Source organism: Zea mays, chromosome 1 (assembly GCF_902167145.1).
Source record: "Zea mays cultivar B73 chromosome 1, Zm-B73-REFERENCE-NAM-5.0, whole genome shotgun sequence".
NCBI classification, from domain to species: Eukaryota; Viridiplantae; Streptophyta; class Magnoliopsida; order Poales; family Poaceae; genus Zea; species Zea mays.
In genome coordinates, this window is record NC_050096.1 from 219675326 (window position 1) to 219747414 (window position 72089).

The 72089-nt window shown below is 48.9% G+C and overlaps 1 protein-coding gene and 1 pseudogene across 1 annotated transcript; one reads left to right on the forward strand and one right to left on the reverse strand.

The window, feature by feature from the left end:
* Positions 1 to 17861: 17861 nt before the first annotated feature.
* LOC103645293 (phytochrome C-like) lies at positions 17862 to 33321 on the reverse strand (annotated as a pseudogene).
* Positions 33322 to 51870: 18549 nt separating this feature from the next.
* Positions 51871 to 56498, forward strand: LOC100273996 (uncharacterized). Its single transcript, NM_001148382.1, has 11 exons — positions 51871 to 52018; positions 52127 to 52271; positions 52379 to 52489; positions 52581 to 52641; positions 52726 to 52844; positions 53171 to 53256; positions 53332 to 53533; positions 53924 to 53977; positions 54667 to 54777; positions 54906 to 54962; positions 56127 to 56498. Exons 1-11 carry the CDS (start codon positions 51981 to 51983, stop codon positions 56316 to 56318), a joined length of 1176 nt encoding a protein of 391 aa, NP_001141854.1. The 5' UTR covers positions 51871 to 51980; the 3' UTR covers positions 56319 to 56498.
* Positions 56499 to 72089: the final 15591 nt, after the last annotated feature.

Consider the following 72089-nt stretch of genomic DNA (forward strand, 5'->3'; position numbering starts at 1 on the left):
GCAATGCATACGATAAATTGAATTTAGTTCCATAAATTAATCATGTGAGGGTCCGAGCTGCTCATGACCGTGAGACAGTTGATATACTAGTTTTACACTCTGTAGAGGTTGTGCATCTTTACCCACAAGTCATGTTACCCATCTGTCAAGGGATCGTGACTTCCCATATATCTCTACCGAGGAGGCGAGGCAGGGTAACACTACGAGGCCTTTACAAAGTTCCACTAGCTTTAGAAAACCCGCTACAGTTTTTAGGAAGCTCCAATGCAGGGACCCCTCGCCTGACCAACATCGCAGCAAAATCAACCCAAGGGCCTTCCTACACTGACCACTCCCCTACTGCCCTTGCCCCTTTCGGATAAGGTAGTCCTCCACTAGTTTTCCTAGTTAGTCAGCCAAGGGCATCCTATACCACCCTTGTGGTAGCACTGTTTTCTCGGGTGGTCGCTCCATATTCCAATTAACATAATGATCTTATCATGAACAATAAATAACAAACTGATAATAAAAGTAGGATCATGAATAATGTGTATCTCCATACCCAAAACCACATAAAGCAATAGTAGGTACTACCCAAAAAATCAATGGTAAAACAAGGTATAAAGATAGTCAAACTAGGGTAACCTGTTGGGTCCCATCAAAATTAACCTACGCAGATCATTATGATTAATAAAAACATGATTGAGTAAAAAGAAGTGATCAAGGGCACAACTTGCCTGGGACTTGAGATTTCAGGTACCAGCTTGCTCTTCAAGTGACTCGTAACCTCGCGCTAGCCGTAGCAATACAAACAAACAGTGTATAGGCAAAATTAACATCACATCAAACATAAGAACAAACCGCATAATAATATTTTATGTGTCGCTACGAGATCGTAGGAACAAGAATCACTAAATTCGAAGTTACGGTTATCGAGTTATGAATTTCTGGAGTTATTTAATGTCTGGTATAGATTAATTCAAGTGAACAATTTTAATCTAGGTTTCATGGCTAAATAGAGTTACTAGATGATAAACAAAATTAATGCCACTGAAATGGGTCAATTCAGAGTTAAAATGGATTTTCTATAAATTAAACAAATTCTTATATTTATTTTTGTACTAAAAACTATTTTCTTATTTAATTCATAGCATGACGATGCCTCAGTCCGCAGCCGCACCCCACGTCCGAGACGGTCAAGTGCATAATACCTAACCCCAATCCCTAATTAAGCGAGAGCACACGAAGATGGGACCAACAAACAAGATGAGCTTACTCACCGGCAGGTTTGGTCACAGACGCGTGTGGATCACGGAGGGCGGCGGAGTACGACCTCCAGTGAGGAATCCCCGGTGATCAAGGTCCCCCGACTGCACGCTGGCGACCCCCACACTTCTGCTGCACCATGGGGATGCTCTCAGAGCACGGAATTAGAGCCTCAGTGCCAGTCAATCGAGGCTCCCGTTTTAGCGGCAGATTCCTTCCGGTGTTTAGGGATGGCACGAGATGGGCAGGTAGCCACGATGGCAGGAAGTGCCCCCGAGAGTCCCTTTTATAGTCTTCATCAGGAGAAACAGAGTCCGCGCGAGACCGAGCTTTTCCCCGGCGACGGCGGTGGTGTCACACCCGGGTTTTAAGGGCACCAAGACTCGGCCGCGAACATAATCACCAGGTGTGCTGGGACCAAGTCTCACACATATGATGAATCATGGCACAGGATCAAATGTCACATCTTTACTACATAACAGGAGTTCTATACAAAATAAATAATAATTACAGTATAAGGAGACAACGGTCCAGCAACCTAAAGTCGACTGGGAGACGACGACCTAGACCTCTCACGAACACATCGCAGCATCCTCCATGCGCCTCATCCTGTGGTACCTGTTCTTGACCTATGGGGGGTGTGAGACAGCAAGAGTGAGCTCATATACGTTCATTGCTCAACAAGTTGTGGGGAATAATGTGCATGAACTCGCCAAAGATGAGAGCTCATGTGAAGTGTAATGCTTACCAACGGAGATGGTTGAAGCTGAGCATTTCTTTTAAAGTTGGTCAAAAATTTATTAGCAATTACTAAGTATAAGTAAATACCAACCCAATTAAGTAATATAACAGAAGTAACAACATCACCTGCGATGCAATGCATATGACAAATTGAATTTTAGTTCCATAAATTAATCATGTGAGGGTCCGAGCTGCTCATGACCGTGAGCACGGCTAGTATACCAGTTTTACACTCTACAGAGGTTGCACATCTTTACCCACAAGTCATGTTACCCATCTGCCAAGGGATCGCGACTTCCCATACACCTCTACTGAGGAGGCGAGGCAGGGTAATACTACGAGGCCTTTATAAAGTTCCACTAGCTTCAGAAAACCCACTACAGTTTATAGGAAGCTCCAATGCAGGGATCCCTTGTCTGACCGCCATCGTAGCAAAATCAACCAAGGACCTCCCTACACTGACCACTCCCCTACTGCCCTTGCCCCTTTCGGGTAAGGTAGTCCTCCACTAGCTTTCCTAATTAATCAGCCAAGGGCGTCCATAAACCCTTGTGGTAGCACTGTTTTCTCGGGTGGTCGCTCCATGTTCCAATTAACATAATGATCTTATCATGAACAGTAAATAACAACGGATAACAAAAGTATAATCATGAATAATGTATCTTCATACCCAAAACCACATAAAGCACTAGCAAGTACTACCCAAAAAGTTCAGTGGTAAACAAGGTATAAAGATAATCAAACTAGGGTAACCTATTGGGTCCTATCAAAATTAACCTATGCAGATCATTATGATTAATTAGAACATGAGTGGGTAAAAAGAAGTGATCAAGGGCACAACTTGCCTGGGACTTGAGATTCTAGGTACCAACTTGCTCTTCAGATGACTCGTAACCTCGCGCTAGTCATAGCATTACAAACAAACAGTGTATAGGCAAAATTAACATTACACCAAACATATATGAAAAATACATAATAATGATCTACATATTGAAATAAGATCACAGGAACAGGAATTATTAATTTTGGAGTTATAGATTTTAAGTTATGGATTTCTGAATGTTTTATGTGTTTTGTACAAGATTAAATAGGATATAAATTTTATTGTGCCTTTCATGTCAAAACAGTGACACAAAATGTTAAACAATAATATTACAAAATTACAGAAACTGGAATGGACTAATTTAGACTTAATATGAATTTTCTATGAATTATACAAGTTGCTAGCACTTATTTTCTCATTAAAAATCATTTTCTAATTATTTTTCTGATTTTCCAACTCTTTGGACAGGGCGCACAATTATCAGAAACTACAGGGGCTATCTCGCAAAATATCATAAGACTCAGGATTCCCCCCGCACAGGATGGCAGGTTGTTTTTGTGAAAACAGAAGGGTTTCTTTGCAAGTTTACGCGCGCGAAGAGGTATGGGTGGATATCTGTCGTCCGATCGCGCACCACTGGTCAAGATTAGACTAGCCCATTACCGAAGGGGTAAGCAACCAGAACCGTAGGATTACCGGCCGATGGCTAGGATTTAAAACAACGGAATGGGATCCTGCGCGCACGATCATGATCGAACGGCGCACCAACCCCGATCCCAAACCAATCCCGCGTTTTTAATCGTGGCCGCAGGATAACTAATCGACGGCCACCGACGCGTCTTCAACAATCCGCTCAAGGACGCGGCGGCGCTGAGTATACCGCGGCGGTGGACGTTGCCGGAGCCGCTCAATCCAACGCCAGGGCACCTAATACTTCGATCCGAGACTCGCATTGCAACGTGGAGAACATCACGGACATGGTAGGTAGGATACTTACCAATGGCAGAGGCGAATAGGGGCTGCCCACGGCGTGGCGCGATCCAGAGTCGTCCGTAGAGCTCCGGTGAGCAATTGCTCCACACCGGTTGACCTAGAGCACGATTATCCACAGGAGCACGTTTCCCCCAGGTGTTGCGCACAGCCCAGAACCGATCCCGGTCACCAGTCGACACCAACGATGAAGACGCATGACGGCGGCACCAACTCACACCTGTTCTTTCACCGCACGAGCCCTAGGTTCACGGTGCTTACCCGTGATGAAGACAGCTAGGGGGGGTGCTCAGGATTATATAGTGATAGTCGCCTAGAGGGGGGGGGGGTGAATAGGGCGAAACTGAAATTTACAAATATAAACACAACTACAAGTCGGGTTAGAGTTAGAAGTATAAACGAGTCCGCGAGAGAGGGCGCAAAACAAATCGCAAGCGAATAATGAAGTGTGTGACACGCGGATTTGTTTTACCGAGGTTCGGTTCTTTCAAACCTACTCCCCGTTGAGGAGGCCACAAAGGCCGGGTCTCTTTCAACCCTTCCCTCTCTCAAACGGTCCCTCGGACCGAGTGAGCTTCTCTTCTCAAATCAAAGCCGGGAACAAAACTTCCCCGCAAGGGCCACCACACAATTGGTGCCTCTTGCCTTGATTACAATTGAGTGTTGATCACAAGAGCAAGTGAGAAAGAAAAGAAGCAATCCAAGCGCAAGAGCTCAAAAGAACACGGCAAATCTCTCTCGCTAATCACTAAAGCCTTGTGTGGAATTGGAGAGGATTTGATCTCTTTGTATGTGTCTAGAATTGAATGCCTAGCTCTTGTAAGTGGTTGAGAAGTGGGAAAACTTGGATTCAATGAATGGTGGGGTGGTTGGGGTATTTATAGCCCCCAACCACCAAAAGTGGCCATTGGGAGGCTGTCTGCTCGATGGCGCACCGGACAGTCCGGTGCACACCGGACAGTCCGGTGCCCCCTGCCACGTCATCACTGCCGTTGGATTCTGACCGTTGGAGCTTCTGACTTGTGGGCCCGCCGGTGCACACCGGACAGGTACTGTTTGCTGTCCGGTGTGCCAGCATGGGCGCGCCTGACAACTGCGCGCGCTGTGCGCGCATTTATTGCACCGCAGAGAGCCGTTGGGGCGGAGATAGCCGTTGCTCCGGAGTCGCACCGGACAGTCCGGTGCACACCGGACAGTCCGGTGAATTATAGTGGACGAGCCGTTGGCTTTTCCCGAAGCTGGCGAGTTCCTGAGGCCGACCTCCCTTGGCGCACCGGACACTGTCCGGTGTACACCGGACAGTCCGGTGAATTATAGCCGAGTCGCCTCTGGAAATTCCCGAAGGTAGCGAGTTTGAGTCTGAGTCCCCCTGGTGCACCGGACATGTCCGGTGGCACACCGGACAGTCCGGTGCGCCAGACCAGGGGTGCCTTTGGTTGCCCCTTTGCTCCTTTGTTGAATCCAAAACTTGGTCTTTTATTGGCTGAGTGTGAACCTTTTTACACCTGTATAATCTATACACTTGGGCAAACTAGTTAGTCCAAAGATTTGTGTTGGGCAATTCAACCACCAAAATTATATAGGAACTAGGTGTAAGCCTAATTCCCTTTCAATATCCCCCTTTTTGGTGATTGATGCCAACACAAACCAAAGCAAATATAGAAGTGCATAATTGAACTAGTTTGCATAATGTAAGTGTAAAGGTTGCTTGGAATTGAGCCAATATAAATACTTACAAGATATGCATGGATCGTTTCTTTCTTATTTAATATTTTGGACCACGCTTGCACCACATGTTTTGTTTTTGCAAACTCTTTTGTAAATCCTTTTCAAAGTTCTTTTGCAAATAGTCAAAGGTAGATGAATAAGATTTTGAGAAGCATTTTCAAGATTTGAAATTCTCTCCCTCTGTTTCAAATGCTTTTCCTTTGACTTAACAAAACTCCCCCTAAATTTAGATCCACCTCTTAGTGTTCAAGAGGGTTTTGATATATCATTTTTGAAATACTACTTTCTCCCCCTTCTTGAACATAATAGAATACCAATTGAAGATACTCTTTGAAAAATTAAGTTTTTGAAATTGGTGGTGGTGCGGTCCTTTTGCTTTGGGCTCATAATTTCTCCCCCTTTGGCATGAATCGCCAAAAACGGAATCATTTGAGCCCTTTCAGTACTATCTTCCCCTTTGGTCATAATTAAGTGAGTTAAGATTATACCAAAGACGAAGTCCGGTCCTTTTCTTGGAGCGATGGCGAAGGATGAGTTACGGAGTGGAAGCCTTTTGTCTTCGCTGAAGACTCCAATTCCCTTTCAATACACCTATGACTTGGTTTGAAATAAACTTGAAAACACATTAGTCACAGCATATGAAAGAGACATGATCAAAGGTATATTTATGAGCTATGTGTGCAAGTTTAGCAAAAGAAATTTCTAGAATCAAGAATATTGAGCTCATGCCTAAGTTTGGTAAAAGATTGTTCATCAAGTGGCTTGGTAAAGATATCGGCTAATTGATCTTTAGTATTAATGTAAGAAATCTCGATATCTCCCTTTTGCTGGTGATCCCTAAGAAAATGATACCGAATGGCTATGTGCTTAGTGCGGCTATGCTCGATGGGATTGTCGGCCATTTTGATTGCACTCTCATTATCACATAGCAAAGGGACTTTGGTTAATTTGTAACCGTAGTCCCGCAAGGTTTGCCTCATCCAAAGTAATTGCGCGCAACAATGGCCTGCGGCAATATACTCGGCTTCGGCGGTGGAAAGAGCGACCGAATTTTGCTTCTTTGAAGCCCAAGACACCAAGGATCTTCCCAAGAACTGACAAGTCCCCGATGTGCTCTTCCTATTGATTTTACACCCTGCCCAATCGGCATCCGAATAACCAATCAAATCAAAAGTGGATCCCCGAGGATACCAAAGCCCAAACTTAGGAGTATAAGCCAAATATCTCAAGATTCGTTTTATGGCCATAAGGTGGGATTCCTTAGGGTTGGATTGGAATCTTGCACACATGCAAACGGAAAGCATAATGTCCGGTCGAGATGCACATAAATAAAGCAATGAACCAATCATTGACCGGTATACCTTTTGATCCACGGACTTACCTCCCGTGTCGAGGTCGAGATGCCCATTTGTTCCCATGGGAGTCTTGATGGGCTTGGCATCCTTCATTCCAAACTTGCTTAAAATGTCTTGAGTATACTTCGTTTGGCAAATGAAGGTGCCCTCTTGGAGTTGCTTGACTTGAAATCCTAGAAAATACTTCAACTCCCCCATCATAGACATCTCGAATTTTTGTGTCATGATCCTACTAAATTCCTCACAAGTAGATTCGTTAGTAGACCCAAATATGATATCATCAACATAAATTTGGCATACAAACAAATCATTGTCAAGAGTTTTAGTGAATAGAGTAGGATCGGCCTTGCCGACTTTGAAGCCATTAGCAATAAGGAAATCTCTTAGGCATTCATACCATGCTCTTGGGGCTTGCTTGAGCCCATAAAGCGCCTTAGAGAGCCTATAGACATGGTTAGGATACTCACTATCTTCAAAGCCGGGAGGTTGCTCAACATAGACCTCTTCCTTGATTGGTCCGTTGAGGAAGGCACTTTTCACGTCCATTTGATAAAGCTTAAAGCCATGGTAAGTAGCATAGGCCAATAATATGCGAATTGACTCAAGCCTAGCTACGGGTGCGTAGGTTTCACCGAAATCCAAACCTTCGACTTGTGAGTACCCTTTGGCCACGAGTCGAGCTTTGTTCCTCGTCACCACACCATGCTCGTCTTGCTTGTTGCGGAAAACCCATTTGGTTCCTACAACATTTTGGTTAGGACGTGGAACTAAATGCCATACCTCATTTCTAGTGAAGTTGTTGAGCTCCTCTTGCATCGCCACCACCCAATCCGAATCTTGTAGTGCTTCCTCTACCCTGTGTGGCTCAATAGAGGAAACAAACGAGTAATGTTCACAAAAATGTGCAACACGAGATCTAGTTGTTACCCCCTTATGAATGTCGCCGAGGATGGTGTCGACGGGGTGATCTCGTTGTATTGCTTGGTGGACTCTTGGGTGTGGCGGCCTTGGTTCTTGCTCATCCTCCTTTTCTTCATCATTTGCATCTCCCCCTTGATTATTGCCATCATCTTGAGGTGGCTCATTTGCTTGATCTTCTACTTCATCAACTCGAGCTTCAACCTCATTTTGAGTTGGTGGAGATGCTTGCGTGGAGGAGGATGGTTGATCTTGTGCATGTGGAGGCCCTTCGGGTTCCTTAGGACACACGTCCCCAATGGACATGTTCCTTAGCGCGATGCACGGAGCCTGTTCTTCACCTATCTTATCAAGATCAACTTGCTCTACTTGAGAGCCGTTAGTCTCATCAAACACAACGTCACAAGAAACTTCAACTAGTCCTGAGGACTTGTTAAAGACTCTATATGCCCTTGTGTTTGAGTCATATCCTAGTAAAAAGCCTTCTACAGTTTTAGGAGCAAATTTAGATTTTCTACCTCTTTTAACAAGAATAAAACATTTGCTACCAAAAACTCTAAAATATGAAATATTTGGCTTTTTACCGGTTAGGAGTTCATAGGATGTCTTCTTGAGGATTCGGTGAAGATATAACCGGTTGATGGCGTAGCAGGCGGTGTTGACCGCCTCGGCCCAAAACCGATCCGGTGTCTTGTACTCATCAAGCATGGTTCTTGCCATGTCCAATAGAGTTCGATTCTTCCTCTCCACTACACCATTTTGTTGTGGAGTGTAGGGAGAAGAGAACTCATGCTTGATGCCCTCCTCCTCAAGGAAGCCTTCAATTTGAGAGTTCTTGAACTCCGTCCCGTTGTCGCTTCTTATTTTCTTGATCCTTAAGCCGAGCTCATTTTGAACTCGTCTCAAGAATCCCTTTAAGGTCTCTTGGGTTTGAGATTTTTCCTGTAAAAAGAATACCCAAGTGAAGCGAGAATAATCATCCACAATAACTAGACAGTACTTACTCCCGCCGATGCTTATGTAAGCAATCGGGCCGAATAGATCCATGTGTAGGAGCTCGAGTGGCCTGTCGGTCGTCATGATGTTCTTGTGTGGATGATGGGTTCCAACTTGCTTTCCCGCCTGGCATGCGCTACAAACCCTGTCTTTCTCAAAATGAACATTTGTTAATCCTAAAATGTGTTCTCCCTTTAGAAGCTTGTGAAGATTCTTCATCCCAACATGGGCTAGTCGGCGGTGCCAGAGCCAACCCATGTTAGTCTTAGCAATTAAGCAAGTGTCGAGTTCAGCTCTATCAAAATCTACCAAGTATAGCTGACCCTCTAACACTCCCTTAAATGCTATTGAATCATCACTTCTTCTAAAGACAGTGACACCTACATCAGTGAATAGACAGTTGTAGCCCATTTGACATAATTGGGATACGGAAAGCAAATTGTAATCTAAAGAATCTACAAGAAAAACATTGGAAATAGAATGGTCAGAAGATATAGCAATTTTACCAAGACCTTTGACCAAACCTTGATTTCCATCCCCGAATGTGATAGCTCGTTGGGGATCTTGGTTTTTCTCGTAGGAGGAGAACATCCTTTTCTCCCCAGTCATGTGGTTTGTGCACCCGCTGTCGAGTATCCAACTTGAGCCCCCGGATGCATAAACCTACAAAACAATTTTAGTTCTTGATTTTAGGTACCCAAATGGTTTTGGGTCCTTTGGCATTAGACACAAGAACTTTGGGTACCCAAACACAAGTCCTTGACCCCTTGTGCTTGCCCCCAACATATTTGGCAACTACTTTGCCGGATTTGTTAGTCAACACATAAGAAGCATCAAAAGTTTTAAATGAAATAGCATGATCATTTGATGCATTAGGAATTTTCTTCTTAGGCAACTTAGCACGGGTTGATTGCCTGGAACTAGATGTCTCACCCTTATACATAAAAGCATGATTAGGGCCAGAGTGAGACTTCCTAGAATGAATTTTCTTAATTTTGTCCTCGGGATAACCGACAGGGTATAAAATGTAACCCTCGTTATCCTGAGGCATGGGAGCCTTGCCCTTAACAAAATTTGACAATCTTTTAGGAGGGGCACTAAGTTTGACATTGTCTCCCCTTTGGTAGCCAATGCCATCCTTAATGCCAGGGCGTCTCCCATTATAAAGCATGCTACGAGCAAATTTAAATTTCTCATTCTCTAGGTTGTGCTCGGCAATTTTAGCATCTAATTTAGCTATATGATCATTTTGTTGTTTAATTAAAGACATGTGATCATGAATAACATTAATATCAACATCTCTACATCTAACACAAATAGAAGTGTGCTCAACGGTAGATGTAGAGGGTTTGCAAGATTTTAGTTCTACAACCTTAGCATGCAATATTTCATTCTTACTTCTAAGGTCGGAAATAGTAACATCAAAATCTTTAGTCTTAGCAATCAAATTTTCATTTTCTAATCTAAGACTAGCAAGAGAAATGTTCAATTCTTCAATCCTAGCAAGCAAATCATCATTATCATTTCTAGGGTTGGGAATTGAAACATTGCAAACATGAGAATCAACCCTAGCTAACAAATTAGCATTTTCATTTCTAAGGTTGTCTATTGTTTCATGGCAAGTACTTAGCTCACTAGATAATTTTTCACATTTTTCAACTTGTAGAGCGTAAGCATTTTTAACCTTAACATGTTTTTTATTTTCCTTGATTAGGAAGTCCTCTTGGGAGTCCAAGAGATCATCCTTCTCATGGATGGCACTAATTAGTTCATTTAATTTCTCTTTTTGTTCCATGTTAAGGTTGGCAAAAAGAGTACGCAAATTATCTTCCTCACTACTAGCATTATCATCACTAGAAGACTCATATTTAGTGGAGGAGTTGGATTTAACCTTCTTCTTTTTGCCGTCCTTTGCCATGAGGCACTTGTGGCCGACGTTGGGGAAGAGGAGTCCCTTGGTGACGGCGATGTTGGCGGCGTCCTCGTCGTCGGAGGAGTCGCTTGAGCTTTCGTCGGAGTCCCACTCCCGACAAACATGGGCATCACCGCCCTTCTTCTTGTAGTACCTCTTCTTCTCCTTTCGCCTCCCCTTCTTGTCGTCACCTCGGTCACTGTCACTAGATATAGGACATTTAGCAATAAAATGACCGGGCTTACCACACTTGTAGCAAACCTTCTTGGAGCGGGATTTGTAATCCTTCCCCCTCCTTTGCTTGAGGATTTGGCGGAAGCTCTTGATGACGAGCGCCATTTCCTCATTGTCGAGCTTGGAGGCGTCTATTGGTTGTCGACTTGGTGTAGACTCCTCCTTCTTCTCCTCCGTTGCCTTGAATGCAACGGGTTGAGCTTCGGATGTGGTGGCATCATCAAGCTCGTTGATCTTCCTCGAGCCTTCGATCATGCACTCAAAACTCACAAAATTCCCGATAACTTCCTCGGGGGTCATTTTAGTATATCTAGGATTACCACGGATTAATTGAACTTGAGTAGGGTTAAGGAAAATAAGAGATCTTAGAATAACCTTAACCATCTCGTGGTCATCCCACTTTACGCTCCCGAGGTTGCGTACTTGATTCACCAAGGTTTTGAGCCGGTTGTACATGTGTTGTGGCTCCTCCCCTTTGCGAAGCCGGAACCGACCGAGCTCCCCCTCGATCGTTTCCCGCTTGGTGATCTTGGTGAGCTCGTCTCCCTCGTGCGCGGTTTTGAGCACATCCCAAATCTCCTTGGCGCTCTTCAACCCTTGTACTTTGTTATACTCCTCTCTACTCAGAGAGGCGAGGAGTATTGTTGTTGCTTGAGAGTTGAAGTGCTCGATTTGGGCTACCTCATCCTCATCATAGTCCTCATCCCCTACTGACGGTACCTGTGCACCAAACTCAACAACATCCCATATACTTTTGTGGAGCGAGGTTAGATGAAATCGCATTAAATCGCTCCACCTAGCGTAATCTTCACCATCAAAAGTTGGTGGTTTGCCTAATGGGACGGAAAGTAAAGGTGTATGTTTGGAAATGCGAGGGTAGCGTAGGGGGATCTTACTGTACTTCTTGCGCTCTTGGCGCTTAGAAGTGACGGAGGGCGCATCGGAGTCGGAGGTCGATGTTGATGAAGTGTCGGTCTCGTAGTAGACCACCTTCCTCATCCTTTTGTGCTTGTCGCCTTTCCGATGCGGCTTGTGGGAAGAAGACTTTTCCTTCTTCTCTTTGTGGTGAGAAGAGGAAGACTTTTTCTCCTTCCGTTTGGAGGAGTCCTTTTTCTTCTCCTTCCTCTTGGTGCGGGACTCTTCCGATGAAGTGCTCCCGTGGCTTGTAGTGGGCTTTTCGCCGGTCTCTATCTCCTTCTTGGCGTGATCTCCCGACATCACTTCGAGCGGTTAGGCTCTAATGAAGCACCGGGCTCCGATACCAATTGATAGTCGCCTAGAGGGGGGGGGGGGTGAATAGGGCGAAACTGAAATTTACAAATATAAACACAACTACAAGCCAGGTTAGAGTTAGAAGTATAAACGAGTCCGCGAGAGAGGGCGCAAAACAAATCGCAAGCGAATAATGAAGTGTGTGACACGCGGATTTGTTTTACCGAGGTTCGGTTCTTTCAAACCTACTCCCCGTTGAGGAGGCCACAAAGGCCGGGTCTCTTTCAACCCTTCCCTCTCTCAAACGGTCCCTCGGACCGAGTGAGCTTCTCTTCTCAAATCAAAGCCGGGAACAAAACTTCCCCGCAAGGGCCACCACACAATTGGTGCCTCTTGCCTTGATTACAATTGAGTGTTGATCACAAGAGCAAGTGAGAAAGAAAAGAAGCAATCCAAGCGCAAGAGCTCAAAAGAACACGACAAATCTCTCTCGCTAATCACTAAAGCCTTGTGTGGAATTGGAGAGGATTTGATCTCTTTGTATGTGTCTAGAATTGAATGCCTAGCTCTTGTAAGTGGTTGAGAAGTGGGAAAACTTGGATTCAATGAATGGTGGGGTGGTTGGGGTATTTATAGCCCCCAACCACCAAAAGTGGCCGTTGGGAGGCTGTCTGCTCGATGGCGCACCGGACAGTCCGGTGCACACCGGACAGTCCGGTGCCCCCTGCCACGTCATCACTGCCGTTGGATTCTGACCGTTGGAGCTTCTGACTTGTGGGCCCGCCAGTGCACACCGGACAGGTACTGTTTGCTGTCCGGTGTGCCAGCATGGGCGCGCCTGACAACTGCGCGCGCTGTGCGCGCATTTATTGCACCGCAGAGAGCCGTTGGGGCGGAGATAGCCGTTGCTCCGGAGTCGCACCGGACAGTCCGGTGAATTATAGTGGACGAGCCGTTGGCTTTTCCCGAAGCTGGCGAGTTCCTGAGGCCGACCTCCCTTGGCGCACCGGACACTGTCCGGTGTACACCGGACAGTCCGGTGAATTATAGCCGAGTCGCCTCTGGAAATTCCCGAAGGTAGCGAGTTTGAGTCTGAGTCCCCCTGGTGCACCGGACATGTCCGGTGGCACACCGGACAGTCCGGTGCGCCAGACCAGGGGTGCCTTTGGTTGCCCCTTTGCTCCTTTGTTGAATCCAAAACTTGGTCTTTTATTGGCTGAGTGTGAACCTTTTTACACCTGTATAATCTATACACTTGGGCAAACTAGTTAGTCCAAAGATTTGTGTTGGGCAATTCAACCACCAAAATTATATAGGAACTAGGTGTAAGCCTAATTCCCTTTCATATAGTCCCATGGATGGGTGAGTCCGAGCTAGGAACGAAGGATGGAGTTGCGAGCTTCGCGACGCAGTCGTCGCGACAAACGCGGCGGGCAGCGTGATTCTGTTACCCGAAGCGCGCGCGACGCGGAGACGAAAGCTCCGACCACGGGGCTCACACGGCGGTTGAAGCGGTCCGCCAAAGAACTCCGGCGGCGCGGTGGGGATTTGGTTGAGGCCGCATCGGCCGGGAGCGGGATTCACGGTGAGAGACGCAGTCCACCCTGCACCCATTCTATTGGAGAAGAAGTCCCGGCCAGCGGGCCTGGTTTGTCAGCGAGAAAAAAGGGAGAAGGTGCATGCCGCAGAGACCGACGCGTGGGCCCTATGTGCTAGGTGCGCGCGGCAAAGGCGGCCAGGTTTGTTCCGCCGCCAGACTCTGTCGCGAGGGAGGAGCTGACAGCGGGGGGGGGGGTCCCACCAACAGTGAGAAGAAAGCGCGAGCACACGGCTGAGGGCTGGACAGTGGGGACCCGGTGTCAGTGGCCCAGGAGTCATGCGTGGCCGAGGCGGGCGGCGTGCGTGAGAGTGGAAATGGGCCGGGTGAAGCAGTTTCGACCGACATGCTGAGATGAGAGATTTTTATTTTCTGCATTCTAATTTATTTTCAGTTTTTAAGTTCAAATTCAAACATGAGTTTCAAATTCTTTTCTAATGCAACATTCACAATATCGACATGAATGTAGATTATATAATTTTATAAACCTATATATATTTATATTAATTATTTTATTTCCTTGTTTGGTTAAAGGCTCAAAATGTGACATCCACTCATTTTATTTTAGGAAAATAATTACTTTTGAGTATGGGATCAACTTTCAAGTTAACTAAAACTAATATCCATTACCCTACTAGATTGAAGATATTTCTATTATTATTTTTTCTTATGTTCACTCAATTTCTTAGTCTTACTTCTTATAAAAGACATAGAAGAAATTCATGAACTCCTAACACATTTTAGGGTTTACTAGTGGCCATTGCTATGTCGCGCGATGAGCGGCGGTCTGGTAGGATTTGAGGAAGACTCAGCTGATGAGCGGGTCCCACCCGACAGCAGCGAGGTGAGGCGGACGGGGCTGACACACGGGCCCAGGTGGCAGTGCGCACGCGCGGCGTGGAGAAAAAACAGAGAGGTGGGCCGCGGAGAAGGAAGTGGAGACGGGCCAGATTCCGTTTCCAAGGCCCGACACGGGTATTCCTCCTCTTTTTTTCTTTTGTTTTTCTTGTTTAAATTTCAAATCAAATACCAGTTTGAACTTCCAAATTTCCAAACGCCAAACACAACCCTAATATGAGGATATAACATCTACTATTTGCATTAATATATATATATATATATATTTATAGTGTATATTTTTCTTTCATTCCTATTATTTAATTCTAGCGATAATAAATGACTTTATTACAATTTCCTTCTCTCGTTTTCTGTTTTATCCATTTGTAATTTGGATCAAATTTAAGTTATGATTCCTTATTTTAATAAAATGCTTCACAATGAATTCATAAGCATGGAGTGCGCAATTCTTTAGTTATTTATTGGTTAATCGACTAATTTAATACCATTATCCGATTATGAAAAGGAAGGGGAACTTATAGATTTCCAAAGGTTTCAAAAATTCACAAAAAAATATTATTATATATTTATTTACTTTTATACAAATTCGGGGCTTCACATAGAAGTAGTAGATTAATTACTAAAAATAAAAAACTATATAAAAAATCTTAATATTTTTTAGTCTCATTAATTTCTTATCTTTTAAAACTAATTTTTATTACTAGAGCTAAATAATGATATTACTAATGTACTATTTTTTTGTTCATTTATTAAGCAAATTAAGTGATCTTTCTTTTAATTACTAACTAAATTAACTCTGCATTTGTTTTTTAGAAACACTAAGTAAACGGTAGTAGAATGATCTACACTTTTTTATACAGACATTATCTTAGCTAAACTAACATATATACATATTTTTTCAAAATTATGAGAACATTAAATCTGGACCTATATAAAATTCTTGACTCAAAGTTTCCAGAAAATTTTAAAAGTTTAGTTTAGTCAGTAGAAGGTTTGTGTAGAAATTAGATAGCATTTTATTATTGTCTGGTAAGTTTTTTATAAAAAAAATGTATAATTAATTTAGTTAGTAATTAGAATAAAGACCATTTAACCTGTTTAATTAAATCAACAAAATTATAGTAGTTTATCTATTAAAAATTTTAGCTTTATAAGCTAAGAACTTAATGATACACAAAAATATTAAACTATTTTTATGCAGTGTCTGAGTTTAGTTTTTTTAGATGTATTGCTTATTACCCAGTTTGCAAAGTATGGAATCAGTTTGAGAAGTTTCAGGCAATTTTTGGGGCAAGTTTGTGTGGTCTTAGTCTATGTCGATGGGGGTATTTTGCCCAGTTTGAGTTTGTGCAGACTTTGTGCTGATGGGGCAGTTTGTGCATTTTCAGTTTACCTAGTTCCAATTTGTGTAGTTTCAGTTTGCCCAGTTTCAATTTGTACAGTCTCCGTTTATGCCGATGGGGCAGTTTTGTGAAGGATTGAATGGAACATCAAGCAAACAAGCCCGATCATGGACAAAGTTGGACGACGTGTAGTGGACAGGTGTCAGGAAAATGATCTCCGAGCCCATAGGACTAGAGATGGCAACGGGTATAAACCCGCTGGGTTTTGTCATTCTAAATCCGTACCCGTAAAAAATATCTATACCCATTAAAAAACTTGTATCCATGATGGGTTTGAAATTTTGCCCAAACCCATACCCATCGAGTTAGCAAGTACCCACGGGTTACCCGCGGCGTTTTATCTCTAATATGCTTGTTCTTCTCATAATCAATAAGTATCGTAATGATTAGTAAGATTATGGTCCAAAATTTATGTGATGAATAACATGTTCATGATTTGGTATAAAAATATTAATAGAGAGAATGAAATACAAATAATAAGTTGTATAATCAAGTGATCTTACACTAAGTTAACCATCCACCAAATATATAACGCTAGTAAAAACTATAATAGCAAACAAACAACCCACGGGCTCACCAACTAATTGTACATTCACCATTTGCTAAAAATTAGGAAGTAAATAGGGAGATAACAAGTTTGTTGTTCATTTATAAAATAAAATGACAATATGCACTAGGTTTGATCGGGTTTAAAAAACCCACGGGTTCACGGGTTTGGGTACTGTAGGAACAAACCTGTACCTATGAACCCGTCAGGTATAGATTTATGGCCATTAATAAACCCATGGGTATGAAAATTGACCAAACTCGTACCCTAATAGGGTAAAAACCCATCGGGTTTCGGGTACCCATTGCCATCTCTACATAGGACCCACTAGTCAGTAGGAGGACGCGGGAAAGGTCCACTACAGAAGGACTTGTCCCCTGATAAACCCGAGGCACCGAGCCGAGGGTCGGACGAGGTGGAGACGCGAAGGGGGTCGGGTGGATCGAGTGGAAGCCACTCGAGTGGATCCAATGCCCGACTAGGACTGACTCATTGTGCCACATTAATTGCGTCTGGTGCCAAGCCACATATGGTGAGTCAGTCCACCTTCCACTCATGACCTACGGACTCTTAGGCTTGCGGCCCACTCATGACCTATCGAGCCTAGGCCTGAGCGTGTTGGGCGCCTATAGGCCCCACAATACGATGATCCACGTCGAGACCCAGACTACGACAACTAGGGACGACAATGATGGTGCCGAGGCTCTTCGCCGCCCACGCCGCTCGCCATAAAGAGAACGATCAGGGACACCTGGACGACCGAGGCAAATATGGACAAACACAACCTTATAAGGGGTCCAAGGTAGAACACCTAGTTTTATCATGGCACAATAACTCCTTCTCAAGGAAGCTACTGGTAGCCGACCCCCGCCTTGGCCTATAAAAGGAGGAGATCAGCCACGAAATGAAAGGAGGGCCATGAGAGGACACTCGACAAAAGACGACCACTCACGTATATCTTTACTTCTCTACTAATAATTAAGAGTGCAGTGTAGACTGCCCCTGCCATCCCCTTCCTCCGCGGATCCCGCGCGCGCCCAGCCGCATGCCGCTCCCGATCCGCTGCACCCGCCATCCCCTACCTCCTGTCCCTGCCCCCCGCGGGTCCCGTGCCGCCATCGCCTACCTCCGCGGATCCCGCGCGTGCCCAGCCGCCATCCCCTACCTCCATGGATCCCGCGCGTGCCCAGCCGCCATGCTGCTCCCGATCCCTTGCACCCGCCATCCCCTACCTCCCGCCCCTGCCCCCGCGGGTCCCGCGCGCGCCCGGCCTCGAAGCAGCCACCGCGCCTCCCGCGGAACTCACCTCCACCAGCGAATCGCCCGCCGCGCCTCCACCCGCAAATCACCCACCGCTCCTCCATCTCCGCGAACCGCCCAAGCGAATCCCGCGCGCCATCCGCGAAATGCCATCGCGAAACACCCGCCAGCCATGCCGTGAACCCCACGCCGCAAACGCCCGCACGGCGAAGGCTTGGACCGCTTGCTGTTGAGCTGGGCGATCGGGAACTCTATCAGGATGATGAACGAAGAGGTGTCGGCTTCTCGTAGGTACTGCAACGTGTCGCTCATCGTTTTCACCAGCTTCTGGCTTATGTACAGGCCAAGACCCTCCCTGGACACCCTGGGTTGTGCTAGAACATCTCCTGTATCAGGGCCTCTGGAACACCTGGAGCTGGATGGACAATCCTGCACATTGAGTCAATCAGTTACACAGCTCCCATTACCACCATCACTCGCATTCACCACATTGCAGTGTATATAGAATGGCAGGGATAGCGCCAATTTTACACAGGGATCATTTCCACTGTTTCAAACTGCAAAGTGTAACTACACGCCAAAAGTGACATGTATCACTGCATCTTGGCTGGTGCAGTGACAGGATAGATTCGACTCCTCGTGGGAGCGAATTTTAAGCTGAGTAAACACAGGTCCCGGTCGTTCTCACATGGTCTACAATATCACTGTGTATGGGTGTGACAGGGTTCAGGGTTTTCTTAACCTGCGTGAGAAGATCGAGTTTTTTTAGGAGTTAAGATGTTCAGAAGTGAATTTGCTAGCATTAGGTCTTATCTGTTCCTTGTCAACATACAATCCTTTTCGTGGATTATAACTAACACAATTAGGAGCACTGCGAAAGTTATTTACAAGAGATAAATGTTGGAGTTGTGTTGAGTTAATAGAAACTAGATGTACAATTTAGTAGTTCACTTATTTGTCAAATCATCCTTTCAGTTCAAGAACAGCTATAGAAAGACCAAGATGAGAGTGCCATATTACCTGAATGCCAAATGAGCAATCTGCATGCCAGACCCAATGTTTTCCTTCTTCGGAATGACCTGGAGCACGATATGTCCTTCAGCTGGTTGTGTGAATTGAAGGGAGCAAGCCAGATAATCTGCTAGGACCTGCTGAAGCCTTATATTGTCCCCGTAAATGTACATGTGTGATACTTCCACAGGCCAATCACGTTCAATAGAAATACGTTTTCCTTGCCCAAAGGAATGCCTTGCATTAGGACCGTATTCAGAGCTTCCTCAAGGTTGAACTCTACTGTGTTCGTCTCCATATAGCTGTAACAACAAGAATTTGTTTACCAATAGTTTAAAAAAATTGCCATGCATGTATAACTGAACTGGTCAGCCTTTTCATATGTATACATCTTTAGCAGTACAAAGCATTAGTACAATGAACAAAAAATTCATGTTTGAGCAATTCTAATCATGTGAATATGAAAGCAAGTATATATCTTTATGTATAGTGTATGCTGTTTCATAGATCCCTTCTAAAACTGCCACAAAACAACACAAATAATTAAACCAACATTGCTACAGATGATTCGGACAATACCGAACTTACCAGTGTTCAATGCTTTCAAGATCAGTGTCATGTAAAATCTTTTTCAGCTGGTCCTGACACAGAACATTAGATGAAACAAGTTGCCGCTTGTCGGCGTTTCGACCTCGGGGGGGGTCCCTGGACCGACGAGTAAATTGTCGCTGCATGTCCCAGCCCAGATGGGTCGGCGCGAGACGGAACACAAGGGGGAACAAAAAAGGGGAACCGCGGCTCGTGTTGTCCTGCGCCCAGGGCAGATTCGCTTGCAGTAGGGGGTTACAAGCGTTCGCGAGGGAGAGGGAGGGAGAGAGAGAGACTGCTCGTCAGCCCGTCCTCCCGCGCGGCCACCTCTCGTACGAGGGCCCTGGACCTTCCTTTTATAGATGTAAGGAGACGGCCCAGGTGTACAATGGGGGGGTGTAGCAATATGCTAACGTGTCTAGCAGAGAGGAGCTAGAGCCCTATGTACATGCCGACGTGGCTGTCGGAGAGGTGTTGGTGCCCTATTCATGTGATGTCGTGGCCGTCGGAGGAGCGCTCGAGCCCTGTAGAAGCACAGCTGTCGGGGCTGTCGGGTCCTTGCTGACGTCTCCTTGCTTCCGTAGGGGGCTGAGAACCGCCGTCGTCATGGAGCACGCGGGGTGCCATCATTACATGTTTACCGGGGCGAGCCAGATGGGACGCCGGTCTTGTTCCCCGTAGCCTGAGCTAGCTAGGGGTAGGGTAATGATGTACCCCCTGTAGCGTGGTCGGTCCGAGCCCAAGGCCGGGCGAGGTGGTGACTCCTCCGAGGTCGAGGTTGAGTCCGAGCCCTGGGGTTGGGCGAGGCGGAGACTGTCTTCCGAGGTCGAGGCTGAGTCCGAGCCCTAGGGTCGGGCGAGGCGGAGACTGTCTTCCAAGGTCGAGGCTGAGTCCGAGCCCTGGGGTCAGGCGAGGCGGAGACCGTCTTCCGAGGTCGAGGCGGGGGTTGAGCCCCGGGGTCGGGCGAGGCGGAGCTTCCTATGGCGCCTGAGGCTGGACTCGGCTGCTGTCAGCCTCACCCTGGCGGGTGGCACAGCAGTCGGAGCAGGGCAGGCGACGCTGTTTTCCTGTCAGGTCAGTCAGTGGAGGGGTGAAGTGACTGCGGTCAGTTCGGCCCTGTCGACTGAGGAACGCGCGTTAGGATAAGGTGTCAGGCGATACTTGCATTGAATGCTCCTGCGATACGGTTGGTTGGCGAGGCGATCTGGCCAAGGTTGCTTCTCCACGAAGCCTGCCTAAGTTGGGCCTCGGGCGAGTCGAAGGTGCGCCCGTTGCTTGAGGAGGCCCTCGGGCGAGGCGTGAATCCACCTGGGTCTACTGTTCCTGTCCGAGGCTGGGCTCGAGCGAGGCGAGATCGTGCCCCTGTAGTGGATGGAGCTTTGACCTGTATTGCGCCCATCAGGCCTTTGTAGCTTGTGCTGATGGTGGTTACCAGCCGAGTTTAGGAGTCTTAGGGGTACCCCTAATTATGGTCCCCGACAGTAGCCCCCGAGCCTCAAAGGGAGTGTTGGTACTCGCTTGGAGGCTTTATCGCACTTTTTTGCAAGGTGACCGGCCTTCCTCAGTTGCATTTCGTTCCGGTAGGTGCGCGCGAGCGCACCCGCCGGGTGTAGCCCCCGAGGCCTCGAAGGAGTGGTTTGACTCCTCCGAGGTCTTAGTGCCTTTCATGACGCCTCGGCTGGTCTGGTTGTTCCCTCATGCGATCTGATCGTAGTCCGGGTGCACGGTCAGGTTCCGAGTCCTCGGGCTGGTATGTTGACGCTGTCAACGGATTGGCCGGAGCCGAGTTTGCGAGAGCAGCCCTCGAGCCTCCGCACAGAGCGAGAAAACGGTCAAGGAATGACTCGGCTTTTATCATACGCCCCTTCGTCGCCTTTCCGCAAGGAGGGGGGGGAAAGCGCCATGTTGCCCTCGGAGGGCGCCGAACATGGTGTCTCCGGTGAGTTGCTAACGGGTGATCCGAGTGGACGCCCGTGCCCTGTTCGATAAGGGTCGACTAGTGGCCCAGAGGCGCGCTCCAAAAGTACCTGCAGGTGATTTGCCGGACCCGGTCCCGTTTGATAGGGTCCGAGGGCTCGATGCCTCCCTCTGATGGGATTCCGTTACAGAATCGCTCCTGCTGGTCTCGGAAATGTCCTAGGGTACCTCGGGAGTGTAGCCCGAGCCTCGGCCATGTATCGGACGTACCCAGAGTCATCCCTCGCTCTGCTTGTTCTGAGGCGGCTGTCGAACCCTTCGGGGGGCCAGCCTTCGAACCCCTGATCAGTAGTGGGCGCGGAGCCCGAGTGGCCTGAGGCGGCTGTCGAACCCTTCCGAGGGGCCAGCCTTCGAACCTCTGACCAGTAGTGGGCGTGGAGCCCGAGTGCTCTGAGGCGGCTATCGAACCCTTCCAAGGGGCCAGCCTTCGAACCTCTGATCAGTAGGAGGGCTCGAGGCCCACTTCCTTCGCAGAGAAGGATCCCTTTCGGAGTATCCCCTTTCCCAGTCCCTGTAGCAAGAGAGAGAAAGGGGAAGAGGAAAAGGATACGAAATTGAACGATGTGGCACACCTTTTTTTGACGCGGTCATCATGGCGGAGGTGAAGCGTCGACCGCTTCGCCTGCCAAAGGTGTCGCCTGCCCTGCCGCGGAGTTAATGCGACGGGACGAGTGGTTCGCGGGGCAGCCGTTGCGCGAGCCGTTCGAGGAACGGAACATGGGCGCATCGTCTTCACGCCGTGAGAGAGAGCTCCCCTGCTGCTCCGGGAGGGGACGTGAGCCTGCAGACGATTTGACCGCTGCTTCCGCTTGCCTATCGCCGTTATTACTGCCGGCCCACCTCTGGCCATATCGACCGTCGCGCCTTCTCCAGCGGCTGACTGACCCGTGACCGATGCGCTTGGTTGGCACTGTTGGGCTGTGCACAGGGTTGCCTCGAGTCGCGGCACCGGTCCCGCAGTCGAGAAGGCGCGGTACTAGCGCAAGTGGCGGTGGAGTTTTTCGCACGCAGTAACCGGCGCGCCGGTTACATGACGTGTGGGCCTGAGCCTCCACGCTGGATGCGTTGAAGTCGAAAGGGTGTGTCCCCGTGGTGCAGTTGCATGCCGCCTGAATGGCGGTCCGCCCTTTCACCCGCTGGTTTAGGCGAAGATGGAGGAGTGCTTGTAACCGCTGGGCGGTTACACGCTCCATGCGCGGCGGTTTGGCTTCTTCTGTCCCAGGCCAGCTTGCATGTCGTGTGGGACCCAGCCCCCGTGTCGTAGGGGGAGGACCCTGGAGTGCGTTGGTGAAGACTTAGTCCACGACGCCTGAGGACGCGAGTGGGGAGAGTCGCCTTTAAAAAGGGATCGACCCCCCGAGTGGTAGTCATGCCTTCGCACTCTCCTCATGCATTGCGTCCTTCCGCCTTCCGAGCCCCTGGATGGGGAGCGCCCGCGTTGCCTTTGTCTCGTTGTGGCAGGAGCGCAACCTCGTGGAGGTTGGTACCTTTCAGCCATCGCTCGACTTCAAGGATTTTCATCAGGCAGCCCGGCTGCATCCCCTCACCAATGGTCACCCAAGACGGTGACCACCAGTTCGATGGTGGGGAGAAGCAAGCCAGGCTGCGGCCTCCGCCCCGTCCTCAGCTTCAAGGATCTTCATCAACCTTGCTGGAGCGGAGGACGAGCTGAGCCGGAGCTCTACCTCCCGTACGGACCGGCAGGCCACCTCCTCCTTCAGCATTCAGAGGAGAGGGCGCTCACCAGACTAGCGGAGGGGGCGGACTTCGACAACGTGGGGTCGATTGGCCGCAAGCTTCGTCAGCTCCAGCATGCCTGGTTCGCTGGCTCAGCTGGCTCTGGCACAACTTCCGGTGCCACCCCCACCGCTGGGCGGAGTGCGGCTATCTGCCCGCCATACGGGCGGCTGTTGTGCCGCGCGCACCGGGGGACCGCCCAAGATGTCGCACGCCGCTAGGGCGACGTTCGTGTTCTTGGGTTGTCCTGCCCTTGCTCCGGCACGACGCCTCCGCGAGGAGGTCGGTGCCCGCTCGTCCGGGAGGACTTGAGTGGGGATCTGCCGGTGGGCAGGTGGCTGCCGTCATCGGTGCTGAGGTGGTGGCCGCCAGAGAAGGCTTCTCCGCCGACGAGATCGTCGGCACCATCTGCGCTCCGGGCCTCCGGCTCTTTGGCTTTGATTGCTTGTCCTCGCCCCTTGAGTGGGGACGCGGGCGAGGGCCTTGTCGCAGCAGCGTCTGCCCTAAGGTCATCGCTGCTGCTATTTGGCCGCCCGGAGCAGAGGTCGTTGTTGCTGCTGCAGTGGTTGGCGGCGAGCCACTCGGAGTTTGTCGTCCCGCAGGCTCTCAGATGTGGAGGTTGTTCATACCCATGGGAGTGGAACCGGGGTTCCGTTTGTGATGGCATCTTGAGTGCCGGTGTCTGTTCATTGTCGCTGTAGGGCCCTGAACATCTTGGTATTTGAGTGCAATACCGTGTTTCTTCCTCATTTCGAGCACTAGGACTCGCCTGTCGGCTAGCTGGACCGCTTAACCAAGTGTGAGTTGCCTTGTGCGGAAGGTGACGAGTGAGGTATCCGTATCCTGGAGGCGTAGGAGTCCCTCGGCTCGGTCGGCCTTTCCACTCAAGGCTTCTCTTGCTCAGTTAAGGAACCCTCGGCTGCTCTGCGATGAGCCGGAGCCGGAGGCAGCGGTGTCAGCATGGACAGAGGCGGAGTTGGCTCGAGAAGAAACTTCGTTGGCCCAGGAGCAGGTGACTTCCCAGGCCGAGGAGGCATAGCAGCGGCGGCTGGAACCTGGCCAGGTCGTCCACTGGCGGGACCAACCCTGGAGTCGGGCTGCCGAAGCCATGAGCCGGGCTAATGTCCTCGGGGGACAGCTGGCTGAGGCTACGGAGCGGCTGGTCAAGCCGTCTGCTCGGGTTGGGTTCCTAGAGGAGACCCTGGCGGCGATGGCCCAGGCGCGGTGCTGATATCTTCCTTCGAGGTGGAGATCCTCCGACCGTGTCGTTGTCCAAGGATGGGTCGGATTCTGCCGAAGGTGGGGTCGATGCCGAGGGTGCTGTTGCTCCCCCTGCTGATGTCTGAACCTGCAGGAACAATTTGTCTGTAGTGTGTGTATGTTTTTTGCGGCCGCCGAGGCCCAAACATATCGTTGTCGCGTTGTAAAGCTGCGTTTCTTTTCCTCTTGTTTCGAGTATCAGGACTTGTTTGTCGGTAGCAGAATCGCTTATCCGAGCGAGAGTTACTTATCACGGGAGGTGATGAGTGAGGTATCCGTATCCCGGAGGCGTAGGAGTCCCTCGGCTCGGTTGGCCTTGCCGCTTACGTGTACTCTTACTCGTCCGCAGGATTCTGACATCGATATAATCGAGAAGGCACGAAAGATCGTTTCGGTAGAAAAGTTTTCGAGCGTTAAGACTTGTTCGGTCAGCGGAATCGCTTATCCGAGCGTGAGTTACTTATCGCAGAAGGTGATGAGTGAGGTATCCGTATCCCAGAGGCGTAGGAGTCCCTCGGCTCGGTCGGCCTTGCCGCTTACGTGTACTCCATCGTTTTCAGGATCCCACTATCGAAGTAGTCGAAAAGCGCGAAAGATGTTCTGGCAGAAAGACTTTTTCCGAGGAAAATTTTGACGTAGAGGGGGTTCCCCCTTCTAGCCCCCAAGGGAGGGTCGGGCTTTGCTGAGGCAAGGATGACCCTTCCTTGATGGTTAGACTTCATTTGTGTATGTAAAGAGAACGAGGTATATGAACGACTTGAAAACATCTTAAGGGTAAAAGCGACGTAGCTATCAGATGTTCCAAGCGTTGCCGTAGACCTCGCCTTGACTGTTGGCCAGCTTATATGTTCCAGGCTTCAAAATCTTGGCGATGATGAACGGCCCTTCCCAGGGAGGTGTGAGCTTGTGGCGCCCTCGAGCGTCTTGTCGTAGCCGAAGCACCAAGTCCCCCACCTGGAGGTCTCGGGACCGAACCCATCGGGCGTGGTAGCGTCGTAGAGACTGTTGATACCGTGCCGAGTGTAGTAAGGCCATGTCCCGAGCCTCTTCCAGCTGGTCTAGTGAGTCTTCTCGGTTCGTCTGGTTGCTTCGGTCATCGTACGTCCTTGTCCTCGGGGAGCCGTATTCTAAGTCTGTGGGCAAGATAGCCTCGGCCCCATAGACTAGAAAAAACGGCGTGAAGCCCGTGGCTCGGCTTAGCGTCGTCCTCAGACTCCAGACCACCGAGGGGAGTTCCTTCATCCATCACTTGCCGAACTTGTTGAGGTCGTTGTAGATTCTCGGCTTAAGTCCCTGCAGAATCATGTCGTTGGCACGCTCTACCTGCCCATTCGTCATGGGGTGAGCTACGACGGCCCAGTCCACCCAGATGTGGTGGTCCTCGCAGAAGTCCAGGAACTTCTTGCCAGTGAACTAGGTGCCGTTGTCGGTGATGATGGAGTTCGGGACCCCAAAGCGATGGATGATGTTGGTGAAGAACGCCACCGCCTGCTCGGATCTGATGCTGTTTAGGGGTCGGACCTCAATCCACTTGGAGAATTTGTCGATAGCAACCAGCAGGTGCGTGTAGCCCCGGGGTGCCTTCTGCAAGGGACCGACGAGGTCTAGACCCTACACAGCAAACGACCAGGTGATGGGTATTGTCTGTAGGGCCTGAGCGGGTAGGTGTGTCTACCTTGCGTAGAATTGACACCCTTGGCAGGTGCGTACAATCCTAGTGGCGTCGGCCACCGCGGTTGGCCAGTAGAAACCTTGTCGGAAGGCGTTTCCAACGAGGGCTCGAGGCGCTGCGTGATGACCGCAAGCCCCCGAGTGTATTTCTTGCAATAGCTCCTGACCTTCGGTGATGGATATGCATCGTTGGAGGATGCCTGAGGGGCTGCGGTGGTAGAGCTCCTTCTCGTCACCCAGCAAGACGAACGACTTGGCACGTCGCGCCAGTCGCCGAGCTTCGGCACTGTTGAGGGGTAGCTCTCCTCGGTGGAGATATTGCAGGTACGGGGTCTGCCAGTTTCGATTAGGCGCGACCCCATTCCGCTCTTCCTCGACGCGCAGTGCCTCACCCTCGGGGGCCGAGGGTGCCTCGGGCTAGGGCCGAGGCCTCCTCGGGCTCGGGCGTGTCGTCGGTCTTGACGGAGGGTTGATGTAGGTCTCGGGAGAAGACGTCCGGGGGAACCGTTGTCCGCCCCGAGACTATCTTAGTCAGCTCGTCCGCAGTCTCGTTGTATCGTCGAGCGACGTGGTTGAGCTCGAGCCCGTAGAACTTGTCTTCCAGGCGCCGAACCTCGTCGCAGTAGGCTTCCATCTTCGGGTTGCGACAATGGGAGCTCTTCATGACTTGGTCGATGACAAGCTACGAGTTGCCACGAGCGTCGAGGCGCTGAACCCCTAGCTCGATGGCGATGCACAACCCGTTAACCAGAGCCTCGTACTCGGCCACGTTGTTTGACGCCGGGAAATGGAGGCGTAGCACGTAGCGGAGGTGCTTCCCGAGGGGTGAGATGAAGAGCAGGCCCGCGCCTACTCCTGTTTTCATCAGCGACCCGTCGAAAAACATGGTCCAGAGTTCCGGTTGGATCGGAGCTGCTGGAAGCTGGGTGTCGACCCATTCAGCCACAAAGTCCGCCAAGACTTGGGACTTGATGGCCTTCCGAGGGGCGAACGAGAATGTCTCGCCCATGATCTCCACTGCCCACTTTGCAATCCTACACGAGGCCTCTCGGCACTGGATGATCTCCCCAAGGGGAAGGATGACACCACAGTCATCGGATGAGACTCGAAGTAGTGTCGCAACTTTCGCCGCGTCAGAATTACCGCGTACAATAACTTCTGAATTTGCGGGTAGCGGATTTTGGTCTCGGACAGTACTTCACTGATGAAGTAGACCGACCTTTGGACGGGCAATGCATGCCCTTCTTCTTGTCTCTCGACTACGACCGTGGCGCTAACCACCTGAGTGGTTGCAGCTACGTAGATCAAGAGGGCTTCTCCGGCAGCGGGGGGGCACCAGGATGGGCGCGCTTGTAAGGAGTGCCTTTAGGTTCCCGAGGGCTTCCTCGGCCTTGGGGGTCCAAGTGAAGCGCTCGGTCTTCCTTAAGAGGCGGTATAGGGGTAGGCCTCTTTCGCCGAGGCGCGAGATGAAGCGGCTCAGAGCCGCAAGGCATCCCATGACCCTTTGTACTCCTTTCAAGTCCTTGATAGGCCCCATGTTGGTGATGGCCACGATTTTCTCCGGGTTGGCCTCGATGCCCCGCTCGGAGACGATGAACCCCAGGAGCATGCCTCGGGGGACTCCGAAGACACACTTCTCGGGATTGAGTTTTACGCCTTTCGCCTTGAGACACTTGAATGTTGCTTCAAGGTCAGAGAGGAGGTCGGAGGCTTTCCTCGTCTTGACTACGATGTCATCGACGTAAGCCTCGACCGTTCGACCAATGTGCTCTCCGAACACGTGGTTCATGCACCTTTGGTATGTCGCGCCTGCATTCCTTAAACCGAATGGCATAGTAATGTAGCAGTACATGCCAAAGGGTGTGATGAAAGAGGTCGCGAGCTGGTTGGACTCTTTCATCCTGATTTGGAGATACCCTGAGTAGGCATCAAGGAATGACAGGGTTTCGCACCCAGCAGTGGAATCTATGATTTGATCGATGCGAGGCAGAGGGTAGGGAACCTTCGGACATGCTTTGTTTAGACCAGTGTAGTCTACACACATCCTCCATTTCCCACTTTTCTTTTTCACAAGCACAGGGTTGGCTAGCCATTCGGGATGGAATACCTCTTTGATGAACCCTGCAGCCATCAGCTTGTGGATCTCCTCGCCTATGGCTCTGCGCTTTTCTTCGTCGAATCAGCACAGAGGCTGCTTCACGGGTCGGGCTCCAGCTCGGATATCCAACGAGTGCTTGGCGACATCCCTCGGTATACCAGGCATGTCCGAGGGACTCCACGCAAAAACCTTGGCGTTCGCGTGGAGAAAGTCGACGAGCACTGCTTCCTATTTGGGGTCGAGCTCGGAGCCGATCCGGACTTGCTTGGAGGCGTCGTTGCTGGGGTCGAGAGGGACGGACTTAACCGCCTCTGCTGGCTCAAAGTTGCCGGCGTGGCACTTCGCATCTAGCACTTCCTTGGAGAGGCTCTCCAGGTCGGCGATGAGGGCCTCGGATTCGGCGAGGGCCTCAGTGTATTCCACGCACTCCATGTCGCATTCGTACGCGTGTCGGTACGTGGATCCGACGGTGATGACCCCGTTGGGGCCCGACATCTTGAGCTTGAGGTAGGTGTAGTTGGGGATGGCCATGAACTTGGCGTAGCATGGTCTTCTCAGTACTGCGTGGTAGGTTCCTCGGAACCCGACCACCTCGAACATGAGGATTTCCTTTCAGAAGTTGGAGGGAGTCCCGAAGCAGACGGGCAGATCGAGTTGTCCAAGGGGCTGGACACGCTTCCCGGGGATGATCCCGTGAAAGGGCGCCGCACCGGCCCGGATTGTGGACAGATCGATCTGCAAGAGCCCGAGGGTCTCGGCGTAGATGATGTTGAGGCTGCTGCCTCCGTCCATGAGGACCTTGGTAAGCCTGACGTTGCCGATGACGGGATCGACAACGAGCGGGTACTTCCCTAGGCTCGGCACGCGGTCGGGGTGGTCGCCTTGGTCAAAGGTGATGGGCTTGTCGGACCAGTCTAGGTAGACTGGCGCCGCCACCTTCACCGAGCAGACCTCCTGGCGCTCTTGCTTGCGGTGCCGAGCCAAGGCGTTCGCCACTTGCCCACCGTAGATCATGAAGGAGTCGTGGACCTGGGAGAACTCCTCTGCTTTGTGGCTCTCCTTCTTGTCGTTGTCATGGCCTTTGCCACCTTCCGCCGGGGGCTCGGCCTTATGGAAGTAGCACCGAAGCATGACGCACTCCTCAAGGGTGTGCTTGACGGGACCCTGATGATAGGGGCACGAGTCCTTGAGCATCTTGTCGAACAGGTTTGCCCCTCCGGGAGGCTTCCGAGGGTTCCTGTGCTCGGCGGCAGCGACAAGATCTGCGTCGGCGGCGTCGCGTTTCGCTTGCGACTTCCTCTTGCCCTTCTTCTTTGCGCCGTGCTGAGCGGACGCCTCGGGGATGTCTTCCCGCTGGCGCCCCTGAGGCTGCTTGTCCTTCCGGAAGATGGCCTCGACCGCCTCCTGACCAGAGGCGAACTTGGTGGTGATGTCCATCAGCTAGCTCGCCCTGGTGGGAGTCTTGCGACCCAGCTTGCTCACCAGGTCGCGACAAGTGGTGCCGGCGAGGAACGCGTCGATGACATTTGAGTCGGTGATGTTGGGCAGCTCGGTGCGCTGCTTCGAAAATCGCTGGATGTAGTCCCGCAGGGATTCTCCTGGCTGCTGGCGGCAGCTTCGGAGATCCCAGGAGTTCCCAGGGCGCACGTATGTGCCCTGGAAGTTTCCGGCGAAGGCTTTGACCAGGTCGTCCCAGTTGGAGATCTTCGCAGGAGGCAGATGCTCCAGCCAGGCCCGGGCGGCGTCAGAGAGGAACAGGGGGAGGTTGCAGATGATGAGGTTGTCATCGTCCGTTCCACCCAGCTGGCAGGCCAGTCGGTAGTCCGCGAGCCACAGTACCGGCCTTGTTTCCCCCGAGTACTTGGTGATGGTAGTCGGGGTTTGGAACCGGGTCGGGAACGACGCCCGTCGTATGGCTCGGCTGAAAGCTTGCGGACCGGGTGGTTCAGGCGAGGGACTCCGATCATCCCCGCTGTCGTAGCGTCCCCCACGCCTGGGGTGGTAGCCTCGACGCACCTTCTCGTCGAGGTGGGCTCGACGGTCTCGGCGGCGGTGCTCGTTGCCGAGGTGGCCCGGGGCTGCAGGCGTTGCGTCCCGCGTGCGCCCGGTGTGGACCGAGGCTTCCCGCATGAATCGGGAAGTCGCGGCGCGATGCTCCGGGGGGTACCCCTGCCTTCGGGAGGCAGAGCTTTCGGCCCGTCGGACCGCGGCATCCTCCAGGAGATTCTTGAGTTCTCCCTGGATACACCGCCCCTCGGTGGTGGATGGTTCCTGCATCGCTCGGAGTAGTATTGCTACTGCAGCCAGGTTCTAGCCGACCCCACTGGAAACTGAGGGTGGCCCTGCCCTGGCGTCGTCAGCGATGCGGTGCTGGACGTCCTGGGCCAGATGACGCGCTTCTTCGGCCGACGCTCGGCCTGCCCACTCCTGCCCGATGTTCTGCCGGAGCCGCACAAGTTGTCCTGCTTCCTCGTCGAGCCTGGCCTGCATCTCACGGATTTGCTCGAGCTGTGCGTCCTGACCCCCCCGTAGGGACTGGGACCACAGCTAGCTCCTGAAGGATGTCAACGCGAGGCACAGGCCTAGGGGGATCGCCGTCCTCCGGCATACCAAGGTGGTTGCCTTCGTCGAGACCCCTTAGATCGACGTGGAAACATTCTCGACTTGGGCCACAGTCCTCGTCGCCAAGGCTGTGGCCACCATCGGAGCAATCGGAGAGGCAGTAGTCACATGCGGCCATGAAGTCTAGCATGACACTGGGGTTATCGAGCCCGGAGAAATCCCAACCATAGTCAGGCTCGTCATCTTCCTCGGAACCCGGGGACCCGTAGGTTAAGACGGCCGTCAGTCGGTCCCAGGTTGACCACATATGGTACCCCGGAAGGTTAGGATATGCCTTTATGAAAGCGCCCACCAAAGCGTGGTCGTTTGGTGGGTCGAAGTTGAATCTAAAAGGCACAGAGTGAAAAACGGACGGTACCTCCTGATCGACGGGTGGTGACGAAGTCGTGTCGGGGACGGACTGCACCGTGATCTCATGTACGAGGCTAACACCCAGCAAGTCCTTCGCGAGCGTGCTGGCGTCATTCGTCCGCTTGGGGTTGGCGTGTTGCGGGGAAACGACATTCGTCTTCGTCTCAGACGCGAGGTCAGCGCCCGACGTGTCCCCCGCTGGGGCACCGTCGACTTGCTCGACAGCCAACGAGGTGCCGCCTCCTGCTTGGCCATGGTTGCCCCGCCTCCTCCTCCTGCGGCGGGGAAGGTGACGGGACAGGCCTGGATGCTGCTCTTCCACCATGCGGGGAAGACGTCGTCGATTCCGCCGCCGGCGGGTGGGCTGATGGCCGCCATTGTCGTTGTCGCGCGGCAGAGGAAGGAGTACCATGTCGTAGCTGCCGTCGAGGGACATGAACTCGAGACTCCCGAAACGGGGCAGCGTCCCGGGCTAGAGAGGTTGCTGGAGACTACCCATCTGGAGCTTGACGGGAAGCTGTTCGTCAACACGCAGCAGCCCCCTACCTGGCGCGCCAACTGTCGGCGTTTCGACCCCGGGGGGTCCCTGGACCGACGAGTAAATTGTCGCTGCGTGTCCCAGCCCAGATGGGTCGGCGCGAGACGGAACACAAGGGGGAACAAAAAAGGGGAACCGCGACTCGTGTTGTCCTGCGCCCAGGGCGGATGCGCTTGCAGTAGGGGGTTACAAGCGTTCGCGAGGGAGAGGGAGAGAGAGAGAGACTGCCTGTCAGCCCGTCCTCCCGCGCGGCCACCTCTCGTACGAGGGCCCTGGACCTTCCTTTTATAGATGTAAGGAGAAGGCCCAGGTGTACAATGGGGGGTGTAGCAATATGCTAACGTGTCTAGCAGAGAGGAGCTAGAGCTCTATGTACATGCCGACGTGGCTGTCAGAGAGGTGTTGGTGCCCTATTCATGTGATGTCGTGGCCGTCGGAGGAGCGCTCGAGCCCTGTAGAAGCACAGCTGTCGGGGTTGTCGGGTCCTTGCTGACGTCTCCTTGCTTCCGTAGGGGACTGAGAACCGCCGTCGTCATGGAGCACGCGGGGTGCCATCATTACATGTTTACCAGGGCGAGCCAAATGGGACGCCGGTCTTGTTCCCCGTAGCCTGAGCTATCTAGGGGTAGGGTAATGATGTACCCCCCTGTAGCGTGGTCGGTCCGAGCCCAAGGCCGGGCGAGGTGGTGACTCCTTCGAGGTCGAGGTTGAGTCCGAGCCCTGGGGTCGGGCGAGGCAGAGACCGTCTTCCGAGGTCGAGGCTGAGTCCGAGCCCTGGGGTCGGGCGAGGCGGAGACTGTCTTCTGAGGTCGAGGCTGAGTCCGAGCCCTGGGGTCGGGCGAGGCGGAGACCGTCTTCCGAGGTCGAGGCGGGGGCCGAGCCCCGGGGTCGGGCGAGGCGGAGCTTCCTATGGCGCCTGAGGCTAGACTCGGCTGCTGTCAGCCTCACCCTGGCGGGTGGCACAGCAGTCGGAGCAGGGCAGGCGGCGCTGTTTTCCTGTCAGGTCAGTCAGTGGAGAGGTGAAGTGAATGCGGTCACTTCGGCCCTGTCGACTGAGGAACGCGCGTCAGGATAAGGTGTCAGACGATCCTTGCATTGAATGCTCCTGCGATACGGTCGGTTGGCGAGACGATCTGGCCAAGGTTGCTTCTCCGCGAAGCCTGCCCGAGCTGGGCCTCGGGCGAGTCGAAGGTGCGCCCGTTGCTTGAGGAGGCCCTCGGGCGAGGCGTGAATCCACCTGGGTCTACTGTTCCTGTCCGAGGCTGGGCTCGGGCGAGGCGAGATCGTGCCCCTGGAGTGGACGGAGCTTTGACCTGTATTGCGCCCATCAGGCCTTTGCAGCTTGTGCTGATGGTGGTTACCAGGCGAGTTTAGGAGTCTTGGGGTACCCCTAATTATGGTCCCCGACACCGCTGATCCTCTGTCAATTCGGAAGGCTTCAGTAAGTTATAAGTAAATTGTATGCCATTGAGCGGGTTCCTTAATTCTTGACGAATGTAAGTTAATTCTTTAAAGCTGTTTGTAGCAGCTTGTTCAGACATTTTCTGGACCTCAAGAGCATGCTGAAGCTCTGGGCTAGCCACATGCAGAAAGCAAAGAGCTCCAGTGATTTTACCCTCAGCATTTGTTCTCTTGTTCACCGTCAGTAAAGATTATTTGTCAAAGATTACTTGAAAGGTTATAAAAGATTCAGATATTGCAATAGTCTTCAGTGTAGGGTTTCTGACCTTAGTTACTGAATAGTTTGGGAACTCAAAACATGTGATACATCTTAGGAGGCCAAAGATCAACCAATGAAGAATGTAGCTTTATCAAACAGAAATCATCAACTACCTTATTGGGCACATCCAATCCCATCCTTCAACATATTTGTTACCTAGATGGAATCGTGAATAAATTACTTGTTCTTCTTCAGGTACGCAATTACTTGTGTTGAATTAGGTTTCAGGTTGCTTCAAATATATTTGTTATCATGGTTAGTAAACAATGCTAACTACTCATGTTCATATTCTAGAATGGCAAGCAAATGGTGCACGGGGGAGCATTGACAGCTCTAGCGTCAGTAGCAGATTCATCAAAGGCGTTGTTCACTTGGGAGTTTTATGCATAGTGGATCTCTGTTATTGTGCATCATGGCCTCATGGGGTTGTCGTATTGTTGTTGCGCTTTCTAACTTACTCATAATAACAACTTTATATATCATTTACATTTTTTGTTTGTCTATCTGATCATAAGTTTGTAGCAACAACTTTTTTGTTTGTCCATTTACGTGGGGCAGCAGCTGCTGCGCTCTTGGGAGAGCAGCCCATCTACCACGCCGTACAACGTTCCATTGGCTGCGGGGCCGCCATGCCCCAGTGGTGCTGCCCGACAAATAGGCTGGGTATTTGGGGACGTCCCATCCGGAGTTTGTTTGAGCATAGTAGCCGGCATGTGGGAGTAGTGGCCGTTATTTCCGGGCGTGCATCATCGTAGTTGGTGAAAGTGGATGGGACCACGGTCCCATCGCTCCATGTTTGACTACGACGTCAAGTGGGGTAGGTATTCGAATTGTCACATTAAATGTGCATGTCTCCACGCTTCTCGTGACCTTTGATTGAGGCTAGGCTCGGGGCTATCCTCCTGTCCGAGATGGGCTCGTGCGAGGCGGAAACCGCCATTCCATGAAGAGGGGACCTCAGGCGAGACAAGGATTTCCCCGAGTGCTGCCTTCGCCTGAGGACAGGTTCAGGCGAGGCGGAGTTTTGAGCGACCGTCGAGCAGGGTCTCGGGCGAATCGTGATTCATCCTTGCTTGTCCTTAGGGAATGTGTCTTATGACTTTTTGGGTAGTTAGGTGTTAAGCGTATTTAAGGGAATAGTCTGGGTACCCCTAATTATGATACATGATAGGTTGTTTGATCTTCTCAAAGGAATACCATTCCTGAATCCATTTCCCAATCACTCTAACTTCATTCTCTGTGAGGCCACATTAGGAAAGGATGCAATAAATAAATAAACGTTCGTTTTCTTTATTGTTGCATATCTACATTTCCTTCTTATTCCTTTGAGATATCAATCACTTCTATTATGATTTAAGGTCAGAAAACATTACTGCTTGTTTTTCACTTTTTCTTGAAAATGCAAGAATGTTTGCAAGAGTATGTAATTTGAAACGTTACTTACATGTTTTCTTGACAAAAATCAGGAAGACCAAGCAAAGATGGGGGTGATGATCCGCCACTATGACAAGAAGGAACTGAAAGGGTATATTCGTATATTAGTTGGGAAACCCGAGCACAATGATGTGCTAATGAAGGGCCTGAATGCACTTCAATTGTGAGCTTTTGCACATCAACACATTGATGTGAACAATAGACAACGTAACAGATATATACTAGTCAGGTCGGACGCAGTCTATAAGAGGAGATTGCACCCATCCAACGATTGTCAAGCCCAAACAAACAAGGGTCAAGTGGGTCTCACTATCCTTTTGTTCAATAAGTTGAAGTGTGGGGTTTTTATTCCACGACATAACTATTCGCAAGATTACAGTGTTCAGAACAAGTGCAGCTCTTCAATTCACAGTAGGTGGCTGGATTCTGATAATTTACAAACTTTGTTCTTTGACTAGGGAGCAAGGAAGTGTATCTATTACATGCGTAATGGTACATGCAGATATGGAAAGAAATGTTGTTTTAACCATCCAGAGCAAGTTCTTGATGTTCAATGCCACACAACAACAGGGTGAGATGACACTAACTTGCAACTTCACCACACTCAAAGAAGTCTCATTCATAAAGAATCTAATGATATTTATTTCGTATCATAAATGTTATTAATTTTTCATATCGATTTGGTCAAAATGCTTTTTGGGATAGGGGGAGTAGTTCAAATGAATTATTTGTTTACGGTTTTGAAAGAGAGGCTACTAAATGCTAATCAAGTCCTTTTGTATATTTTTGTTCCTACTTGCTAGGACCTTCTGTTGTTGGAATGATTTTCTTGGTAGTTTTGCTTTCTCAGATCTGATTGTACTATTCATTTACATATGCGGCATATGCACACTGTTTTATGCCATATGAATTTGTGCATTGTCGGCAAAGGAAATCTTGTGAAATTTTATCGAATAATTTGTGTCGCTGCAACGCACGGGCATCATACTAGTGTATATATATATACTCTATTCATCACTCGGACCAACCCCGTGCGGACCAGCCACCATGCGTGGCTTTGTTCTTTGACCAGGGAGCAAGGAAGTGTATCTATTACATGCAGAATGGTACATGCAGATATGGAAAGAAATGTTGTTTTAACCGTCCAGAGCAAGTTCTTGATGTTTAATGCCACACGATAACAGGATGAGATGACACTAACTTGCAACCTTCACCACACTCAAAGAAGTCTCGTTCATAAAGAATCTAATGATATTTATTTCATATCATAAATGTTATTATTTTTTCATATAGATTTGGTCAAAATGTTTTTTGGGGGGAGTAGTTCAAATGATTTTTTTGTTTACGGTTTTGAAAGAGAGGCTACTAAATGCTAATCAAATGCTTTTGTATATTTTTGTTCCTACTTGCTAGTACCTTCTGTTGTTGGAATGATTTTCTTGGTAGTTTTGCTTTCTCATATATGATTGTACTATTGATTTACATATGCGGCATATGCACACTGTTTTATGCCATATGAATTTGTGCATTGTGAGCAAAGGAAATATTGTGAAATTTTATCGAATAATTTTGCGTCGTTGCAACGCACGAGCATCATACTAGTGTATATATATACTCTATTCATCACTCAGACCAACCCCCGCGCGGCTCCCGTTGAGCCACACATCGACTCCACGTGGTTGACACACTGTTAAGTCATTTTTGCCTTCTGATTCAAACATTCTAGCGTCCACGCAACATTAAGTCATTCTTGTTTTTTAGTCATTCTTCATTCCAGGTACCATTAAGTCATTTCAGAGTCTAGACATTAAGTCATTCTAGTAAACATCTAGGCAACATTAGTCATCTTAGTTTTCAGGCTTTATCATGTTTTCTCAGACATTCTTTTGTTTTTAAGGCCAACCATTTGTTTGTTTTTAGTCATTCTCCCTGTTTTCTCAAACATTGCTAGTTTTTTTCAGTCATTCCAGAGTCTAGACAAAATTAAGCCATTCTTTGTTTTTAGTCATTTTTCATGTTGATTGGCTTGGTCGGGCGAGATATGGGAGCGCCACGAGGTGCTCCAGGTGATGGACCCCTCGTCTATCACCCTAGGTGATGAATATATATATATATATATATATATATATATATATATATATATATATATATTGGGAGTCTATATTTCCAAAGATCCTCAAAACACTTTGTCTCCAAGTCAATACATTGTGTTTTAGGTACAATGTGAAGAATAGAGGAAGTCACCCTTCGACCGAAGCGACTAATGAACCAAGAGGAGCTTCGCTTGAATATGAGCTTTGGCGAAGATGCAAGCCAAAGCCATCAGCTTCGACTCAAAAGAGCTTCGAGCGCGAAGCAAAGAGGAAGGAAATGTTGAAGACTTGTGCAGCAAGAAAGAAGGAGAAAAAGACAATGATGCCCTTGCAGTGTTTGCGAATCATATGTGTAAACTTCGTGGGCATACATGTAATTTTGTACGAAGCTATTCCTCTCCCCTATAAATAGAGGAATAGTTCCATGCAAAAATTCACTTTTGAGGGCCTTAAGCTTTGTCTAGCTCAGTCTTTGAAGTATCTGCGAGCTATCTCTCGTGTAAATCCGAAGGTACAGCTGTAATAATGTACTATATTGCAAGAGATGGAATGATAGGCGTTAAGGCACAAAAGATGAGTAATGTGTTTTGTCTCTTGCTTTTCTTTTCCAATGTTCATCATCGTATGCTCATTCCTATCTTGTACCTTCTCGCTCGAGTTACCCTTCGAAAGAAGAGTAATCAAAGGGATAAGGTTGCAGTCTTTTAATTGGTGTTGCCTTGTTTTTTATATCATGTAGCAATCAAAAAGCAAGTGACCAACATTGGCACTCACCTCCAGCAATCTCACGACCACAACATGCTACACCACGACAAAGAGCATGGCGAGCCACCAAGCTTCGTCGTCAAAGATGGAGAATCTTGCGCTCCCTATCACTGGGGGCGAGCTTCAAAGGAAAGAAGCCCAATGAAGGGTACAACATGTGGGTGTCCAAGGACCCTACATCAAAACCAAGTGGTCCCATATACCAATCACATTCTCCCAAGATGATATTCGACTCAAAGATTACCCACATAGAGACGTCATGGTGATCTCGTGTGTCATAAAAGGCTTCATGGTACACAATGTTCTGGTTGACACATGTTGTGCAACAGACATCATATTTGTGAAGGTCTTCAAGTAGACGCAAGAGCCAGATGATAAGGTCTAGGATTCAACCTACCCTCTCTGTGGCTTCGGAGGACAACAAGTATTGTCCGTTGGAAAAATGGCCATGCCCATCACCTTCGGCTATGTCAACAACACAAGGACAAAAGTTGTGTTTGAAATAGTTGACATGGAATTCCCATACAATGCAATCACTGGAAGGGTAACAATTAACATCTTTGAAGCAGTGTTACGCCCAACCTATCTTTGTATGAAGATACCAAGTAATCAAGGAGTCATATCGGTGTATGGTAGTCAAGAGGCCGCTAGAAGGCCAGAAGGGACCTTGCAAGAACCCAGGATTGTCCATAATATAGACAAAGCTGAAGCACTAGAAATTAAGTTAAAAAGAAAGCATCTTCGGCAGACCAGTCGAAGCTAGTTCTCCTTTGCGAAGATGTGACAGATCAAAGGGTCTTCTTCGGCAGTGAGATGTCTTCAGAGCAAGAATCTGATCTCCAAAGATTCTTGTTTCATAAAAAGGATGTCTTTGTTTGGTCAGCAACTGACTTGTGCAGAGTTGATAGAAACATAATAGAGCACACTCTAAATGTTGATCCTACTAGTAGGCCGTGAAAGCAACGCTTCGCAAGATATCTAAGGGCAAGGCCAGAGGTGCAAATGTTGAAGTAAAAAGGTTGCTTAGAGCTGGAGTTATAAGATAAATCGCATACCTAGAATGGCTGGCTAATACAATTATGGTCAAGTAATCCAATGGTAAGTGGAGGATGTACATTGATTTCACAAACCTCAACAAGGCATACTCAAAGGATGAATTTCTATTTTGCTAAAAATTGATTCCCTCATGGATGCAATAGCTACTTTAGAGCTCATGAGTCTGCTTGACTGGTGAAAGGGAAATAGGGTCAAACCTTTTCCTAAATGATTTTGGTGGTTGAAATACCCAACACAAATAATTGGACTAACTAGTTTGCTCTAGATTATATATTCTACAGGTGCTAAAGGTTCAACACAAACCAATAAAAAGATCAAAGTTAGGGTTCAAAAGAAAGGAGCAAAAGAAACCGAAGAGAACCCTGGTCTGGTGCACCCGACAGTGTCCGGTGCACCAGGGACCGTACAGACTGAACTCTTCACCTTCGGGTTTCTGGAGAGCCGCTCCGCTATAATTCACCGGACTGACTGTCCGGTGTGCCAGCGGAGCAACGACTAAGAAGCGCAACGGTCGACTCCAACGATCGCCTGGAAACGTGAACAGTGCGCGGACAGTTCGCGCAGAGTCAGAGCAGCGGCGCACCAGACAGTGAACAGTGCTTGTCCGGTGCAGCACCGGACGGTCCGGTGCACCAAGATGTCAGAGCTCCAACGGTTAAAACCGTCAGAACCCTAACGGTTGGGTGACATGGCTGACGCACCGGACTATCCGATGCGCCCATCGACAGACATCCTCCCCAACGGTTCATTTGGTGGTTGGGGCTATAAATACCCCAACCACCACCACTCCAAGCATCCAAGTTTTTCAGACATCTCATTCAATACAAGAGCTAGTGCAATCAATACAAGACATAGTTCAATAGAATCAAAGCCTCTCCAAGTCCCAAATCCACTCCAAACAAATAGTGGCTAGAGAGAGAGCTTTTGCTCGTGTTCTTTGAGCTCTTGTTCGTGGATCGCTTTCTTCTTCCCAATTCTTGTTATTCAAGCACTTGTAATCAAAGCAAGAGACACCAAGTTGTGGTGGTCCTTGTGAGGGGTCTAAGTGACCCGTTTGATTAAGGAGAAAGCTCACTCGGTCTAAGTGACCGTTTGAGAGAGGGAAAGGGTTGAAAGAGACCCGGTCTTTGTGACCACCTCAACGGGGAGTAGGTTTTCAAGAACCGAACCTCGGTAAAACAAATCACTGTGTCATCTGCTTTATTTCTTTGGTTGATTTGTTTTCCCCTCTCTTTTGGACTCGATTTTATTTCTAACGCTAACCCTGGCTTGTAGTTGTGTTTCAAGTTGTAAATTTCAGTTTCCGCCTATTCACCCCCCTCTAGGCGATTGTTGGGGCGAAGGGAGCGGTCCGTGCACCCAGCTCCCAGTACGCGTCCACGAGTTGCATATGCGTCCGATCGACCTCCGCGCGTGTCGAGGCCTCAGTTTTGTCCTGGCGATCGCGCAGGCCGCAGAGCCTCATCTCCATCTCCTTGACGCGTTGGCAGGCGAGACTGGCCTCCGCCCGCACAAGTTTGGCCTCGGCTTGTGCAGCCTGTGCCTCAGCACAGGCTCTGTTTGCGTCCTTCCTCTCCAACGCCAACTAACGCCTGAGATCCTCCTTCTCGGCCTCCGCAGCTGCCAACCTCTCCGTCAGCCTGTGGCTCTTGTTTTCTGCAGCTGACTTGTCCCGAACAACATCCGTATGATGCGCCCGGAGGTGCTCGATCCTGCCCTCGAGTCGTTGCCTCTCGGCAGCGAACTCCGAAGTCAGGGCGCTCGACGCAACATGGTCAGTGAAGGCGGCCGCCTGCCATGAAAAATCCATCAGATTTGAAACCACATAAAACCAACGAACTAACGAAGTCCAAGACAACTTACATGCTTCAGCTGCTGCGACGCATGCCTCAGCTGCTGGGACACAGAGCCCGCCACGTCTTTAGCGGCGGCGGCCGACGAAATCTCGCCGCTGGCGCAGAATTTAGACCATGGGTCCTGCAAAGTACCCTTCGCTACAACCACCGCCGTAGGTGAAGTGGCCGCCACCGGAGCCGGGACAACAACTGCATATCCCAACTGCTGCATATCCTGCACGCGAACCGAGGAAATCCTCGAAACGCCGAACTCCACCGTGTGGCCCGGCTGTAACTCCACCGCCACCAAATCGCTCAAGGTATCTTCGGATGACGAATCGGCCGACGACGCATTCACAGCAGATGAGGAAAAAGACGACATCGCTACCGGAAGCAACAGTCGAGGGCGCCTTGCCCACACCGGAAGCAACAGCCCTCGCACCCGCCAAAGACTTGCTGGGCCCGGGGATGGCCGGCTTTGCAGTCGGTGGTGGTTTGCTGCTGCTAGGGGCGGCGGACTTCGTGCCTCCCCGCGCCCTCTTCACCTCGTGACTAGGGTCCCGACCCTAGTGAACGCCCGGCGCTTCCGCGCCACATCTTGACGATCCTTGTCCATCATTGCCGATACAACAGCAGCAATATTCCGTCCATAAGGAAAAATCTTCATCTCACGGGCCAAACGAGACGTAAATATGTCCTCGCCGGCCGCTCGGGGAATCGGAACGTTCCTTGGCCATCGACCCCCGGTAACCTTCAGCATTCGCGCCGAAGACTCCCGGAGCTCGGGCGAAGACATCCTTCCCCCGAGGGCCGCACAAGTCCCCATCAACTCCACAGCAAAACGATCAGAGACCCCCAACCCCCAATCGCAGTACCTATTTTTCTCTTCTTAATGGCCGAGGCAGCCTCCTGCGAAGGGCCTTCCTCAGCCACAGCCACTGGTTTTTTCCCACGGCGGTCAACAGCCGCAACAGCGTCATCTCCTGGGTAACCACCGTATGGCAAACAGTTTAACTCGAAGACCCGATTCAAGCGAACATTGGATCCACGAATACCCCAACTCCACAGACTCTCCGTCCTCGACACATACTGCCCTACAATCCTCACAGCCCCGTCCTCCACTTCACGAACGAACGCGGCTGGGTCTCGGTCGCGCAGATCCAAAGCGAAGGCCGGACTTCGCACCAGCTACTGGCCCAAAGTAGGCATCTGGCGAGAGCACACTTCACCAAGCACCCAGCCATGCGCCAGGGGCCACACTCCATAACCAATGAATTCCTCAACCAAATCACGCCTGCTGCTCATGCGGGCAGCGCACCGGAGGGCCCCTTCGTCCTCATCATCCTCCGCCACCTCAAATGGTGGGAATGGCACATAAAAGTGGGAGCACATTACGGCCGCGGGGAGCCATGGGAGGTCTTCGACTTCGCTTCCCAAAACATAAAACCAATAATCCCACCAGTTGCCCCACTTGTTGCGAGCACAGGGAAATAATTCCACGACTTCCGCCGAAGTCTTTCCGGTCCTCGGCGTGAAGGTGCACGATCCAAACTGTGCAATCTTACTTCCAATCTTTCTCTTTTGCCAGTGCAGACAATAATTCTTAGCAAAGACCTCTACGGAAGGCTGACCACCGTACGAAGTCACCGCCCAGACATACTTCGCCAGGGCCACCACGGCGTTAGGTGTCAACTGGTGGACCTAGACCTCAAACCTCTGCAGGACCTCCGCCACGAAACGATGTGCAGGTAGGCGAAGGCCGGGGATGAAGAACGCCTCAAACACGACTAACTCACCCTCAGGCTCGGGAATCTCTTCCGCCCCCGGGACGCGCCCAACACCGTTCCCAAAATACCCCAACTGCTGCATATCCTGCACGCGAACCGAGGAAATCCTCGAAACGCCGAACTCCACCGTGTGGCCCGGCTGTAACTCCACAGTGTCCGGTGCACCATCGGACAGTGTTCGGTGCACCATCAGACAGCGTCCGGTGCACCAGGGACCATACAGGCTGAACTCTTCACCTTCGGGTTTCTGGAGAGCCGCTCCGCTATAATTCACCGGACTGTTCGGTGGGTCACCGGACTGTCCGGTGTGCCAGCAGAGCAACGGCTAAGAAGCGCAATGGTCGACTGCAAACGTGAACAGTGCGCGGATAGTTCACGCAGAGTCAGAGCAGCGCCAGAAGGCGCACCGGACAGTGAACAATGCTTGTCCGGTGCAGCACCGGACTGTCCGGTGCACCAAGATGTCAGAGCTCCAACAGTCAAAACCGTCAGAACCCTAACGATTGGGTGACGTGGCTGGCTGTCCGGTGGTGCACCGGACTGCCCGGTGCGTCCATCGATAGACAACCTCCCCAATGGTTCAATTGGTGGTTGGGGCTATAAATACCCCCCAACCATCACCACTCCAAGCATCCAAGTTTTTCAGATACCTCATTCAATACAAGAGCTAGTGCAATCAATACAAGACACAATTCAATAGAATCAAAGCCTCTCCAAGTCCGAAATCCACTCCAAACAAATAGTGACTAGAGAGAGAGTTTTTGCTCGTGTTCTTTGAGCTCTTGTTCTTGGATCGCTTTCTTCTTCCTTATTCTTGTTCTTCAAGCACTTGTAATCAAAGCAAGAGACACTAAGTTGTGGTGGTCCTTGTGAGGGGTCTAAATGACCCGTTTGATTAAGGAGAAAGCTCACTCAGTCTAATGACCGTTTGAGAGAGGGAAAGGGTTGAAAGAGACCCGGTCTTTGTGACCACCTCAATGGGGAGTAGGTTTTCGAGAACCGAACCTCGGTAAAACAAATCACCGTGTCATCCGCTTTATTTCTTTGGTTGATTTGTTTTCCCCTCTCTTTCGAACTCGGTTTTATTTCTAACGCTAACCCCGGCTTGTAGTTATGTTAAAGTTGTAAATTCCAGTTTTCGCCTATTCACCCCCCTATAGGCGACTTTCAACTGGTATTCAGGTTACAATCAGATTTGGATGAAGGAGGATGAGCCAAAGACCAGCTTCATAACCCTAAGTGGGACATATTGCCACCTTCGGATGCCTGAGGGGCTTAAGAATGCTGGGGGGCATTTCAGCAGGATGACAACCAATGTGTTGATTACACAGCTTGGCGGAAATGGCTTTACTTATGTTGATGATATCATTGTAAGAAGTACGAAGCAACAAAGTCACATCTCTGACCTTCAAGAGACCTTCACCAATTTCTGAATGGCACTCATAAAGTGTAACCTTGAAAATGTGTGTTCGGAGTGAAAAGGGCAAATTCCTTGGTTGTCTTGTGTCAACAAAAGGAATCGAAGCAAATCCACATAAAATAGAGGCCATACTTTAGATGGACACGTCGAAGTCAATAAAGGGGGCTCAAAGGCTAGCAGGAAGGCTTACTTCTCTGAACCGATTCATCTCAAGATGAGCAGAACGAAGTCTGCCTTTCTTCGAAGTGCTGAAATTAGCAGAAGTGTTCTAGTGGGATCAGCCCAACAACAAGCCTTTGAAGAACTAAAACAATATTTAATTCAGCTAACAACTCTCTTTCCACCATCGCTAGGGGCTACTCTGCTCCTCTATGTGTTAGCTTCGCAATGCACTGTAAGTGTCGCTCTGGTCCAAGAGAAAGTGGAAGAAAGGATGAAAGGCAAATGTCAATATACTTTGTCTTCGAAGTATTGGGCCCATCAAAAAGAAATTACATAGAAACTGAGAAGGTCATGTATGCAGTCCTAATGGCCTCCAAGAAGCTTCGGCACTGTTTCCAATCTCACAACATCATCATACTTTCATCATAACCCTTGAAGGACATCATAAGAAATAGAGAAGCCTCGGGGAAGATAGGAAAATGGGCTTCGAGCTCAATGAGTTTGTCATCGATTTTGTCCATAGGTCAGCTATCCAATCTCAGGCATTGGTAGATTTTGTTACTGATTGGACTTCTGGCTCATAGGACGAAGCTGTTATACCAGATGAAACTGTGTGGATAATGTTTTGTGATGGCTCATGGGGGTCCTTCGGGGCCAGTGCTGCTACTATTATAATCTAACCATCAAAGGTCAAAACTTCGTACGCAACCAAGTTGTAGTTTAATGCATAAACAATATTGTAGAATACAAAGCTTTGTTGCTAGGTCTAAAGAAGCTTAAATCAATGGGTGTAAAAAAAGTAGTTATCAAGTCTGATTCTCATGTCATGTTGATAAAAACAAGCAAAGCAAAGAACCCAGCTTTAGAAAAGTATCTCGACATGGTCTGAATAATGGATGCCTCCTTCGAAGGCTTCTCAGTGAAGAATATCCCGAGGCTAGATAATGAGCACGCTGATATATTGGCCAAATCTGTGACTCATGGGCTCCTTATGCCCTAAGGTGTTCTTCAAGATATTAAAGGCACCTTTGGTGGAATTGATGGAAATAACCATATTGACAGTGTCTCCCACACATAGTGTAGGCTAGAACAAGGTCGTACAAGATCATGGAAGGGAAGTTGTACAAAGATGTCTGCTCACCCTTGTTCAAGTGCATCTCTAGAGACGAACGTCAGGAGGTGATAAGAGATATGCAGTCTGACATATGTGGATCACACATTGGCTTAGGGCTCTACTAGAAAACAATTCGCCAAGGTTGGCCGAAGGCAGCTTCGGATACAACAGAGTTCGTGCAAAAGTGCGATTATTATCAAAGGTGTGCAAAAGACCAAAACTAGTCTTCATCATTGACTCAGTTGATACAACCAACATGGCCTCTGCAGAGATGAGGAATGGGCATAATTGGTCTAGTGCTAGCAGAACAAGGAAATTTGAAATACGTTGTGGTAGCAATTGAGTACTTCTCCAAATGGATTGAAGCAAAGGACCTAGCTACAATAACTTCATCAACAATTTTGAAGTTTTTCTGTCAAAACATCATCTACCGCTTCGGTGTTCCTAAGTCTCTCTCTATCGACAATGGCACACAATTTGACTCTGAAGCATTTAGAGCAATCTGTAGTCAAGTGGGAACAAACATGCATGTTGCTTCGATCAAACATCTAGAGTCCAACGGATTGGTCGAAAGGGCAAACAACATAATTCTCTTGGGAATCACAAAATCCTAGGTTGGATGGCCGAAGGGAAAGTGGACAGAAGAGCTTATTAAAGTTATATGGAATCACAACACTTTGGTGTCAAGATCCATGGGATTCACATCATTCATGCTTCTTTTTGGAAACGAAGTAGTCATTCTAGAAAAAGTTAAATTGGGCTCAGCAAGGATTGTGGTTATGGCTAAAGATGAGGACAATGATAAAAAAATTGAAAGATGCAATAGAAGAATCCAAACTCGAAGCAATTGTGTGGGGGATGGATACCCCCTGGGTCCTCGTGCACACTAAAACGTGTCCTGGGCCACCTGGTAGGTCTCCTCCTGGGTCATCCTACGAGATGGGCCAACTGAGCCAAGCCAGGCAAGCCCAATCTAAGCCGGCGAAGTCCAATTCCGAGTTAAGCGCTACGGGGGCACGAGCATATCGAGTAGAGCATTTGCGATCACCCGATAGGATAAATCCTCGGCAGTGACTCGGACGGATGAATGAGGAAGATTCTAGATATGTAGGGAGACAGTTTGCTACAAATAGGGAGATCCGTGAATGGATAATATTTATAACTTGTGCAGGGATAACTCTCACTGGTCGTGTATATAAGGCCGAGGAGTTCCCCTACTATTTTCATCTCATCTAGCCCACCTCACTCGCAGTTTCCAATGTGTAAACCTCATTTCAATACTAGAATCACCATATGAAGTAGGGTATTACGCAGCTCTCGCGACGCGAACCTGTATAAGTCTGCGTGCCTTTCTGTCGTGTTGCAACACGAACCATCGAGTCACGATCAACGACGCCATTCTACTTAAAAGCACCTCGTGGGTATCCACATAGTGTGTGGTCGGATTGCAAACACCGACAGTTGGCGTGCCAGGTAGGGGGTGCGACTTTGATAAATGCCAACTCCATGGCAGTCACCTTTAAAGCCATGGCCACCTTCAATCCTAGAGAGATCTTCTGCTTTGGGACCATCTTCTGCATTGCAGACCAGGAGGAAACCTTGCACCGCATAACGATCCCATCTGGGAAGAAACCATCCCCGGGATCGCTAAAGGCGGCTGCAGGGAAATCACGAACTGCACCAACGAGAATCCCACCAGCAGTACAAAGGGCCTTGGTCCCACACAAGACCATGCCTAGGAACGTCCTGACGTCTTTGGCTCGGTCAGCCACGTCCTCTCCTCTAGCATGGCATATTCCGTTGTCCACCTCACCCACTCGGGTGTGGACGCGGATCACTCGACGGAGAGAGAGAAATGCTCCTGGGCCTAGCAAGACCTAGGAAGCGCCACCAGTGAACATCCCAACCATTTCGCCTTAGAAGGGATGAGAGGGGGACACACCACTGTATCAAACTCCTTCTTGGACATCCTCTTCATCTAGGGAAGAGTGAAGGCAGCGCCCATTTCTGATGACGAGCCCACCGTGCTAGGGGAGGAGCTCCTCCAGCGTGATGCATGTCGACGCTGGAACAAGCATCGCAATGTGCAGTGTCACCATGAAGCTGGAGAACGTGATCCAACTCAACCTGTCTCCTGGGATGAAGCTTCTGAAACAGGGAAACCCTGATGAAAGAACGCTCCGAGGGCACCGCAACTCCTGCCACCGCGATCGTCACCACTAAAAGGGAAACAGACTTAATCATTTCCTATAATTGATTTTGGTGTTTGACGTCCATCACAAACCATGTGGACTAACTAGTTTGCCTAGTTGATCATTTCTTAGGTACATAAGTTCATCTACAACTATTCTAAGTCGACTGTCTGTAATACCATAGATTATTCCGGACAGGAGAAGCTTTTTGGAAAAACACATATGCGCGGACCGTACGGGCCCTTGCGGCGGACCAACCGCGACACTATGGTGAGCCTCGGACAGGAACACTACAAAAACACAAGTTAACACTACAGATCGTTCGATGGAGAAGCGAGCACCGTCCGAGACCAAGCGCGGACCGTTCGGTCGTTGAAAACCCAGAAAAAACCCGAAGGTGACGGGTTCGGTAAAATGCATTTTTAGCGTCCTCGCGGATCGTCCGGGGTGCACGACCGGACCGTCCATGACTGCTTTATCTAACATCTGACAACGCATTAAATGCACTATAACCGTTGATATAGCTGTTACTGCTGACCGTTGTGATTTCAGCCATTGATGTGCAAGGGCGGACCGTCCGGACCAGGAGTGCGGACCGTTCGCGGTCGGCAGAAAAGAAGCAACGGCTAGGAAGTGGTTGGAGGCTATAAATACAACCCCAACCACCTCCATTCACATCATACAAGCCTCTCATTCACTCTTATTCAATACAAGAGCATTCACTTCAACCAAAGACACATTCAAGCTTCCAAATCTCTCCAAGTTCCACAATTAAGACACGTGATCATTAGTGATTAGTGACTTGAGAGAGTGTGATTCGTGTTTCATTTGTTGCTCTTGTTGCTTGGTTTTCTTAATTATGCTTTCTTCATCTCTCTCTAAACTTTCTAAGTGTTTTGTAAAGTTTGCAAGAGACACCTAATTGTGTGGTGATCCTTGTGGGGTCTTAGTGACCCGTGAGATTGAGAAAAAGCACTCAGCCGGTCTAAGTGACCGATTGAGAGAGGGAAAGGGTTGAAATAGACCTAGGCTTTGTGACCTCCTCAACGGGGAGTAGGTTCTTTAGAACCGAACATCGGGAAACAAATCACCGTGTCCATGTGTGTTAATCTTCACTAGTTGATTTGTTTCTTCCCTCTATAAAGTTCTCTTGCTCACATCGTTTTGAGTTTGCTCCCAATGTTATCTGCATTGATTGAGCAACTCATAGCAAGAAGAACAATCTTCCGCACTTCGAATTTAATTCTAATGTTAACTCCGGGCATAGTGCATGTTCAAAGTTTATAATTTTCAGGTTCCGCCTATTCACCTCCTCTAGGAGACTTTCAGTCACGCCCAGGAGTGCGAGCGGGAACAAGCCGAACAGGATGTCCGGCTCCGACGCGAAAATTCGCTCCTCGCCTAAAACATGTTCCTTGACTTCGCTCGGGCACTGAATACGCCGAGCGAGGTCAGAGGGGTCCTAGCTCAGATCTCCAATGGCCTACCACACACCCTAGATGCGGAGGGCTATCGGCAGGACCCTCTCCTATATAGCAATCCTCCTATGATGGAATAATGGGCTAACTGCCTTGCAATGCGCTCGACAACGTCCTTGTCATCTCGTTCCTCCTCATTTTTGATGTATATGATAATTAGTTCCCTCCAGTCCTTCAGGTCTGGCTCTACCTGATCCACTGCCTTGCATTCCTCCGCTGGTCCTGGTGTGGTGCTTGGCTGTTGTATCTCCTGGACAAGGATGTCGGGTGGAACTTGCGCCCGGCTCGACCCTAGCTTTGACAGTGCATCTGCAGCTGCATTGTGATCCCTCTCTATGTGGTGGAATTTTAGGCCTTTGAATTTATCTTCAAATTGGCTTGGAGCTGGTGACTGCCCCTGTCGCGCTAAACCCTGGTGACAGTACAACAGACGCTGACCTGGAGGATGTTGTCCCCCGGCTATTCTGGGATTGCAATGATACATATACTTCCACAAACCAAAGTGCGGATAGAACCCTAGGAAGGCTTCACAGAGATGGACAGAGATAGCGATTTGAAGCACGGAGTTGGGATTCAGATGAGTCAGGTTGAGAGAATAAAAATTGAGAAGATCGTGGAAGAAAGGGGAAACTGGCAGACCTAATCCCCGAATCAGGAAGGGAACAGAGACAACTGATTCATGATTATCCTCTATTGGGACGGTGATCCCCTGCTAGATCCGCCAAGAGCACAGTTCCTTGCGTGGAAGAACACCGACTTCGACAAGGTGGAGAAGATCAGACTCAGAGACAATGGAAGCATAGTTACCGCAGAATGGAAGTTGGCTATTAGGATCGATTGAGGGAATGGTGGGCATAGTAGTCCCTGTTTTTTCTTCCTGGATGCCATCAAGACCACACGAACGAGAGGGTTTGAGCACAACCGCAGGGATGAGCGAGGGTCTCAAGAACTGGATTGCGACGGAGAAAAAATAGAGTTAGGGTTCGTTTGCCAGGAAACTGCCAACAGTGACGTATATGCGCACACTAATTTGGGCGCATCATGACAGACAAGTAATTCAGACCAGACCTCAATTGGATGGAGTAAGTCAGGTGGATTTGTTAGTTGGGCCTATCAGACGAATTCACTAGTCGAAGTTATCAGTCGGATCTGTCAGTAAAGCCTGTCAGTTGGGTTCACTCAATTGGATTGATCAGGCGGAACAAGTTGAATAGAACAGAAGATACTAAGAACAACAACCACATTTCATTCATTAGAAAGAGGTCGTTACAAAGGGAAGGGCTGGCTCATTATGAACCGACCCTGTCATCCCTCACTCCTTCATCACCATTTCCATTTCTACTACTACTACCACCACTACCACTACCACTACCTACTACATACTACTACACTATACTATTATTTATGCCAGTGGCACATCGCCACCGACATTGTCGTTGCCGCCACCATCGTCACCATCGCTCCTATCGCCGCCGCTAGCGTCGCCACCATCCGCGCCATGGCTGGCACCGCCCCCATCGTCGTCGCTGCTGCCGACCTCCTGCTCGGAGTCTTCCAAGGAGTCCTCCCCCTCCGAGTCATCCGACCCCTGATCCCTGCTCGCTCGATGGATCGGATGTAGGCCCGCTCGGCCACCGACAGCCCCATGGAATCGCCCGAGTCATCGGACGCCGCCGCGGGGTATGCCGGCGGAGGAGAGCCATCGTACTCGGAGGAGAACTTGTAACACCCTGAATTTGGTGTATAAAATTTCTTTCTAAATATCTACCAAATTCAGGTGTTATCTCTTGCTCTCTCTTTAGTCTCTCCCTCTCTTTCTTTTGATTAGAATTAAGTTAATTAGGATAGGGATTAAGTATTTATTTTGTTAAAACAATGTGAGTCATGAAATGTTGCATTATGTTGAGCCTAAATTATTCTTTTGTTTGATGCACATGTTTGAAAGGGTTTGAATTTGCATTTGGTTTGAATTTGATTTGGAAACCCTAGAGAAAATAAATAGAAAAGCCATTAGAAATTCCAGGAAAAAGGGAAAAACCAATTTGGCCCAACCAGCCCAGCTCGGCCCATCTAAGCCTCGCGCGCGCGTGCGCCCGCATGTCCGCCCTCCCCCTGACAGGCGGCCCCCCAAATTCTTCGATGCTAGCGCCTAAGGTTCTAAAGTTTGTTATGGATGCAGATTGCTATCCAAATGTTACAATTGCCTATCGAATTCTCTTAAACGTACCTGTGACTGTATGTTTGGCTGAAAGAAATTTCTCAAAATTGAAGTTGTTGAAGGACTATCTGAGATCAGCTATATCACTGTAAAGGTTGAATGGCTTGGCTATGTACTGTATTGAGAAGGATATCTTGGACACTATTGATTCCAATAATGATTTTGCATCAAGAAATGCTCGAAAAAGTATCTTTTTTATGAGAAGCAATGAATGTGATTAAGTTTTGTTCTTCGTTATGGTAATCATAATAGCTCCAAGATACAAATATATTATTATTTTGGTCAACTTTATTTCTCGATAATTATTTGACATGTTAAATTAAATATATCAATGTATTTGTTTTTATTTTACAAATAAAATTAGCGTATATATATATTTATATATATCATAAAATTTTTATATAGTTTAAAGAGTCTATCATGATAAGTTCACTATCTATATGTTTGGTTGTCTGCATTAGGAGACCCAGATTCTTCACATGAATTGACTATGAGTCAGCACATATTTAATTCATTGTATTTAGGATGTCAAACGCGTATGTGAGCCAGGCTGCGCACAAGCACCCATCCAATCATACGGTGTATGTGACGCTAGACGAGGGCTGAACACGCCTGACAAGAATCTTTGCAGATCACTTGCGTGACTCATCGAGACGTGGGCGGAACGATGGAACCACCAGGATGCCACGAAAAGTTAAAAGAAAAACCCTACTAGTATTGCGCCGAGCACAAAAACCCATGACCACAGGTCACGCTCACGCCGCACGGACCGGACAGACGCCCAGAAAGATAGGGCTGCCCGCTGCCCCTGCCTCTGCCATCCTTTTCCTGCAGCAGATGACACGGCCGCGGGCCCGCGGCAGAAGAGAGAGCCCAAATCATAGCCACAAAAGCCACGCACGCGGGGCGCTTGTCTTGCGCGCACGAAAACCCACATCCACCGCGGCGCCACACCGCGTGCGTCGGCTGCTTGCTGCCCCGTGTTCCTTGGCTCCCGCCGACACCGAGCGCCGACACCGAGCGCCGCCACCGCCATGGCTGCCCCGCCCCGCGCCACCGCGGTCCTCGCGTGGTGCGCTCACTCTCGCGCGTTCTCTCTCGTGCGCGAGGGGCGCGGCGGGCAACTCCGTTTCTCGCGTCGCGGCGGGCCACTGATTGCTCTGGTTCTCGTTTTGTACAGGGGTTCCGGGGAGGACGGGCAGCTTGGCATGGGCGGGAACGAGGAGAAGGACTGGGCACACTGCGTGGAGGCACTCGGTTCCTACGCCGTCACCGCCGTCGTAGCCGGTAGCCGCAACTCCCTCGCCATCTGCGAAGACGGCCGCGTGCGTCCCCTTCCCCAACCCGTTGCCTGTTGATCGTGCTTGTTCATTTCCTGGAGAGCTTCTGTTCTGACCCGATTGCTTGGGCTGGGGTTCCTTGCCGTGCGCAGCTCTTCACTTGGGGGTGGAACCAGCGCGGCACGCTCGGGCACCCGCCGAAGACCAAGACGGAGAGCTCCCCTGGCCCCGTCCACGCCCTCGCGGGGTTGAAGATCGTCCAGGTGCGCCTCAGTTCCGCTTTACCCTGCGAGGTTCATGTCCGTGTGCTGCTGACGGAAGAGGCTCTGCCTATGGTTTCCTTGGTTCATTCAGGCGGCGATTGGTGGGTGGCATTGCCTTGCAGTTGACGACAATGGGCACGCCTACGCCTGGGGTAGGGGCACTCGCTTCCCTGCGTTTTCCGTGACTGGTTTCTGGTTGCTTACTTGCTTTGATGCAATGTGCATGGATTGTGCAGGGGGAAACGAGTACGGGCAGTGCGGTGAGGAGCCTGAGAGGAAGGAGGACGGGACGAGGGCGCTCAGGAGGGACATCCCGACCCCACAGCGGTGCGCACCCAAGCTCAAAGTCCGGCAAGTGAGTGGAATTGGATTCGAGCGTTGTGCAAGTAGTGTGGAAATGTTTTTGGATTTTTTTTTTCCAATTTTGGTTCAGTGCGTTGGTTGGAAGGAATCCAACTAATTTTGGATCATGTTGTCACTTTAGCATATGCTTTGTTGCTAAGGAAGTAGTCTGATCACAAACCACATATAAGATAGTTTGTATGATGGAACCGGACAGTTGTAGTGTCTATAGCTCAAATGAATTATTCCTGTCGTGAAATGATGCGGCAACTTTTGGGTGCTGTACTCATGATTTCAGTTTGTTAGCTTTTGGCTTGCTTATTCATTTGCTAATTCTAGGTAGCTGCTGGAGGGACACATTCAGTGGTTTTGACTCAAGAAGGTCACGTTTGGACATGGGGACAGCCATGGCCTCCTGGTGATATGTATGGGGCCTTATGATGAAATATCTTTTTTTATTTTCTTCTTGAATCTACTGTTGATCATGTGTCTTCTCTCAGCAAGCAAATATCGACACCAGTACGCGTGCAAGGCCTTGAGAAAGTGAGGGTCATTGCTGTAGGTGCATTCCATAATTTGGCACTCACAGAGGATGGAATTTTGTGGGCATGGGGTAATAATGAGTATGGTCAGCTGGGGACTGGAGATACCCAACCAAGATCACACCCTATACGCGTTGAAGGACTATCTGATCTCTCACTGGTGAGTCAGATTGATTCCTTTTCTTTGTTTTTCTGACACGTTTTGGAATTAGTTTGTCATCAGTGACTTTCACAAGCTATTGCCAAATGAGCTTATTTTAAGGACGACAAACCAAGATATTTTTCCCCTCTAAACTTAGTTCTTTTTCCCCAAGCTCGATCTCTCATTGGTTCAGCTTTCATTTAGCTAACAAGCTTCATCCTTTTGGGGCCTTCCACTTATTGTCATTGCACACTAGGAATACTATGTTTGAAATTGATTAAGCAAAGAATGACATCCTGGTTCTTTTTTTGAGGACACCACTGTATGTGCATAAATTCATAATTTGTCTGCACATTGCTTTCCTGATTTCTCACTTGTTGCATATACTCCAACATCTTAAATTTTCAGGTTGACATTGCTGCTGGAGGCTGGCATTCAACTGCACTAACTATACAGGGAGAGGTATTTCCATTATCTTGATTCTTTAATTCAGGGTTATCATCTTATTATGTGCTGTTTTATCCTGTCAAGGCACCAGATGACACAAACATATTGAGGGACAGGCTTTTCTTTCTTGCTTTGGAAATAAACTTCATGAAAAATGTTGTCATGTCATTTTGGCTGCAGATAAATTCACTTCCTTGCTATTTATTCAGAGCATGCTTTAAAGATGTCCAGATTATAAAGTACCAAAAATATACATATTATACGATGAAAGTAACCTAGAGGAGTGTGTTGACCACGTTGAGCCCCTGAACCAAATACAAAGTCAGTAGTTGTTCCAAAAAAAAAAGCTACAGACTCAGTCTGGCTTGAGTTCCATTGATTCAGATCTATCTGTACCTTATTCTGCATTTTCTAGAAACAAATATTAATGGCATGGAAACATGTATTTTACCATAGTAAAACTGGCATTGGTCACAATAAACGACAAGAGGAGAAACGTTAGGCACAATAAAAGACGAGGAGAAACGTTAGCACTGCAGGGTAGATATTGTACTGCATAGGGGTAGAGTGGAGCATATTGGGGGTGATATTGTTTCCAGGTTTTTCCTTAGACGATACTGAGGGCTTGTGATTGTTTTTTATTCCCTTAACCTGCACCAACTTTCTTAGGACTAAAAGGCTTTATTGCTGTTTGGTCTCTCTAGGTGTATGCTTGGGGGAGAGGAGAACACGGGAGGCTTGGATTTGGAGATGATAAGAGTAGTCGCATGGTCCCCCTAAAGGTTGAGCTTCTAGCTGGAGAGGATATTGTTCAGGTAATAGACCTTGATATTACTTGGATGTTGTTAGCTTCAGTTACATTAGCCTTTTCTCTGGTCCTGAAGTAGTTGAACAAATTTTCTTCTCCAAGCTGAGCAGCAGAGCTCATTTTCCACGTTTGCAGGTATCATGTGGAGGAACACATTCAGTTGCTCTAACTCGAGATGGCCGGATGTTTTCTGTAAGTAGAAGTTTTCTCCTACTTACAATCCTACCATGTACCTTGCCATTATCTTTTCTAGCTCAGGGCTAGGACATACAAAATGAAGATTAGGGCCACTTGACCATTTTTACGGCCTTTGCAGTAGGATACTACCAATATAAAATTTAAAAGTTATGCAAAAACATAAAATGCATTTAAGAAATTTTAACTGGAGCGAACCCAAGGATGTCTGAAGCCATATAAGCATGATCACATATATTTTTGATTTTGTGGCCAGTAGCCAAGCTATAGAACATTCTTCCTGAGGGGAGGAAACATGCCCATATGTGAGACAAGGATGAACAGACCGGGGTTTCTATTTTCTTACATATGAAATACTTGAATTTTTCAATTTTTTTTGGATGTGTTTTAAACAACACGATGCATGTGCAGACTTGAGAAATGTCGATTTATGTTCTAAGAATGATTTATACCAATTATTTATTCCTTATCTTCGAGTATTATATTAAGAAGAAGATCTTACATAGGTCAAGAAATATCCCGAACTCCTATCTCATACATACACAATGACACTGTAGAAAAACTCCTGAAAACCTGTCCCACCTAGCTCATACACAAGTACACAACGACACTATAACCCATGAGAGAACAGCGACGAACAGAGCTAGGCTTTAGACTTCTACTTTGGAGTGGAATCCATATACAACTGCACCGTACTCCGTGAGAACCTATGAGAGAACAATCCCAGAATCCTTGTCTCATCCATACATAGTGGCACCATAAAAAAACCTTCAAACTCGTGTCCTATCCATACATAGTGGCACCATTGCCATGGGAGAACAAACATGACTGGGGCCAGGCATCAAACCTGTGTTTTGGTGTGGGACAGACAGAACCTTGTTCCATCTGTACACAACGGCACCGCAGCCAGAACAACTACAACTAGGATCACACTTTAGACCCTTGCTTTGGTGTGAAATATATGGGGGAACTTTTTTAATCGTAGTATGTAATTCACTCTCACAAGAAGTGAAACTTATGACATGAAGAGTATTACTGAGACCACTCTAATCCATTATAACACTAAAGACATGTAAATTAATGCAAATCCGCTATATTCAAACAAGTCCTTATCGAATTTTGCCGCGCATATTAATGGCGAGTCTTTTTATATGTTGGCAGTATGGGAGGGGCGACCATGGCCGTCTGGGCTACGGCAGGAAGCTGACGACAGGCCAGCCCATGGGAGTGGACATTGACCTGCCGCCGCCCAAGACCCGCAGCAGCCGGGACGGGCAGTGGCAGGCGAAGTACGTGGCTTGTGGCGGGCGGCACACCCTGGCTATTGTGGTGTGGGCAGAGACCACCGACTGATCACGGAGTGATCAACTTCCTGAATCCTAATCTGGGTGCAAATCTGAGTTTGACAATCCTGCTAGATAATTATAGTGTTAGTGAAATAAGCATAAGTTATGCGACATTAGGCATCATAAATTTTTATGTATGTGCTTAATTTGGCAAGGAACAAAAATAGTCGGGAAGAGGACTTTGTGCAGATGGGAGAGCTTCAGTATTTCAGCAATATTTTTCGATGGACAATTTTGTGCTGTATCCTGTGCTTACTGGCTCCCGGGTTGCTACCTTCACTCGCTGCACGGCTACACATCTAACTGTCAAGGGTGACAATGGATCAAGCACTAGTTCAAATCGAATATTGGAGACATTCAATTAGCGACGATTAAGGAGATCATGCTTCAACTCGCGGCTGCTCAAGAACATGCACAAATTACCTCCAAGGAGCTTGGCCTAAGGAGACGCCTCAAAGTGCGCAGTGTTGGCTTGAAGCACAGCAAGAATCAGGCAGCACTCTCGTCTCACGCACATCCGTTACGGGGACGCGAACACCAAATTCTTCTAACTATGGGTGAATTATAGGGCACGCCAAATTAAGGGAGTATTTGGTTACTTTGTCATGCTACTAACTAAACTTATCCCTAAATTTTCTATTTGAAAAGCCTTTTTTAGTTATACCGTTGGAAGTTTAGTGACTAGATTTTAGTCACTTAAGTTTTGGAAGTTGGAACCAAACATCCCCTAAATACTGAATACATACCAACTACACCACTGATTTTGTTATTTCGAGCATGTTTAGATCTTAAGTGCTAAAGTTTAGCACTAGACTTTTAATAAACTTTAGCACTTGTACATCCAAACATGAGTGTTAAAAGGTGCTAAAAGATGTTAAAAGTGAAGTGCTAAATTTTAGCACTCATTAACATTTTAGCTCTTTAAGAGGTGCTAAACTTTAGGACGTGGGATCCAAAGAAAACTAACACATGTACATTGCGAGGACACACTAATTATATTTGATGGTATAGTGCAATAGCTGAATGACACGTGAGGGCCCAGTGGCAAAGTCAGTGTGATAGACCCTCTATATAAAAAAATAAGTTTAAAATTAAAGTGGATCCTCCATATAAAAATAAATTTTAAATTAAAGTGGACATATGGCCCATATATCAGATATTAAACTATAGATACTGACATTCACCTTAGCCAAAATGTTGTGAAAGATATGAGTTAAAAAAGGAAACGTGCCCCCCTTTTTATAGATAACTCGACCGTTCGTCATCTTTAGCTAGTGAGGTGGTACTATCCAGGAGTGCTACGCTCAATGTGACTTCGTGTAATGTTGGGCTCGTGTATTTTCTCAGGGCCCATCGAGGAGGTAACGACCCACATCAATACATGATGACGATGGACAACGTGTTAGATAAAAAATAACTATAATGATTTTTTAAAAGAGACAACATCGAAAACCAGAGAAACTGATGCTTTATAGGACTAGAGAAAAGAAAAAGGTCATCACACATTACTTCAGAAAGCATTTGGATCAACGACAAGTCCATAACAAGGCCATTTGCTATTGATTGGTGTTGGCACCGATCTGGGCGCCAAACACTGGAACGAACTACCTGGCGGTGCTCTCTGCGGAGGCACAGACAGTCTGCGGCACAGGGCCAGACGGTCCGCGACCTAGGAGCAGGAACGTCTCCTCCTCTGCACGCTTCTGAACGGTCCGCGCCTAGGGCTCAGACGGTCCGCGATGGCGCAGAGAGTCGTCTTCTTCGCAGCAGACCGAGATCTCACCTCCCGGGAGGGACCCCACCGGGGAGGAGAGATCTTAGGGTGTGTCTTGACGTCAGCAGGCCACCCAAGACGCCTCTAGTCGACGTAGAGCCAAAGAGAGGTGAAGATTTGAGGTAGAGAAAGGCTAAACTAGGGCTACTCCTAATGCATAAGGTAATTGTGGGGGTTCAATCAGCTGTAACCCTTCATCTATATAAAGGAAGGAGGTCTGGACCCGTTATAAGTTGGTTCTCGAGTTACTCCCGCAGGTTTTGCTAACAAATCTCGCTAGAAATCTGGAACCCTAACTGATTCTGCGCACACGTGGACTGTCCGCGCCGTCACCGTGGACCGTCTGGCCTACAGGGTCGGACTGTCTGCCTGCCCGTTTCTAGGTTCAAATGTCAGCAATCTTTGGAAAACAATAGATATCACAAGTCATCTTGTTCCCGAAGTAAGAACTAAGCCTCATGCAAGTCACCGGCTTTTAATATGATAGGGTGATCGTTCAATAGAGCTCTAATGCATAAAGGTCATTTCAGATTGCATCTTTCTTGGCCATGACCATCTGATCAATAATGTATAGAATGGAGGTGTCCCCAGCCTGGATAGACAAAGGGAATATGCATGTACCATGGGTTCATCGTCGTATCGTTCCACACTTGAATAGGACAATATATTGACGATGGGTAGGCGGATGGAAGGTATCCCGGCATCATTGTATGAATAGGTTGTGCTTGCTGTATTGACTTTCAGGCCGTTTTGTTTTAGCAGGTGACTGGGGTTTCTTTGTTCGCCGATCGCGTAGAATGGCCTTCTTGCTTGCATATTTGGAGAGCAATTGATCAAAATTAGGGCCGACTTTGACCAGCTGACCATGTGTGTTATGTTTGCTTTGCCCCTGTGTCCCCTTTTTTCTTTGTGTGGAGGCTGACGCCCCTGGGTATGGGCGGACTGTCCGGTTGAGTCAGCCAGACCGTCTGTTTGAGCACCGGACCGTTCGTGTGTAGGTGTCGGACCGTCTGTGATGCTCGAGTCAGGGAGCCGTGCTCGGCTGCTCAATTGAGCCTGCCCTTGGCACCTCCAAACTTGTAAGCCTTCTTCTCTGGAGCCTTCCGAGCAATCCCTCCTTGCAATATATTCGATGTGCGGAGATCAACAATGATGATGCTTTTGCCTTTACCTTTATCAGCCATTTCCGGCCGAACCAAGACTTTCTTGCTTGTGGGTTCTATTGTATTGTCAGGAAATTGTTGTGTGTCCACTTGCATCTCTTGAAAAATCAACCGGTCCTCATTTACGACCGATTGTATCTGTCGACGAAAAATATTACAATCATTAGTGGCATGGGAAAAATAATTATGTCACTTGTAGTAAGTACATCTTTTAATTCAACTAGAGGAGGAATAGTATGTGTTAATTTAATGTTGCCATTTTTTAGTACCTCGTAAAATATTTTATCGCATTTGGCAACATTAAAAGTAAATTTAACTTCTTGCCGATTCTTCTGAATCGGCTACAAAGAAGAACATGCAGAAGATTTGTCCTTCGTTGGCCAAACAAGCTCAAAGGTATATACATCTGCGGATTCATCATCTGAACTATCACACTCTACTAGATGTATAGTATGAGAGGCCAATTTTGATGTCTCTTTACATCGGCTTTCACAGACCAAAGCCCGTTGATGTAGCTGAGCTATTAAAAAGAACTGAGTGCCATCTAATTTGTCTCTTAAGTAGGATAGCAACCCATTAAAAGCAAGCTCTGCTAGCTCTTTGTCTGTGACATGGATCCGAAAGCATTGGTTTCTAGTGTCCCGGAACATCCGGATATAATCATTAACCGATTCTTCATGTCCCTGTCGAACAGAGGCCAAATCAGCCAACCCTAATTCATATTCCCTGGAAAAGAAATACTCGTGAAATTTACTCTCAAAATCATTCTAGGAATTAATGGATTAGGAGACAGGGTGACGTACCATGCAAAAGCGGTACCAATAAGGGATATAGAAAATAAACGAACACGAAATGCTTGCCCATCGGCCAATTCACCTAGGTGTGCTAGGAACTGGCATACATGTTCATGTGTGCTTCTACCACTTTCACCAAAAAACATAGAAAACTCTGATATCCTTGCCCATTGTGGGTATGGGACAGTGTCAAACCGGTGATCATATGGCTTTTGATATGACTGCCTACTCTGGCTACACTAACTCCGAGCCTATCTCGAAATAGTTCAGCCATCTCTTCCCTAATTTTCTCCATTGCGCCCGGTGGCAGACCACCAGACCTTGGGCTGTGGGGCTCATTCGGTCGGGCGTTGCTATGTCGACCTTCTTGCCGTGACCGATCAATAATGTTGATCGGACTGTGATCATATGGTGCGCTATGGTTTAAATATGTAGGGGGTGGAACGTACTGCTGCTGTGGTGTGTAATAATTTGGTGCATAGTGTGCAAAAGTAAGTTATGTATAGGCGTATCCGGATTGTCCGGTGGTAAATCTGAACTGTCCGGTTGTGTTCACTACTATTAGGGCGCCACGTGGTAGTCCTGGTAAAGCCTTGGACTATCTAGCAGGGAAAGTCGGACGGTCCGCGTAAGGGCTGGACTGTCTGGGCAAAAGCTCGGACGATCCAACCATTTCCAGGGGCGCCGATCTGCCAAGCAGGGACGACGGTGGTGGTATTTGCCCTGGATATGAGTTCATCGACATATCATATAATAGTTGGGACTGTGAATCCCCATTTGTTGCCGAGGTATTAGACATAGATATCCTATTACTAGTTTCATATGATGGAAAACTAGGAGCAACAGATTTCTCCAAAGAACGTGTTAATTTTCTAATTGATTCTTCTAACCCTCCAATCTGTTGTTTCATTTGATTCTGCTACTGATCTACATACTGTTTAATAGATTAGATGTCGTCGGGTTTACTTACATTGGGGACTTGAAGCGAAGATAGAAGAGACGCAGCGTCGGTCTCACCATGTTTGACAACCTTCAGGTGGCGATCTATTGTGTATTGTGACAAGAATTTCTCTTTCGCTTGACGCATGTAGTCTTCGTATTGCCATTGCTCATCGACAGTTAGACTTTCAACAACCGGCTTCAGGATATTGTATGGGGAGATGCCGGTGTGATCTTTAGAATCGGCCATTTGAGGGCCTGAATTTTAGTAGATCTAGACACCTGGTCCCCAGCGGAGTCGCTAAAAAATGTGTTGGTGCCAAACACCGAAATGAACCACCTAGCAGTGCTCTCTGCGGAGGCGCGGACGGTCCGTGGCACAGAGCCAGATGGTCCGCAACCTGGGCGCATGAGTGGCTCCTCCTCTACACGCTTCCGAACGGTCCGCGTCTAGGGCTTGAATGGTCAACGGTGTCGCAAAGTGTCGTCTTTTCGCATCAGACCTAGATCTTGCCTCCCCGGATGGACCCCATCTAGGAGGAGAGGATCCTACGGTGTGTCTTGGCGTCGGTAGGCCACCCAAGATGGCTCTAGTCGACGTAGAGTCGAAGAGAGGTGAAGATTCAAGGTAGATGAAGACTAAACTAGGGCTACTACTAATGCATAAGGTAAAAACGAGAAGTAAAGTTGATTGGATCAATTATGGGGGTTCAATCGTCTGTAACCGTTCATCTATACAAAGGGAGGAGGTCTAGATCCGTTACAAGTCGGTTCCCGAGTTAATCCTGCACATTTTGCAAACAAATCTCGCTAGAAATTCGTAACCCTAACTGATTCTGCACACGCGTCCGCGCTGTCACCCCGGATCGTTCGGCCTAAAGGGCCAGACCGTCCGCCTGCCTATTTCTGGGTTCAACAATTGGTCATCCGTCGGGTACCTGCCTGTCGAGCTATCATAGCTGGAAAACCCTTCTTTTTCCCCAAGAACAGAATACATCTATCATCCGATCCAAGCCCAGAGACAAGGCGCCAGGTCTAGACCAAGTTTTAGGAAACTGTTAAAAAATCATTGTCCTTCCATAGAAATTGGATGCCTTGCATATGAATGATATATAGCGTGGCTAAAATTTTCTCAAAGTTAAGCCTCTACTAGACAATTAAAGGGTCTCTCTCGTTGCAAGGCATTCAACAATATCTCCATCTGTGGGACGTTCTTGAGGAGGTGATGTTGAATCAACAGGAAGATGTACACATTTGGAGATATGAGGCTTCAAGGCTGTTTTCCTCTAAGTCTGTCTGTAAAGCCTTTTTAGGGAATCTATTCACTACCGGAATCCTGGACTTTGCCGAGTGCCGGACGCTTTGTCGAGTGCCTTTTGTCGGGCACTCGGCAAAGACGGCTTTGCCGAGAGCCGCACTCGGTGAATTTCTGCTCTCGGTAACGAGCTGGTTTACCGAGTACAAGACACTCGGCACAGGAGAACTCTCGGCAAAAACATGTTTGTCGAGTGTCAAACACTCGGCAAAGATGGCGCTCGGCAAAGGGCCGTCAGCGGCCGTCATAAAGCTGACGGCCGTCAGCCTTTGCCGAGGGCCGAGGGTCGGCACTCGGCAAAGAATTCTTTACCGAGTGTCTTCTCTGGACACTCAGCAAAGCTTATTTTATTTTTTAGATTTTGTCCCCCAAACTTTTTGTGGTATGTTCTTACACTATGTAGACCTACATGTATCATTTGTGGACAATTATAACAGAGTTTTCAATCGTTAGTAGATTTAGTTCGTTTATTTGAATTTCTTCAGAAAATTCAGATTTGAACTGCAGGTCACTCGAAACTTGAAAAACCGTGCATGCAAAAATGATATTCATGTTACTTAGCATAAGTTACGACCGATTCCAGGAGCGGACCGAAAACTTCGAGCAACATGCTCACTAAACATGGTCGTGAACTTGCCATCCACATGTTTAAAAATTGTATAAAACACAAACAAAGTCAGAAAATCATGAAACTTGTCCACGTGTCATGATATCATATGTAGAGGCTGTGATAAAAAATTGAAAAAGTTTCGAGAAAACTGTAACGCACTATGTGTAGAAATCTAAGAGATCCACATTGAAACTCTATGATTTCATGTGTAGTTCTCTTAGGTTTCTACACATAGTGTCTCACAACTTTCTCCAAACATTCTAAAATTTTTATCACAGCCTCTATATATGATATCATGACATGTTGAAAAGTTTCATGATTTTCTGACTTTGTTTGTGTTTTATACAATTTTTAAACATGTGGATGGCAAGTTCACGACCATATTTAGTCAGGTTGGTGCTCTTAGTTTCCGGTCCCCTCCTGAAATGGGTTGTAACTTGTGCCAAATAGCATGAATATAATTTTTGCATGCAGGTTTTTCTAAGTATCAAGTGACTTGCAGTTCAAATTTGAATTTTCCAAAGAAATTCAAATAAACGAACTAAATCTAATAGTTATAAAAAACACTTTTATAATTGTACCAAAATGGTACTTGTAGTGTAGGAACACACCACAAAAAGTTTGGTTGCCAAAAATAAAAAAATAAAGTATACTTTGCCGAGTGCTGTCCAACTAGCACTCGGCAAAGACATCTTTGCCGAGTGCCTGTCCGTTGGCACTTGGCAAAGACTATAGAACAGATCTTTGCCGAGTGACTGTACAGCTAGCACTCGGCAAAGATATCTTTGTCGAGTGCCCACGATCCGGCACTCGGCAAAGTTTATTTTTAAATTTAAAAAAAAATCTTTGCCGAGTACCGGATCGCGGGCACTCGGCAAAGAAGGTAAGTAAACCGCCGCCGCGGCCCTCTTCTCTCTTCTCCTTTCCTTCTCTCCTTTCACTTTCTTCCTTCTCTCTTCTCTGCCACCCGCCCAGCACGCCGCCGCTCGACCGCTGCCCGCCCCACGCGCCCGGCTCGCCGCCGACGCCCCACGCGCCCGGCAAGCCGCCGCCGGCCGCGCCCACGCGCCTGGCCGCCGCCCGCCCCACGCGCCCAGAATGCCGCCGCCGTTGCCCTCGCCCTCCACCGCCGGCCGCGCCCTCCCCACCGGTGATTTAGTTATTTTCATATTATATTGTCATATGTTATTTAATTTATTAAATTTATGTGTGTTTATTGTCATATTATGTGTTTTATTAAATTTACACTACATGTTTATTGAATTTAGTGAGTTTATACTACGTGTTTATATTATGTGTTTATAATGAATTATGTGTGTTTATTGAATTTAGTATGTGTGTTTATTAAATTTATACTGCATGTTTATTGAATTTAGGGAGTTTATACTATGTGTGTCAATTAGATATATTTGTGGATGTCAGCCATCATGCTGCTAGTTTTATTTGCAGGTTTTGTAAACATCCCCGTACAGGGGAGGTGCTGCCGAATTTTTGGTTGATAGGCTTGAGTTATTTTTTTGCAGATGTCTTACATTTTATATTAAACTATAGTCGGTTATATATGTTAGAGGATGGATGACCGTGAGTGGATGTACACGGGCCGTAGAGGAAGGAAGGATGTCACCACTGAATGGATTAGAAAGATCGATGATTTTGTGGAACGGGCATATGGCGAAGCTGCTAAAGGAGCGAGTCTAGTCCCATGCCCGTGCAACAAATGTGCCAACCGAAAAAGAAAACCAAAGAAGGCCATGGTAGAGCATATTTGGAAGAATGGATTTACGTCGGGCTATACTCGGTGAATATTTCATGGTGAAGCGCATCGTACGAGAGAGGAGGTGCTGAGACAACGTGTCAAGGATTATGACGCAGATGCGGGGGTAGCAGATATGTTGAACGACTATCAAGAGGCACAGTACACGGGAGGATGTATGGATGACGAGCTAGAGCTGACTGCAAAGACATTCTACGACATGTTCGACGCGGCACAGAAGCCCCTTCACGGCCAGACAAAGGTTTCTCAACTAGATGCCATCGGACGTGTAATGGCGTTCAAGTCGCAGTACAGCATGAGTAGAGACGCATTCGATGGCTTGTTGATGGTTATTGGGAGTCTGCTTCCGGATGATCACGTTCTGCCAAAGAGCATGTACGAGGCACAGAAACTCCTTCGTGCACTCAAGATGACGTATGAGCAGATTCATGCTTGTCCGAAGGGCTGCGTGCTATTTAGGAAAGAATACGCGAAGGCAAAGTACTGTCCCAAGTGTAAATCGTCTAGGTTCATGGAGGTAGACTCTGGTGATGGACAGAAGAGGCAGCTCGACATCCCCTTGACAATCCTACGGCACCTTCCGTTCATACCGAGGATCCAGCGTCTGTACATGACAGAGGAATCCGTGAAACAGATGACATGGCGCAAAAATGGAAAACGATACAATCCTGACAAGATGGTGCACGCATCCGATGGTGAAGCATGGAAACACTTTGATGCCATTCACCGTGAGAAAGCCGAAGAGGCTCGTAATGTACGTGTTGCGTTGGCCACAAATGGGTTCAATCACTATGGAATGAGCGCTGCCCCGTACACATGTTGGCCCGTGTTTGTTATCCCAATCAATCTCCCCCCTGGTGTGTGCTTTCAAAGGCAGAATATATTCGTGTCGTTGATAATTCCCGAACACTCGGGGAATAAAATGGGCGTGTACATGGAGCCTTTGATCGATGAATTGGTACGTGCCTGGGAGGAAGGGGTATGGACGTATGACCGAGCTACAAAGACAAACTTCAGAATGCATGTTTGGTACCAGTACTCCATGCATGACTTACCGGCGTATGGGCTATTCTGCGCCTGGTGTGTTCATGGTAAGTTCCCATGCCCAGTTTGCAAGGAAGCTCTCAGGTTCATTTGGTTGAAAAAGGGTGGCAAATATTCGTCCTTCGATAAACATCGACAATTTCTCCCTCCTTACCATCCATTCCGCCTAGACATCAAGAACTTTGCGAAAGGTGTCGTAGTGACAGACCGCCCACCTGCAACGATGACTGGTGCCGAAATTCGTCAACAGATAGATGGGCTCGTGACCAATACAGAAGGTGGTTTTGTAGGATATGGTGAGCAGCATATGTGGACACATAAGTCTGGCTTGACTCGGCTCCCCTATTATGATGACCTGCTCCTTCCACACAACATTGACGTGATGCACACTGAAAAGAATGTTGTCGAGGCACTGTGGGCAACAATTATGGACATTCCTGATAAATCAAAGGATAACGTGAAGGCAAGAGTGGATCTGGCAGCGTTATGTGATAGACCAAACCTAGAGATGAAGCCGCCAAGTGGCGGAAAGACGTGGAGAAGGCCTAAGGCCGATTTTGTCCTAAGCAGGGCCCAGAGGAAGGAAGTACTTCAGTGGATCAAGATGTTGATGTTCCCTGATGGGTATGCAGCTAACCTGAGTAGGGGGGTGAACTTATCTACTATGTGAGTCTTAGGGATGAAGAGTCATGACTTACACATATGGATTGAACGGATTCTTCCTGCGATGGTTCGAGGCTATGTCCCTGAGCATGTCTGGCTAGCGCTTTCAGAGTTGAATTATTTCTTCCATCAGCTTTGTACAAAAGAGTTATCTCGGACCGTGGTTGCAGACTTGGAAAGATTGGCACCCGTGTTACTGTGTAAGCTTGAGAAGATATTTCCACCCGGCTTCTTCAATCCAATGCAGCATTTGATTCTTCATCTCCCCTATGCGGCACGAATGGGGGAGCCCGTGCAGGGACGTTGGTGCTATCCAATCGAGAGATGTCTAAAGACTATTCAAAAGTAATGTAGAAATAAATGCAAAATCAAGGCTTCCATTGCAGAGGCATACATTCTAGAGGAGGTCTCAAACTTCACATCAACTTATTATGGTGACAAACTGCCGAGCGTGCATAATCCACCCCCTCATTACAATGATGGCGACAATGAATCGAACCTTAGCATATTTCGAGGCCAACTCGGAAGCGCAAGTGGATCGACCACCAAGACCCTGACACATGAAAAGTGGCGGCATATCATGCTATATGTATTGACCAACCTTGAAGAGGTGACGCCATACATGAAACAATTTCTTCATGAATTCTGGCGTCGATCAAGGGACCCCACTCCACAGGAATATGACACTCTTCTTAGAAAGGGTGCGAGAAATGGGTTGCCCGATTTCATTCCCTGGTTCAAATGTAAGGTACGTGCTTAGTTTGTAAAAGAGATACATCTTTGAACTCAATTTAGCGTCTTTTAACTTGCGAATACTTGCAGGGCCAAAGAGATCCGTCTATGAGTGCCGAGTTGAGACAAGTAGCCAACGACTTTGCTTATAGGGTCAAGAAATATTCTGGGTATGACGTCAATGGATACCGTTTTTGCACAACAAATTACGACAAAAGTCGGTCCAATCGGAAAACAACGTGTTCTAGAGTCTTTACGCCCGGCCTTGACGATGTCGATTATTTTGGACGAATCGAAGAAATATATGAGCTCAATTTTTATGGTTCCAAACCTCTTACTCTAGTGATATTCAAATGTCATTGGTTTGACCCTCAAGTGACGAGACGGACACATTCTAATCTTGGGATAGTCGAAATTCGACAAGATTCCACCTTATCAGGAGACGATGTCTATATCGTAGCCCAACAGGCCACACAAGTGTATTATCTCCCATATGCGTGCCAAACGAAAGAACATCTTAAGGGTTGGGATGTTGTGTATAAGGTATCGCCGCACGGGAGGTTACCTATTCCTAACGATGAAGATTACAACTTAGACCCAGACACATATGATGGAGAGTTCTTCCAAGAAGATGGGCTAGAAGGGCGATTTGAGATAGACTTAACCGAAGCTATCGGAATGGACGTAGATATTGAAATGGTTGTTGATGAGGAGGATGATGAGGTGCAAAATGATAATGACTTAGTAATCCTTGAAGGCAATGACATTAATGACGAACTTGTGTCTTCCGATGGTGTTGACATTGAAATGGTTGATAGTGATGATGAGAGTTATGATCCGGCTAACCCCGACACATATGAAGATTATTTTTAATCGATGTAATGCTATATGACTTTTTATTTTGCACCTATTTTTAAATACATCTTTTTATATGTGCTTATTTGTTTACTCTTAATTGCAGGTTTTTGGACAAATATGGTCGGCGGTAATTGGCTGAGGAGGAGGAGGGGGAGGAGGAGTAGGACGGCGGACGAGGCAGAGCAGGCTACGCCTCAGGACGACCTTGTCCAGCAGCAGGCGGCGCCTCAGGATGACAACCAGCGGCAGGACGACGACGACCAGTAGCAGGACGCCTCAGGTTCTGGCGCCTCAGGTTCGAGGAGCATCTACCTGCGAGGTCCCGCGAATCTCCCTCAACGTCCCATACTTCGAGACAGGCGACCGCTGATTCGGCCGGATGGGGAGAGGTATGTAACTTTATGTTCTTCATTCTTGTTCATATTATGTGTTCAAAATCATAATATAAACTAATACTTTTTATTTATCACTTGGACAGGTCTTGGATGGTTGTGGATTATGCTGGGGGTCATTGTCGCCTCCCCAATGGCATCCTGGGCCTGCTGTGCAGGGAACACTTCCCTGGACTGGTTGAGTACGCCGGAGTGACGGGCCCATCCTACACCTTCGACCACTACGCCGTCGCCCCCGATGCTGTAGAACGAGACGACCGGGAATTTAATAACAAGGCGGAGCGGGTGAAGCAAGAGTTGTGGGTAAGTCTTAGTATAATGTAAAATATGTCGCATTCGTTGCAAATTCTTGAAATAATGTATGGATACATCGTTTTTGTATGCAGGATTTCTTCAGATGCGAGGCTGGATATGAGGCTAGGGCGGATGTGGTGGCCACCACAAGTTGTAAGAAGCTCGTCGTGGACATGCACTATGAGGCCCGAATCCAGGCCATCGTCAGCTACCACGGCTCCGTCCTTGGGGAGAGGGTGTCCAAGCAGCAAGCCCGAACCATGTCGTTGACCAGGGACCAGTACTTGTAGGTAAAGTCATGCATGTTTGGTACCAGTACTCGATGCATGAATTTTATTTTATCTTCTGATATGCACTTTACGTGTTTACTTTGTAGATGATTCCACATTGGTGCGCCGCACATCCTTTGTGCTAGGAGCATATGGTGGATAGGTGGTGTTTGGCTGAGTGGGACGAGGGGCACAACGCTAGCCGGGAACGGCGTATGATGATGCAAGGTCCCTCCCACCACCAAGGCAGCCGGAGCCTGGGCCAATATGCAGAAGCATGAGTATGCCCTCTTTTTTATTTAGGTATATAGCACTGGATTAGATATTATTTCTAACTATCTTGTTGGTTTTCTTGCAGTCGGCGTCACATGGTGACCGGCCTTGCTCCACCTTCTCGGCCTATGCTATGGCCCATAAGGGCAAGGCGACGCCCGACATCACCTACAACCCGGATGACGGGCCCGAGGCCTACATCAACCCCGCTGTCTACAGCCGCCTTCATGACTACACCGCCATGGCGCAGGAGGTCCATGGCCCAGACTATGATCCGAGCACCGAGCCGATCAACCCCGATGTGCTCATGAGGGTCGGAGGAGGCAAGAGACATGGGGCGGTACTAGATTGCCGACGGGGCAATCGACTCGTCCTCCACTCCCACTCTGTCTCAGGTGAGAGCAAGGAGCACGGGCTCGAGTCCAGCCATACGACCTCGGCACGATAGCTCACAGCATCGCATACAGCAACTCGAGGTTAATGCTTCTGTAACTCATCCTTCCTTGAGTTATATACCTTCTCTTTGAGTTACTATAACGTTGGCTTGTAATATTACAGATCCAACTAGAAGAAGAGAGGAGGGAACGTCATGAGATGGAGGTGAGGATGATGGCGGAGCGGGAGGCTCGCCTGGCAGATCATCAGAGGATGGTGGAGATGTTCTAGTACATGCAGAGCCTTGGCGCCGCATAGGGCTTCGCTCCGCCACCTCCATTGTTCCCTGCAGTTGACCCTGCTCTCTTCCATACTCCTGTGAGTATCAAAATTGTAGTTAGATGTTGGTAATGCATCTGGTATAACACATGCAATCTCTTCTCTGTGCAGGGCCAATCTGGGGCGGCATCCAACAACCCTCTGGAAGGGTTCAGCCCAACGCAGCACCAGTCGCACCGCCCACCTCCATGAGATTTATGTTTTCAGTGTTGTCGGCGTTTCGAGACCGGGGGGTCCCTAAGCCGACGAGTGAATGTCGCTGCGTGCCCCAGCCCAGATGGGTCGAGCGCGTGGGCGAGCGCGAAGGGGGGAAGCGAGGTGGCCGGAGACGGGCGTGAGAGAGGTGGAAATCCCGCGGCCTTCGTGTTCGTCCCGCGCCCAGGTCGGGTGCGCTTGCAGTAGGGGGTTACAAGCGTCCACGCGGGTGAGGGAAGCGAGCGGCCCCAAGAGAGCGCCTGTCCCGTCCTCGTCCCCGCGCGGCCAACCCTCTCTAAGAGGGCCCTGGTCCTTCCTTTTATAGGCGTAAGGAGAGGATCCAGGTGTACAATGGGGGTGTAGCGGAGTGCTACGTGTCTAGCAGGGGAGAGCTAGCGCCCTAAGTACATGCCGATGTGGCAGCCGGAGAGATCTTGGCACCCAGCTGGTGTGATGTCGTGGCCGTCGGAGGAGCAACGGAGCCTGGCGGAGGGACAGCTGTCGGAGCGGTTGAGTCCTTGCTGACGTCCTCCTGCTTCCGTAAGAGAGCTGAGAGCCGCCGTCGTCACAGGGCTTGCGGGGCGCCATCATTGCCTATCTGGCGGAGCTAGCCAGATGGGACACCGGTCTTGTTTTCTGCGGCCCGAGTCAGCTCGGGGTAGGGTGATGATGGCGCTTCCTGTTGACGTGGCTGGCCTATGCCCTAGGTCGGGCGGTGTGGAGGCTCCTCCGAAGCCGAGGTCGAGTCTGTCTTCCATGGCCGAGGCCGAGTCCGAGCCCCTGGGTCGGGCGAGGCGGAGGTCGTTCAGCAGAGGCCAGGGCGGAGTCCGAGCCCTGGGGTCGGGCGAAGCGGAGTTCGTCGTCTTCTGGGGCTGAGCCCGAGTCCGAGCCCTGGGCCGGGCGGAGCGGAGTGCGCCGTCTTCCGGGGCTGAGCCCGAGTCCGAGCCATGGGCCGGGCGGAGCGGAGTTCGCCGTCTTCCGGAACTTAGCCCGAGTCCGAGCCCTGGGTCGGGCAGAGCGGAGTTCGCCGTCTTCCGGGGCTTAGCCCGAGTCCGAGCCCTGGGTCGAGCGGAGCGGAGTTCGCCGTCTTCCGGGACTTAGCCTGAGTCCGAGCCCTGGGTCGGGCGGAGCGGAGTTCGCCGTCTTCTGGGGCTTAGCCCGAGTCCGAGCCCTGGGTCGGGCGAAGCAGAGTTCGCCGTCTTCCGGGGCTTAGCCCGAGTCCGAGCCCTGGGTCGGGCGGAGCGGAGTTCGCCTTCTTCCGGGGCTTAGCCCGAGTCCGAGCCCTGGGTCGGGCGGAGCGGAGTTCGCCATCTTCCAGGACTTAGCCCGAGTCCGAGCCCTGGGTCGGGCGGAGTGGAGTTTGCCGTCTTCCAGGACTTAGCCCGAGTCCGAGCCCTGGGTCGGGCGGAGCGGAGCTTCCTGTGGTGCCTTTGGCAGGGCCTGACTGCCTGTCAGTCTCACTCTGTCAAGGGGCACTGCAGTCGGAGTGGCGCAGGCGGCGCTGTCCTTCTGTCAGGCCGGTCAGTGGAGCGGCGAAGTGACGGCGGTCACTTCGGCTCTGCCGGGGGGCGCGTGTCAGGATAAAGGTGTCAGGCCACCTTTGCGTTAAATGTTCCTGCGATTCGGTCAGTCGGTGCGGCGATTTAGTCAGGGTTGCTTCTTAGTGAAGGCTGGGCCTCGGGCGAGCCGGAGATGTGTCCGCCGTTGGAGGGGGGCCTCGGGCGAGACGGAAATCCTCCGGGGTCGGCTGCCCTTGTCTGAGGCTAGGCTCGGGCGAGGCACGATCGAGTCGCTCGTACGGACTGATCCCTGACTTAATCGCACCCATCAGGCCTTTGCAGCTTTATGCTGATGGGGGTTACCAGCTGAGAATTAGGCGTCTTGAGGGTACCCCTAATTATGGTCCCCGACAGTAGCCCCCGAGCCTCGAAGGGAGTGTTAGCACTCGCTTGGAGGCTTTCGTCGCATTTTTTTG

What these genes read in the sequence shown, in the direction of transcription:
- LOC100273996 (NM_001148382.1), top strand. Translation starts at nt 51,981, where the DNA reads ATGGCTGCCCCGCCCCGCGCCACCGCGGTCCTCGCGTG. An exon ending in GCCACCGCGGTCCTCGCGTG is followed by an intron (nt 52,019 to 52,126) that starts GTGCGCTCACTC and finishes CGTTTTGTACAG; the next exon opens with GGGTTCCGGGGAGGACGGGC. An exon ending in CGGGGTTGAAGATCGTCCAG is followed by an intron (nt 52,490 to 52,580) that starts GTGCGCCTCAGT and finishes TGGTTCATTCAG; the next exon opens with GCGGCGATTGGTGGGTGGCA.